The sequence below is a fragment of the Lemur catta genome, chromosome 8 (genome assembly GCF_020740605.2).
Source record: "Lemur catta isolate mLemCat1 chromosome 8, mLemCat1.pri, whole genome shotgun sequence".
Lineage (NCBI taxonomy): Eukaryota > Metazoa > Chordata > Mammalia > Primates > Lemuridae > Lemur > Lemur catta.
This window is the reverse complement of record NC_059135.1, coordinates 39163686-39235774: the sequence shown is the minus strand read 5'-3', so window position 1 is coordinate 39235774 and position 72089 is coordinate 39163686. Positions and strand designations below refer to the sequence as shown.

At 36.6% G+C, this 72089-nt stretch overlaps 2 protein-coding genes across 3 annotated transcripts; one reads left to right on the top strand and one right to left on the bottom strand.

Moving 5' to 3' along the window:
- Window positions 1–14138: 14138 nt before the first annotated feature.
- Window positions 14139–28566, bottom strand: LOC123644107. Its single transcript, XM_045560281.1, has 3 exons — window positions 28477–28566; window positions 24788–25168; window positions 14139–14319 (listed from the first exon to the last, which is right to left on the bottom strand). Exons 1-3 carry the CDS (start codon window positions 28564–28566, stop codon window positions 14143–14145), a joined length of 648 nt encoding a protein of 215 aa, XP_045416237.1. The 3' UTR covers window positions 14139–14142.
- Window positions 24511–65560, top strand: NAB1 (NGFI-A binding protein 1). 2 transcript variants are annotated; one of them, XM_045560335.1, is made up of 8 exons: window positions 24511–24779; window positions 35496–36333; window positions 46071–46204; window positions 48651–48702; window positions 58002–58091; window positions 59778–59937; window positions 61522–61638; window positions 63042–65560. In XM_045560335.1, the coding sequence occupies exons 2-8, from the start codon at window positions 35515–35517 to the stop codon at window positions 63128–63130; spliced, it is 1461 nt and encodes a 486-aa protein (XP_045416291.1). In that variant the 5' UTR covers window positions 24511–24779; window positions 35496–35514; the 3' UTR covers window positions 63131–65560. The 2 variants fall into 2 exon arrangements, with proteins under 2 accessions (XP_045416291.1, XP_045416289.1); XM_045560333.1 differs by having other exon boundaries at window positions 24516–24779; window positions 59775–59937.
- Window positions 65561–72089: the final 6529 nt, after the last annotated feature.

The following is a 72089-nucleotide window of genomic DNA, read 5'->3' as shown; positions in this document are numbered from 1 at the left end:
GTCCACTCTTGCCAGTTTTATCCAATACTGTACTGGAGACTCTAGATAGGCAAGTAGGCACAACAACAATAAAAAAGGCATCCAGATTGAAGAGAAAAAAATAAAACTATATTTGAAGATGACATATTATATATAGAAAATCACAACAAATCCATTATAAAACTATTAGAACTAATTCAGAAAGATTGCAAGATAAAAGATCAATATACAAATACCAATGCACTTCTATACATTGGCAATGAACAGTGTGAAAATGAAATTAAACAATTGAACTTATAGTAGCATCAAAAGGATAAAACAGAAATAAATTTAACAAAATAAGTGACAGATTTGAACACTGAAAACTACAAAATATCATTGAAAGAAATTAAAGAAGATCTAAGTACAGCCATGTGATGCTTAATTACGGGGATATGTCCTGAGAAATGTGTCATTAGATGTAGATGATTTCATCATCATGCAAACATAACAAAAGTACACATCATGCGTACTTAAACAAGATGGTATAGCCTACTATACACCTAGGCTATGTGTTAGCCTATTGCTCCTAGGGTCCAAACCTGCACAGCATGTGACTGTACTGAATACTGTAGGCAATTGTAACATAGTGTTAAGTATTTATCTAAACATAGAAAATGAACAGTAAAAATACAGTATCATAATCTTATGGTACCATGGTTGTTTATGCGGTCCTTCATTGACGAAAATGTCATTGTATGGCACATGACTGTAAATGGAAAGGCACCCCATGTTCATGGATTGAAAGACTTAATATTGTGAAGATGGTAATACTCCCCAAATTGACCTACAGATTCAATGCAATACATATTAAGATTCCAGATGACTTTTTTTGTAGAAACTATTTCAAAACTTACTAAAAAGCTACAGTAATCAAGACAGTGTGGTAGTGGCATAACGATAGACATATAGATCAATAGAATAGATTTGAGAGACCAGAAATAAACCTTCAAATTTATGGTCAACTAATATTCTACAAGGGAGCCAGTCAAGACAATTCAAGGGGAAGAGTAGTCTTTTTAACAAATAGTGCTGAAACTCCTAAATATTTGCATGCAAAAGAAAGAAGGTTGGATCCTGACCTTGCATCTTATAGAACAATTAACTCAAAATGAACTAAAGACCTAAATGTAAGAGTGAAAATTATAAAACTCTTAGAAGAAAACATTAGAGTAAATCTTTGTGACCTTGGATTGGGCAATGGTTTCTTAGAGATGACATCAAAGCACAAGCAACAACAACAAAAACTGAACATCATCCACATTAAAAACTTTTGTGCTTCCCTCAATAAAGTAAAAAGATAGACTACAAAATGGGACAAAATATTTGTAAACTGTATATCTAATAGTGAACTTATATCAGAATATATAAAGAATTCTTATATATCAAAAATAAAAAGAAAATAACCCAGTTTAAAATTGGGCAAAGACTTTTATTCAACATAGTACTGGAAGTTCTAGCCAGAGCAATTAGGCAAGAGAAAAAAACAAAGGGGATCCAAATTGGAAAGGAAGAAGTCAAATTATCTTGTTCACAGATGACATGATATGATATTTAGAAAAACCTAAAGACTCCTCCAAAAAAACTGTTAGTGCTGATAAACCAATTCAATAAAGTTGAAGGAAATAAAATCAACATATAAAAATCTGTAGCATTTATATATACCAACAGCAAACAATCTGAAAAAGAAATCAAGAAAGCAATCCCATTTATAATGTAAAATACCTAGGAGTAAATTTAACCATTGAAATGAAAGATCTCTACAATGAAAACTATAAAGCACTGATGAAAGAAATTGAAGAGGACACAAAAAAATGGAAAGATATTCCGTGCTCATGGAGTGGAAGAATTCCCACAGAAAGACAAATACCACATGTTCTCACTCATATGTGGGAGCTAAAAAAGGGGATCTCATGGAGGTAGAGAGTTGATTGGGGGTTACCAGAGGTGGGAAGGATAGAGGGGATGTGGAGATAAAGAGAGGTTGGTTAATGCATATACAAAAATATAGTTAGATAGAATAAGATCTAGTGTTTGATAGTACAGTAGGGTGAATATAGTTAACAATTTATTATATAGTTCAAAATAGCTAGAAAAGAACTGGAATGTTCCCAACATAAAGAAAAGATAAATGCTTGAGATGATGGATATCCCAATTACCCTGCTTTGATCATTACACATCATATGCATGTATCAAAATATCATATGTACCCCCCAAATATGTACAACTATTATGTATAAATTAAAAAATGGGCAAAGGACTTGAATAGAAATTTCTTCAAAGAAGATATACAAATGGCCAATAATGATGTGAAAAATACTCAACAGAATTAATCATTAAGGAAATGCAAACCAAACCATGAAATGGCACTTCACATCCATTAGAAAGGCTATCATCAAAAAGATGGACAATAACAAATGTTGACAAGGATGTGAAGAAATTTGAACTCTCATTCATTGTTGGTGAGAATGTAAAATGATACAGTCACTTTGAAAAACAGTTTGGCAGTTCTTAAAAAAGTTAGATATTGACTTAAAGATTGCTATGATATTAGCAATGCTAGTTCTAGCTGTACACCCAGGAGAACTGAAAACATGTCTACACAAAAACTTGTACAGTAATGTTCATAGCAACATGATTCATAGAGGCTAAATTGTGGAAACAACCCAAATGTCCATTAACTGATGAATGGACAAACAGTGTGGCATATCTGTACAACTGAATATTATTTGGCCATAAAACAAAATGAAGATGGATAGAACCTGAGAGAGTTGTGTGGAATGAAAGAATCTACTGTCCATATATATAAACTGTCCAAAAATAGGCAAATCCATAGAGACAGAAATTAGACTAGGGCTCCAGGGAAGAGGGGTAGGGATTGATTGCTACTGGGTATGAGGTTGCTTTTTGGGTGATGAAAATGTTCTGGTTAGTGTTGACGGTTACACAACATTGTGAATATACTAAAAACACAGAATTGCACAATTTGAAAAGGTGCACTTTTTGTATGTGAATTACACCTCAATAATGCTGTTATTTTAAAAGTGAAGAAGAAAAAAAAGAGCTATACAGAAATTATTCTATGATGGTTTAGGCCACCGTCATCCCTGGCTGGCTGCTTCAATGCTGTCAGGTATTTGCATTGATTAGCTTGTTTAGTTGTGCTTTTTTCTTTTTTTTTAAATGTTGAGGCTTCAATCCAAGTCATCTAGCCAAATAGATTCCCAAACATGTGTTTCTGACATATCTGATTCCATAGCCAAATGATCTGGATTCAGATAGGAAATCATGACCCAATTCATTTTAGTCATAAGTTAACAGACTGGGGAGAGACATAAATATGTTTCTTTTTCAAACACGGTGATTGTCTTAGTCCTTTTAGGCAGCTATAACAAAAATACTATAGACTGTGTGGCTTAAAAAAGATTTATTTCTCATAGTTCTGGAGGCTGGGAAGTCCAAGATCAAGGCACAGACAGATCTGATATCTGCGGTGGCCTGCTTACTAGTTCATAGTCAATGGTCTTCTCACTATGTCCTTAACATGGTGGAAAGGGGTGAGAGAGCTCTCTGGGGTCTTTTTTATAAGGGCACTAATCCCATTCATGAGGCTCTGCCCTCATGACCTAATCACCTCCCAAAGGCCCCACCTCCCAAAACCATCACATTGGGGGTGAGTATTTCAATATATGAATTTTGGGGGAGACACATTCAGTCTATAGCAGTGACATATAATTATTAAAATGATGATAGTTTTCCTTTAGTGCCAAGTTAATATCCTGAAAATAATAATTCATTTAAAAGTTAGAATGAATAACAAATGGAATGAAACACATACACAAATTTAAATGTACTCTGAGGAATGCCCTTTTATATAACCATATTAAGAATGTCAAAAAACAAACGAGAGAGAGAGAGAATGCTATACCTGTGGGAGTATAATGATTTTGGGTAGTTAAGCAGCACCCTTCTTTTGAATTGCTTACAGTGCTTTACAGCATCTACTTCAGCAATTGTCACAACACCCTTGTCCTTTGTAGGTGGCAGCCATTGTGCTAACAGTACAGTACAACTGTAGGTCAGACAACAAAGGGACACAGAGTTGTCACATGAACAGTCTAGAGCACAGGTAGGTGTGGAAACCAGATGGTCCACCTAATAATGCCTTATCCACATCTGATGGAAGTGGTATCTTCTTGGACTGATAACCTCTTGAACGAATAACAGTTTTGAGTTCCCGTTATTCTGGATTTTCCAAGTGTGTCTACCATATCTTAAACAGATGGGCAGTATTACACAATATGACTGTTTTTAATGGTAATAGGAATCACATGGCTAACACTTCCTGAAAAAAAGCTAGGTTAGATAGTGAAAATTGGACCTCAGCTTTTTAAAAAATATTATTTGGTTTCCTGTTTCATTTCCAGAAAATCAGAGGAATATCAAAAGTCTGTAAAGAGCATTTTGAGATGGACTGACATCTATATTTGTGATAAGTCATACAATTTGAAAATTTTAAAAGGACCTATAAGACAAGAAATGCTTACATGTTTTAGAGAGCAAAAATAGGCTAAGAGCACAGCCAGTTTGATCAATACAACATTATGGGCCTCAGTTTCTTCATTTGTAAAATAAAAGTTTGGACTAACTGGTAACTTAGGCCTCATCTAGCTATTTAATTAATTTGGTGATTATGATCTTTTCAAAGCTTGGGGAGGGGACATGCATGTAGGGACAACATTCATTTTATTTGCCAGTATATCTCCATGCATAGCACAGTGCCTGGCACGTAGCATGTGCTCAAAAATACTTTTTGAAAGAATGAATCTCATAGTATTCTGTTCTATATGATTTTTCTTTGACTGTATGGCACTACAAAGTCCAGTTTATCATAACCACCCCTCCCATGAATGTATTTGTTGTATTGGTAATGTTTTCATTTTTCCATATTTCTTTCATTCCTTATTTACTCTGACCACTCACAAAATGACATTAAACTTTGAAGATTTCCAAATACCTGTGGGGAGGGAATTTCTATAAGTGTTCACATGTTTCTTGATGAAATTTTTAAGAGTTATTTGTATCTGCAGTATTTTTGGCATTTAACAAATAACATTCATATTACATCAACACTTCATTGTTTTTCTTTGAAAGTTCTTTAAAAAAAAAAAAAAAAACATTTTCCCTGATTTTATTTCCCTCATCTCCATTAGTAACCAGCACTGATTCTATTCTTTTTATTGCCAATATTCCTCCGGAAAACTTAGAGATGGTCTATTTGTCCTTGATTTTTGCTTCCAAATATGTGTCACCAAAGAATGGGAACTTGTTATAGAATGCATGCGCTTTAGGGGCATCTGTCTCTGTCTTTAACTTTACAAAAATAAAATAATAAAGTTATGTGTTTCCTTCACACATTCGAAAGCCAGAAATAGATTCAGACGTACATCTCTCAATCTGCGTGCCAGGCTAAGGGGCGCGGGGCGCGGGGCAGGCGGCTCCGCCCTCGCACCGCTCCTGCTCCTCCTCCGCACCACCTCCCTGCGACTCGGGCCAGCGCGGCCAGCGGCCCCCCGTGGAGCCCCGCCAGCTGCTCCCTGGCAGCCGCACGCTCGCCTCTGGGGGAGTCGTGCCACTTCGTGTTTCTGGGTGTCATCAGAATCATAGAATCGCAGCGTTTTAGAGCTGAGTGACTTTGGACCGGCACCTTTGACACCACCGAATTTATGCAGATCTTTCACTCTGTTTTAGACTCGCAACACTTCACCATCTGGAAGGGCTTGGAGAGGGTGCTGAGACTAGCAGGCTGTCTGCTGTGTTATCCTGGGCACATTTAGTGACCTTCTGTTGAAGCACGGGGCAATAGGACGCGTTCTAGGTGCCCAGAGAGAGAGGCCTGAGGGAGGACACCTGTCTGATACTACTTCTTCACCCTTCAAGGAAGGAGACCTCCAGACGTCTGAGGATATGGAACGCAACAGCATGGCAGGGTTTAACTAGCAGTTTGTATGGTGCACGTTCTTCCTTTGAAAGTATAAAATCAATTCTGTAATGCCTGTTACTCCAGTCTCTGTTATCACACAAATGATTGAGTAAAGAGTATCTCCCAGCCTAAGCTGGGCTGATCAGAGCATCTCCAGGAATTTGGGATTGAGACAGAAATGCTCATCTCAGTCTGTCCTGGTTTCTCCCACTAGAAAGACGTGCATGGGGAGCTGTGGATGAGCAGTGTTTGGGGCTATGTGCCTCGAGTCAGTGAAAATGAGAGGGAAAGAAAAATAAATCTACAGTGAGAAACATAGAGGCGAGAAAGAGAGATAGAGCTTCCTGGCTTCCTAGAGGCTTCCTGGCTCTTGGCTCTCGTCCCTCAAGAGACTGGGCTGCTTCCTATCCCTGGCCTGAAGTTAGTTTCTCTTACATGCAACGAAAATTCTTTTCCTAAGACAAGGACTTCATAAGGTTTCTGACCACAAAACACAATTGTCATCTTTTTATCAACTTTAATTATCCAAAATCTCAGGGCTCTGAACTACAATGAAGAACCCAGAAGTAATCAAATCATATATCCAAATAGTGGAAGGTATGATTTTGGCCCAGAATGGTGCAAAGCTTCACTCCTAACTGTGCCTGACCCTGCTCATTATCGCCTCCGGAGAAAACAATAATTCACCAAGTATCTATCTAGCAGCTACTACATGCTCTGCACCAGGTCAAACACTGAAGTTTTGAAAGCCATCATGACACAGCCCCTGCCTCCTATGAGCTTTTAAACTAGTGGGGAAGTTAGACAAGTAGTGTATCATGTGAGGGGTCTTCAAAGAGTTCATAGAAAAGGCATATTATGAAAAAAACTATGCATGGATTTCAAAACTTTTTTGCACCAAAATAAACTTGTATCAACTTGTTATAACATGTCTGAACAGGATCTGGTTTGAGACACAAAGAAGGATAAGAAAGACATCAGTTTGAAAAGGGCCCCTTATCATAACAATGACTTCTGCTAAAGTTGAAGCAAGACAAGCATCAAATTTATGGGGCAGCTTGGGCGAAAGAAGGGTGAAATCGTTGATGCTTTATGAAAAGCTTATGGGCACAATGCCCCAGTGAAATCAGCAGTTTACAAACAGATAACTCGCTTTAAGAAGGGATGAAACAATGTTGAAGATGAAGCCTACAGCGGCCGACCATCCATATCAATTCTCAAGGAAAAAAATTGATCTTGTTCATGCCCTAATTGAAGAAGACCAATGATTAACAACACAAACAATAGACAACATCATAGCAGTCTTAATCGGTTCAGCTTATGCAATCCTGACTGAAAAATTAAAGTTGAGCAAACTTTCTACTCTGTGGGTTTGTTAAAACTGTTGTGCCTAGATCAGCTGCTGACAAGAGCAGAGCTTTCAATGGAAATTTTGAACAAGTGGGATCAAGATCCTGAAGCATGTCTTCAAAGAATTGTAACAGGAAATGAAACATGGCTTTACCAGTATGATCCTGAAGACACAGCACAATCAATGCCATGGCTACCAAGAGGTAGAAGTGGTCCAGTCAAACCAAAAGCAAACTGGACAAAAGCAAAGGTCATGGCAACAGTTTTGGGGGATGCTCAAGACATTTTGCTTGCTGACTTTCTGAAAAGCCAAAGAACAGTAATATCTGCTTATCATGAGAGTGTTTTGAGAAAGTTAGCCAAAGCTTTATCAGAAAAACACCCGGGAAATCTTCACCGGACAGTCCTTCTCCACCACAATGGTCCTGTTCACTCTTCTCATCAAAGAAGGGCAATTTTGTGAGAGTTTCGATGGGAAATCATTAGGCGTTCGTTCACCTTACAGTCCTGATTTGGCTCCTTCTGACTTCCTTTTGTTTTCTAATTTAAAAAATTTTTAAAGAGCACTCATTTTTCTTCAGTTAATAATGTAAAAAGACTGAATTGACCTGCTTAAATCCCCAGAACCCTCAGTTCTTTAGGGATGGACTAAATGGCTGGTATTGTCACTTACAAAAGTGTCTTGAACTTCATGGAGCTTATGTTGAGAAATAAAGTTGAAATTTTTTATTTTTATCTTTTAATTACATTTTTTCATGAACTTTTTGAACTGGTGAGTGAACTGTCTTCCTTAATGTCACTCTCAGTTTAAACTTCAGTGTTGTTTAAGACATAATAATACTACTTTGCAGATTTTATTTGTTTAATATTTCAAGAGGCCAAGCATGAGCGTCAGCTACAAAAATCTCAAGAATTTTAAAGATATGATGAGCTTAAACCCTTTTGAATATGCTGGATGAGAGTTGCAGAGTTCTAGATGAGGAAGAAACAGTGCCTTTCAAGACACACATCCAACCAGAAGAAGCAGATTAGAATACCGTGGGCCTATCAGACAACCTAACCTCATTCTGCTGGTTGTGTGAATGGGGTGTGTTGAATTTTTTTTTTTTCAGACAGAGTGTCACTTTGTTCCCCGGGCTAGAGTGAGTGCCGTGGCGTCAGCCTTGCTCACAGCAACCTCAAACTCCTGGGCTCAAGCGATCCTCCTGCCTCAGCCTCCCGAGTAGCTGGGACTACAGGCATGCGCCACCATGCCTGGCTAATTTTTTTTTTTCTATATATATTTTTAGTTGTCCAGATAATTTTTATTTCTATTTTTAGTAGAGACAGGGTCTCACTCAGGCTGGTCTCGAACTCCTGACCTCGAGCGATCCACCCACCTCGGCCTCCCAGAGGGCTAGGATTACAGGCGTGAGCCACTGGCCCAGCCGGATGTGTTGAATTTTTAACCAGCCTAAGTTGACAGTATAGCAAGTCCTTTCTGTCAAAGAAACAAAACTTACTTAGACACTGTCACAGACCAGTTATAAGATCAAGTGATTTTATAAGATTAATATGTACACATTTTAATATTTTTATTACTTTTATATTGATTATGTATCAAAGATCATATGTTGTGTTTTAAAGTTAATTTGGTATTCAGAATAGGACTTACAAAAGGAACTTTTATCTGATTATAAATTAGCACTTACTGATTTCAGAATATTTGGATAATATAGATAAATTGTGTATGACCTAATCCACAAAACTTTTTTATTGTTATAGTCATAAATTTTATTTTTATAATTAATTTCTCAGATCCTTACTTACCCTATCAGCAGAAATTCTAATATGGACTCTCCCCCGAATTGTCTAAAGACTCCAGGGGCTCACTCAGTCCCAAGGGTGACAAGGGTGAGTTGTTTCCAATGCCAAGTCTAGAGGGAAGTGGGAAGCTTGACCGTTTCACTAGTGCTCTCCTTCCTAACTGCCTCACTGGGCTCTCTGGAAGTGTGGTCCTGCGTGGGCCATGCTGTGGCAATGTACTTGCAGGATCTGGCCCCTGCCTGGCCATGGTGAGGTCTCAACCTGAGGCCCTACAGTTACAGGTCTCTAGGAGTCCCTCACACTCACTGAGAGTCATCATTTTCCCCTAATCCTCAGCACAGGGCCCAAATGGCTGGGTCCCAAGGAGCTTCTAGCTTAGACATGTGCTGTGCTTCCACCAAGAATGTCTAGGCCCTTAGGTTTATCCCAGGACATGAAATTTGGTTTTCCCATTCCTAATGATAATTTTATTTCAGGTCCTCATGACTCTTCTCTGATAATGGGCTTTGGCCAGGCTATGCTGATAAATCTTGAGAAGAGCACAGTAGAGTGTTTGTCCTTCCTTGCCTTTCCAGATGGTCAGAGCTCCGTATTCAGATTGTCTAACCATTTCATCAGAGATCATTTTTGTTTACCCTGGGCTTCAGAGAATGGCATAATACCAGAAGGATGGGTAAACTCTATACCTAACAATTCCATAACTAAGGGGGTAGCCTGGAGTGACAGGCTAAAAATAAAATCATCTTATTTCAATTAAAAAAATTATAATCAAATAGTAATATATGCCCATTGTAGAATATACAGAATATTACAAAGATGAAAATCAGAATCACCCATAATCCCATCCATAGATAACCTCTGTTAATGTTGTATAGAAGGATTCTTGCCATAATTTACCTTCTCACCTCCCTAATGCAATACCCTTACTTTTCCCTGACATGACAATTGGGAAGAGCTAATGCTCTCTGAGCACTCCATACTTTACTTCTCTGCCCATTGTATTTCCTTGTACTGCAATGCTTTCCTTACTGTTTTTGCCTGTTGAAATCTTTCAAGGCCCAGATCGAATGTCACCTCCCTCTTAAAAGTGTTCTGATCTCACCCTCTGGTGGAAGGTCCACCTACTCTGACCTGCCACAATCTGTACTTCTCTTGAGTCACTTATGTTATGCCCTTGAATTATACTAGTTTTTGCAGCAGTCTCAATCCCATGACTAAACTGCAAACTTTAGAGTAATTCCTACTTGACAGGAAGAATTTTATTAACCTTTTCATCCCCCATGTCAAACGATACAATGCCTTCCTTGCAAATAATATGTATTCAGCAAATATTTGTTGAAAGATAAATGTATGCACCAGCAATAGAAAGATGACATATCAGTTGAGTTAGCTTAGTCAAATTCTTTAACTTTATTAAAATAAAAATGATAAGATCAAGGGCCTATTACATGTAAGACTCCATGTATTTACTATTTCAAACTTTAACTTGTTTTTAAAAAGTTCAGATGCACAATAATTATAAAGAATAATTTAATAAATATCCATATACCCACCATCCATATTAATAAATAAAACGTTATGAACATAATTAAAGTCCTGTGAACACCATCCTAAACACATCTCTTTCCTTTTCTACCATAGTTAGCCAGATCCTGAACTGGGAGATTACTCTTTTGAAGCATTTATTTTTATTTTAACCATATTATACATGTATTTATAATGTTTGGTGAATTATTTAATAATATTCAATTCTGCTATAGAAAATAAGAGAAATAAATACATAGGGAGAAAAATGAAACTAAGACTCCAAGCAAGTAGCTTATGAGACAGACAAAATTCATAACATGTTAAATAATAAGTAACCTGTGAGGCATATTAGACATATACAGAGCATTTGTGCAATGAACATAATTAGAAAGGGATGGAAAGAACAAGAAATACCTAATAGTCATGATATACTAAATATACATGAGGCCCTGAGTCATCCAATTTTCATGATGCACTGAAGATACTTAAGGCATATGAAGCTGTTTGCAAGGTTTTAATTTGGCCATCCTTTGGCTCCTTGCATCCTCTACAAAACAAATGTAAATAAAACCCATGGCTGCTCCTGAGGCTACCCGGCCAGGCACACTTGTCAGCCAGACACACTTGCCCCTAAGACTGTAGAGCAAGTGTGTGTTTTGACCCCAAGCGCCTTCTGTGTGTTGGGCTGCTTTGCTCAAATCTCAACTCTGATTCTTGCAAACATACCCTTGGCCAGGAAGGCTGATATGTCAGAGAAAGAGAGAGGGAGAAAGGACTAAGAATTCAACTAGAGTCATCCTTCTACCCTGCCTACACCACACATTAACTGTGTTAAGCTATCCCATCTCCTTCACCTTGCTTCTTATAGTGTGTTTGGAATTGACTTAATGAGCCATGCGATTTGAGTGTCTTGTTTTGGTCCATGAGCCTTTCTGTGCTGTAATCTCTTGAACAGCTTGCCTGTTAGTGTACTTATAAGCTATCCTTACAGCAAGGTAATTTCTCATGCAACAATAGTATTTACAAGTTTTTAACCTGGATATAAATGTATTCTACACATTCATCTCCAACTTGATGTTTGATCAACTTGATCAACATCATATTTCTGAGATTCTCCCATGGGAGATATGTAGATCTATTTCATTCATTTTCACAGCTATATCCATTGTATGAATATTCACAACTTATCCATGAATTCTTCTGTTGATCTAATGTAAATTGTTTCCAATTTTTTACTATTGCAATCAGTGTTGCTGTGAATATTCTTTTACAACATCTCCTGGGCACAGAAAAGAGAACTGCTCTGTGAATATACCTAAGAGTGCAATTTCTGGGTCAAAGAGTCTGCACACATTTAACTTGACTAAACATTGCCAAATTGCTCTCCAAAGTGGTTGTACCAATTTATACTCTTACCAGAAATATATAAGTTCTTAGATTCTTAATCCTAGCCAACACTTTGTGTTGTCAGACTAAAACTTTTGCTGATCTGAAATGGATGCACTCTGCTCACAAAGAATAATCATGGCAATGGAAAAATCTTATGGCATTTCCTCAGCACTTCAATTACAAGGAAAAGGCCTGTGCAAATTTTGTGTCAGATTTTTGGACTTTCTCAGTCTCTGTATACAGCCAAGTAAGGTTTCCTCTTTCTATTTCCAACACTGTCAGCACCAAAGGAAAAACAACTTTGCAACAAAATTTGTCATATTTTTCCCATAAGGATTAGAGTTTGGAAGAATACCATGTTGGATGCTTTATGTCACAAAAATATCCCTCTGATTATACAGGGGCACAAGAATAAGAATTTAGCTGCATCCATGCAAATCAACCCTCACTAAGCATATGTTGTAAAGATGGTGGGTCAGTAGTAGAATAACTATTACTCACACGCTGAGAATGCACTCATTTAAAAAATTCTACAAAGTTGCTCCCTACCCTAGAATGTCTACTCCAGGGGCGCTTGGTCCATGTCTAAAACCTGACTATTAATGTGCTGGGGTCAAAAAGTTTCATATTTAAGTAAACTTCAAAAGAAAACACATCTCAAAAGCTATATATATTTAGTACTGGTAAGTCATTAGCACCTTATTGGTCACATCTCTTTCAAAGCACAATAGGAACAGGACACAGGACCCTCAAGTGGTAACAGGGTATCAGATGGAGGCCATTTTGACTTCTTCCTCTCCCTTTATCCAGCACAGACAAATCTTTGTTCTTAATATACACCTTAAATCTTTTGAATGGCTCCCCAACAGCCCTAACAGTGTTCTTGAAGTGTGGTCTTGGGGTCCCTTCTGGCTTCAGATCCCCTAAGGTAATTGTTTTAAAAACACAGATTCCTGAGTCCCAGCCCAGGCCTGCTCAATCAGTCTTTCTGAGGGCGAGACCCTGCAATCCATGTTTTCAACAAATAATGCTGCTTGATTTTTTTAAAAACTTTTTTAATAATTGAGAGGTATAGCATACAGTAAGAAAAATACAGAAAAATAAATGTGCAGTTCAATGCATTATAAAAAAGTGAACATCCATATAACCATGGCCCAGAACAAGAAAGCCTTGCCAGCACTTCAGAAGCTCCCTTGCTCCCCTTCCAATCACTTCTCTCTTCCCTTACTTGTATCTACTATTCCGATGTCTGACATTCCCAGCTTGATCCTTGCAATCACTGAAGGTGAGAACCACAGCTACAGGATGAAGTCCAGGCTGCTTAGCATGTCAGATGAGACCCCTGCATAACTTGGTCCCTGCACCTTCATCTTCTGTCTCTGCCCTCTTCACATCTCATTCTCAAGTCATTTGGAACCAGTTATGTTTCATTTTACAGTTATTTCCCTAAGTCAATGCTCATGCTCATAATGTTTCACTGCCTTCTGCCCTTCCTGAGTCTTTCTATTAAAGTCATCCTTCCAGACCTGCCCAATTGTTGCTTGCTTATAAGGCCTCCTGACTTTCACCCCTCTGCCCCTCCCAAGACAGAACCTTTGATCTTTCTTTGTGTGACTAAGAACATCTTATAATGTGCTCATTGACATGTCTATTCTCCTTTCGAGACCAGGAATTAGGGCAGAGATTTTTAAAAACAATTTTCTTGTGCATATAGGCTTAGTGTGTCTTAGCTGCTGCTTAATTGTTGAACAATCGAATAATTTCCAGGTATATACATCTTTGGAAAAGTAGCACACTGCAACCTTAACACCACCAGGATCAGATCACGTTCTTCCTTGTCAGGGAATAAACTCAAACATCAGTAGCACACTGGGTGCTTGAGAGGGAGGTGAAGGGGAAGGAAGGGGGAGGTGGGGAGCTAGCGATGTTGCCTGAAGGCCTGCAAGAGCCCACGGAGTAAGGAGCAATCTGATTTCTGGTAGCGCTGAGCTGCCCTTCTTTCTCAGAGAGGAGTCCCAGTTGTCAGCCCACTCTGCTGTGTGGGAAGCCTGGACTGTTCCAAATTTCTTTACAACGTCTTTTCCTGTGCTTGATTGTCCTCACACCGTCCATCTGCTTCTCTGCATGTCCATTCTTGCCTGGTGCTCAGAGGGTCTGGATCGTAAGCATCTGGGCAGCCTGCCATGGGACACTTCACAGCAATGTCAGTAGTCTCCAGGAAAATTAACCTCAACAGTTGGGCAAACTGAGAGATTGGAAGGACAGGAATGAGAAAAGTGGCTCAAAATCAATTGAAGTCAGAAAAGATACTGCAAGACAAAATTAAAATCTATCAAAAAGTAGTCAATAAATTCAAACTACTTCTAATGTACAAGTTTGAAACAGAGCTGTTGCTGGTGGTTTGGTGCCTGGATGGGAAGTGGGGGCAGCTTTGGGTTTGGAGCCAGCACTCCTGGGAGATGGTTTCTGAAATGAAGAAAAAGCTGAGCCTGAAAGTGTCAGTCTTGGAGAGAGTGGGCTCCACTCTTCTCCCCTAAAGAACCATAGCAGCCTGTGGATGGGTCTCAACCAGCACAACTGTACTGCACCTGGTGGGCCCAGTTTTCTGCAGCTAAACAGAGACAGCATGAAACGGGCATCAGAGACAGCCCAGATGCCAGTTCTGTCATTGTTTGGGTGTGGAAGCCCGGAGAATGTCACATTTTGAACTGCAAAAGCCCTGGGAAGACACAGGTCCCTGCAGTTGGAGGATCCTCAAGAAGAAGATACAAGTGGATACATGCTTGAATGATTTATCAGAAATGAAGAAAATGTATTTGTGATATCAGATTAACGCAGTTCAAGCAAGCAGTATGTGTGTGTGTGTGTGTGTGTGTGTGTATAAATCTATCTGACATCGTAGGCTCTCAAAGACATGTAGTTCTACAGGACAGATTATGTACTAAATGCTCAATATATATTTGCTGGATAAGCTCCTGATTTTTATTGACATCTTCAAACAAGTGGATGAACATAGTACAATTTTATTTCATTTTCATTTCATTTTAAATTGTTTTTGAAGCAGGATCTTTTTTCAAAGTAACATTTAAATGTTTTCTGATCTTCAAAACAATACATGTTTATTGTTGAAATTTCTAAAAACTGAAAGTATGAAGAAGAAAATAAAAATTATCTATGATACCCACCCAGAGATAACTATTGCTAACATTTAGTAAATTTCCTTCCACCTTTATTTAGGTAGAGAGATTATAGATTGTTCTGTTCTATTTTTACCTGTAATATTATTAACATATGAGCAGTTCCCATTATTATTACCTGAATATATTCTACCATATAGATATGATAAAACTTATTTAACCAATACATTATTTTTGATGTTTCTGTTTTTCAATTTTACAAATAATGTTGTGATAAATATTCTCCTTAAGTGTTTATAAACATAAGATAATATTCTAGAAGTGAATCTTTTGGATGAAATTATGTGAACACTCTGAAACTCTTGGTTCAATTTGCCAAACTGCCCTTCTCAATGTTTATCTTTTTACTAGCAATTAAGAGCCCCTAACCTCACTAACACCGGGATGATTTAGAACATTTTATTGAAGGAATATATTCTATAGTTGGAGAACTCTCTCTGCCACTATTAGAAATAGTTGTTACAGTAGGAAATGAAAAAATACAGCAATAGAGTCCTTAAACTTTTTGACTACCACATATTATTGCCAGTCCTGGGTAGGCTGATGAGTCAGGATGTCTAAGTCTGGGTAAGCACAACAACATAATTCAAACAGTTAAGATGTAACTTTGCAATTATACATGAACAGAACTATGTTTGATTTATCTTTTTTGCAGTAGTTTAAAAATCTCTTATTGTAAAATACATGCATTGTGCATTGTCCTTTCTAAGTGTCTGCTCCTAGAAGGTAGTCAGTGTTGAGTAATTTGTTGTGACAATTAGCCCGACTCATCAACATTCACACATTCAATTTCTTTGTAGCTGGTTGGGTGATAAGGCAACTCAGGAAAATATTTGAACAAGCATGATGAAAACACATGGTGTGGTGGGGTAGTTTTTGAACCTATTCTGTTTTTCTTTCCTTTTCCTGATACACACCTGTACCTTATACACATACTACCTCTCCCAATCTAACTAAAAAATAAGTGAAGAGAGAAGACTGACTACTGTTTGTTCCCTCTCCCTGCAGATCTGTCCCAGCTCCTCCTTCCTATCACTCCCATCTGTCACAGGCCAAGAGCAAGAATTTGTGGCTAGCTTGGGGGAGTTTATATGAGGATGATCTCTTCTCTGCCTCCTCTGCCTTTCTTTCTTCTTCTTCAGGTGAGTCATGTGCTTGGTACTTTTTCTTTGGTTTTCCACTTCTCCCAGAATAGTTATGTCCACTTTAATCAGTGTCTCGCAAACATATAGGTATCTTCTTTAATCTCCTTCCTCTCTCCCCACTTTCTTCCAATTCTTGCCCATTTATTTCAAGAAGGGCTCTCTTCCTTTACAAGCTCTCTTCCTACTTCCTTGAGACTTTTATGAATAAGAAAAAGTCCCACATCTTCTTGGCTGACAGGTCACACACCTTTGTCAAAGAAATAAAGAAATTCTCCATCCACCCTATGTGGAGTGCTTATAAGGGGTACTCCAGCTGCTGGGTCCCTTAGCTGCAGACGGTACACCTAGAAAAAGAGACAAGCTCAGAGACTGAGCTGGGAAAGTGAGAGACTTGATGTCGGTCTTAGCAAATGGGGAAAAGAAAGGAAAAGCCAAACATAGAAGTATGAGGAACAAGAAAGCTAAAATGAAGTGTGCAAATGGAAGATGGTTTGAATAAATTCCAGAGATGGTGAGCAGAGCATTTTTTACCTACTCTCCACCTTGGCTTGGGTAATTAGTCAAGAATTATTAATTGCCAGGAATTAGTTGACAGTGGCCTGTGTGATGGAGACCTAAAACAGTGTTACAGAACAGTAAACTATAGAAGTCCTGCACAGAGAAAAGGAAAGAGTTGGTAAGAGAAGACAGAGTAGCTGATTTGTAACCACTGTTGCCGAAGAGAAAGGATAGAGGAAAAAAAAAAAACACGGCTCTAATCCTCAAAAAATGTCCAGCAACTCTCTTTAGAAAGTCTTCAAAAATTTCCATTTACATTCTCTTTTGTCTTAAACACAAACTTTTAAAATAAAACCATAATTATTCTTCATTCAATTGACTGTTGTATTTACTGCCTAATATATTTTTTGATCTTTATAGCAATATATGGTATAAATTTCCTTATCTGTAGTAGGCAACTGAATTAGATGATTTCTAAAATCCCACCCAGTCTCCTAAAAGTCTATAATATAATATTTTCACTTGCATTTTATAAGCATTGGTAGCCCATCCAATCTGCAAACCTAATCATCTCATTCATTTCTACCAACAAGATTGCATTATAAGTTCAAAATAACCAACTTAAAAAGAAATAAATAATTGGAAACTAAATCAGTTGTATGTTGAATTTCTGCAAAGTATTTGAATATACTTTGAATACATAAAGGAGGTTGAACTAGGTGAACTCCATAATCCTTTTCACCTTAAAATTTTGTAGTATAGCCCGGGCGCAGTGGCTCACGCCTGTAATCCTAGCACTCTGGGAGGCCGAGGCGGGTGGATCGCTCAAGGTCAGAAGTTTGAGACCAGCCTGAGCAAGACCCCATCTCTACTAAAAAAAAAAAAAAATAGAAATAAAAATTATCTGGCCAACTAAAAATATATATAGAAAAAATTAGCTGGGCATGGTGGCGCATGCCTGTAGTCCCAGCTTCTTGGGAGGCTGAGGCAGTAGGATCGCTTAAGCCCAGGAGTTTGAGGTTGCTGTGAGCTAGGCTGATGCGAAGGCACTCACTCTAGCCTGGGCAACAAAGTGAGACTCTGTCTCAAAAAAAAAAAGAAAAACAAATTTTTGTAGTATAATAAAATGTAATGCTTAAAGATTTGCTTATTTTTTAGAAGAGTGTAAGGTTTTTTGGATTGGCCGGCGCCAGAGAAAGAAAGACTACTTGAGTTGAAAGGGATAAGTAAAGAGGCTTTATTGGGCGCTCCTGGGTGAGGGTAACGAGTCCCAAGAGAGAGACCCGGGTGAGATTTTCGGGTCCCGGGGGGGTAGGGGGGGTGGGGGAGAGACCTGAAAAGTCGCATCGCCCAGAAGTCTGAGTGGGTTTACATATGTTTTTAGGGCTGGGGGTAGGGGTTTCTTTGTCAGGAAGATTTATGGTGGGGGAGAGCAAGGAATTTTCCGTTGCAGTTTTAGGGCGGGTATTGAGAAATAGGAGGGGCTGGTGGTATGTGTGGACTCTAGGAACCGAGACTCTTATCAGGGTAACCATTCAGGTGTGGTCGTCCTTTAACTTAGCTGGGCCTTGCAGGCATTGTCCTTGGCAGGTCTCGTGGGCTTCTTCTTTTTCCATTAGGAAGGGGAGGGGTGCCCGCCACCAGCCTTACAAAGAGGAACTATCTTGAAATTATCAGTTATTGTATATTCCTATTGTCTTTAAGAAATTTGTTTATAATCTCCATATATTTAAAAATATTCAAATCTTCATACATTTAAAAATCTATTTTAATCTACAATATACTTCCAAAGTTTTAAATCTCATATTGCAAAATAAGGGAAATTTTAATTATATTTCTGGCAATATGAACACTGTATATGACTCAGTTAATTGCAAGGCCACCACCACATAGAGTGGAAAATTTGATAAGTATAGAATTGTTCTGAAGCAATAACAGGATAACACTAGGAGAGAATTATATTGTATCTCAGATCTTATAGGTCATACGCCATAAAATTATTCTTTCTCTCCTCTGAGAACATTTTAAATCTATTATACTTTCTTTTATTTTGAATCACTGAAGCATTTTAAAGAAATCTTTCTGAAAGTAATAAATTAATGCTCTTTCAGTGAAATTTTCACTCAAATGTCAGAACCACTACCACCTTTCTACATTTTTTTTTACTAAAAACTTTTTTTTAGTTTTATAATGTAGAAATGGTTTTTTTGTGGTCAAAAGAATTCCTTATTTTTGCAAATGCACTAATCATTAAGCAATTTTGACAACAATTTTTTAAAAATCCTGTTAAACATATATTTACTGAATTAAAGAAAAGTATAATAGACAGTTCCTGTCCCCAAGGGAGATTATATCATATTTAGGATGAACACAAATGAAGCAACTAAAGATGCATAAATAAATATGAGCCTTCCACACGGCAAAAAAGGGAAGTGTAATGGAAGTTAGGGAAAATAGAAGATATTGAGGGACGTGGTGCTGTTCAGGGAAGGAGTGGCAGGACCTTTAAAAATGGGAGAAATGTGTTAGACAGTGTTTCTGAAACCTCTGGCACTGACTTGGCATCTTGGGACCATTAGTGTAATGGTCTGGACATGGGCTCTGGGACAGAGTTTTTTGCCTTAGAGCCTAGCTCTCCCAAGTGACCTTATACACAGAACCACACATCTTGATTTCCTCATCTCTACAACAGAATGATGGTGTGAATGATAGTACATACTTCATAATGTTGTTTCAAGGATCTAATGAATTAATAAAATGGTACAGCACATACTAGGTTCTCGATACATGTTTGCTATTATTTTCTTGCACCATTATAATGGTATTTACTTAATAGTTTTCTTTTGGACATTCAGGGTTTTGTTTTTTACTCAAGTAAGTATATTTAAAAGATATTTTGATTATACTAAGTGGATAATGAATCTCATTTGCCTCTATAGAAGATAACCATAAAAACAAATACAAGGAAAACAATGCTATTAAATTTTAGTTATATACTGAGGCCTGTCAAAGGCTCTGAGCTAAAGCCTGTTTTCTCTTTGTAAAAAAAACAGATTTAGCAAATATTAGAGGGATTAGAGAAATACTGGCACCAACTTAGATTTCTTCCTTCGGAAGGACTGAAAGAGAATTGAAAAGGGAATAACTTGTTCTGTATGTGATTTACTGCTATTTAATGCCACTGTGCACTTTCCATCACGAATCATCTCTGCACACTTCCCATGCTTTGACAGGGCCATTAGAAAATAAAGGGAAGGAGAACTGTTCATTTACTGTCAACCGGTCTTGTTTTCAAAGGTGTGTTATGTGCACTGATTGTATATTTTCAATGGTACACATTATATTCTATTTTCTATCAATTTCAACTCCCATTCAGAACCAGGAAAAAATGATTCTTTATCTCTAATTTTTTTTTTTTTTTTGAGACAGAGTCTCGCTTTGTTGCCCAGGCTAGAGTGAGTGCTGTGGCGTCAGCCTAGCTCACAGCAACCTCAAACTCCTGGGCTTAAGCGATCCTCCTGCCTCAGCCTCCCGAGTAGCTGGTACTACAGGCATGTGCCACCATGCCCGGCTAATTTTTTGTATATATATATTTTAGTTGGCCAGATAATTTCTTTCTATTTTTTAGTAGAGATGGGGTCTCGCTCTTGCTCAGGCTGTTCTCGAACTCCTGAGCTCAAACAATCCACCCGCCTTGGCCTCCCAGAGTGCTAGGATCACAGGCATGAGCCACCGCGCCCTGCCTTTATCTCTAATTTTTAAACTCAAGAGGGAAAATTTGGTTTTCCAAGAGGGGAAATACATACCATATTTGGCTGTCTACTATGACACATTCCACATTATGTGTTAAAAGTATGAATAGACCTGTAAAATAAGTTTCTCCCAAATCTACTCCTATCAGGTAAAAACAAAAACTAAGTGAACAATCTGGAAGAAAGCTTTCAAAATTTTTAAAAAGTGTTTTCAAAATTTAAAACTGTACAAGTAGTATTTATTGAAGCCATCAGAAGCAGTTCGGCATTACCCTTGATCTTATAGATAAGAAATTAGGCCTGGGATGATATTTGCAAGTGATGTTCCTAAGAATAAGCACAAATGAATAATGGGTAAAAACCTGAATTTGATATATTCTCAGGGTACTTTTCAAATGGTGTTAAAATTCAGAATTTGGTATATTCATTCACTCTTTGCTAAAAGAAATTTGTTCCTACAAATTTAACATGAATTACTTTAGTAAAATTCTAACATTACTTTGCAGTTTACATGGTACTTTTACATATATTCTTACTCTTAATATTTTATTGGAAATGTTATATATTTAATCAGAAGTAGATATCACATTTTAGATACTTCTATTAGGAAATATAATTCATACTAAGAACATCTACAAAATACAAAAACTCTATTTTCTACTCAGTTCATATTTTCCGTTTCATTCAGTCAACAAATATTTATGAAGTATGTCAACTACTGTTCTAGGCACTGAATATACATTAGTGAATAAAAGACCACGACAGACAAAAACTTCTACCCTCTTGGAAATTACACTCCGGTGTCCTTTAGGCTCTTATTGAAATACAGCATGAAACATGATGTTTCCACTTTTAAGAAAATTATTTTTATTTTATTGTGATTTGGGTTCAAGGGAATGTTATGAAAAGAATATCATTACCTTATTCCTTAGTAGTTTTTATATTCATCTTTTAGAATGCATGAAAAAAACAATAAAAACTGTAAAAAGAAACACAAAACATATTCCTTTGCCTTTAGATTTCCTTTGCTCTCCTTCTTTTCACTGTTTTATAGAAAAGTCCTGAGGGCAGGGCAACATGACTTGTCTGTGTCCCAAGCACACAGCCCCAAACCTGGCACATAATTAGTGCACAACAATCTGTACTGAATAAATGAGTAACTTCAATATATAGGTATTTATAGTAAAATCAAGCCAGAGAACCCAAAACTATCGCATGGATGGTTAACAAAAGATATTCAAAGCAGTCTGAATGGGAACTATTTGTGTCACTACATTCTCTTATGCCTACCTGGGATTGCCTCCAAGAAAACTTTAAACCCCTGAAACTGTTTGATCTCTACCAGAGGGCCTTCAGAAATAATCAGATACCATAATTGTTACCTTCCAGGATGGAATGTGCATCTCTTCTCTCTCCCTTAACAAATCCCTAGGGTCTGGGAGTGGGAGAAGACTTTGTGTGCTGGAGGAGAGGAGGTGGTGTTTAGGGATGGCATGAATGACAAAAAGTGGAAGGTGAAAAATGATGTTCAATGTTTCTTCATTGTCTCAGATACAGGTGAATGACTCAATTCTTTTTTAGCAACCATATTGACTACAGTGTTGTAATACAGACATACAGAATTGGATGCCTAAAAGCTTAAAATTTTATCTTTCCTTCATTTTCCTTCCTCCCACCACTTTCCCCACCACCATAGGGCGTTTAAGGCAAAGCAAAGTGGGCCAAAAATGCCATTCTTCATGTGGGAAGAATACACTATCTAAATGTGCCCGGAAAACAAACAAGGAGAGATTTTAGTGTTTAACTGTAGAAACAACCAGTTACAAGTCAGAATAGAAAGTATCTGCCTTGACACATTTCCTTTTCAGCATCATGTTCAGCCAGACATAGACAAGCTTGGGAAGAGGATTAAAAGTTGTTTCCTCCAACTCTGGAAACAATTCCACTTGAAGGCTCAATAGTTCAGGTAAGACTACTCATTTTGTGACTCATGAATCCGTGGTTGTACATCGCTATGGAAGAAAGTTATTTTTCTCTAGCTGTTCAGAACCAACAGTGTTTGCAAAACATCAGAATTCCAGAGAGGAATTAGAAGAGAATTTTATAGATTTTGTTGCCTGAACATTCGTTAACTTCTACCTTTCCCAACCAGCCAAGAAATTGCCTCAATAGTCTTTGTTTTACTGTAACAACCTAAGTTAACTTTCTCTTTAGCAGGACAGCATCCACAGCTGCAAAAACCGTGAATTACAGAGGCTAAGAGAAATTTCCAGCACTGATTTCTTCAGTTGAAGACTTTGAGGAATTAAACATGGTTATTCATTTGAAATAACAACTCAGCTACTTCAGACAGAACTTGTTACTAACCATGAAGAAATAGATTTTTTAATTTTATATATATATTCCATTGTGGTATCACTCATTTCTATAATGTGCTTTTGAAGAAAGAAAAAAGGGTCCTGGATTTTACTGGTCTTTTTCTTTCAATACTATCATCATCCTATCCATTGCTGCAACATAAAGATACAGCTGGAAGAATTTCCCATCTCAAAGAATGCCTTGTATCCCTATTAGCAAAGTAGGCACACTCTGGGAGGCCAGCCAGGGTGTGGGAATGGCCTCCAATAAAACTGAATTATTGTACGTATGTTAAAACGGGATTCTACCTGTATTTGTAGTACTTTTAAATTAACGAATGCTCTCTACCCTTCAAGAACATAATGCTAAAATTCGGAGAGTTATTTTTTCCATTTTTTTTGCAAACAAAGGAATAATAGATTTTAAAGTAGAGTAAGTACAGTTTTGAAGGTGCTTTAATACTTTCTTTGATTAGAAAAGTTTATGCAAACCAAACTCAAAAACTGTATATTGTACCTTGGGACCTCTATGTTAACATATACACTCCAGCACTGTATTAGTGCCGTTTTTCTGTCTCATGCAAATAGAAAACATTAACTGGCAGGTTTTCAGGAGGTTGAAAAGGTTGGAATTAAGTTACCCAGCCAGGGAGACAGTCGTAAAAGCTGCACTTCGGGTTTGTAGGTTCCCATTCCTCCCCTCCTCCTCCCGTCCCAACGCCTGGGAGGTGGTGGGGTGGGGAGGAGGCAAGGTGGGCGAGGCAGACATTCTCCAAACCGCGGGTCCTCGCTGCGCCGCGCACCTGCCGCCCCTCCTCCTCCGTGCGGTCGCAGCCAACTTCCCGCTGGACGCCTCGCCTTCGGGGCAGGGGCGCACCTGGCCCACCTGCTCGCCCACCTCCGCCGGGAGCCTGCGGGAGCGGGGGCGAGCCCGGTGCCTGGATTAGTGGGCCCGGCGCGCTATTTTTTTTAAGTCAGCCTCCCGGGGGATGTTGGATCTGCCGGGGTGTACTCTTTGAAATACTATATTGGGAACCTCACACATAATTTTTTTTTTAATTGCAAACCTTCCCAGTTCGCTCCGCAGCTGGAGAGCAGGCCCGAGGCGCCGTCCCCCGCCCGCTTTCCCTCCTTCTCGCCCCCTCCCCGCCCGGAGCGGGACTCGCGGGAGCCGCCCCCTCCCGGGCGCCCACTTGGTTCCTCCCAGCTGCCGTGTGAATGGGCCGCCCTCCGGATTCCGCGGAGGGGGCGGCGGGAAGAGGCCGAGCCCTGGCCCCGGAGGCCGCCCCCGCCCCCGCCCCGCGGCGGCCCACGCCGGGATCTGCGTCACTCGGCCGCGCGTGGGCGGGAGCCTGAGCGGCGAATGTAGCAAGAGCGGAATCTCCCAATGTGACAGCGGCCGGGGGGTGGAGGCGGCGGCGGCGGAGGAGGGTGCAGCGCGCGCGGCGAGGGGGGAGGGGAGGGGAGGAGAAGGCGCGGCGGGGGAGGCGCCGCCGCCGCCGCCCGCGCGCCTGAGCGCGGAGGAGCCGCCGCCGCCGCTACCGCGGCCAAGCGAGCGCCGTCGGGGCGGGCGGGCCTGAGCTGGAGGGGAGCAGGGAGAGTGCACCCACCACCTTCCCTTCCCCCTTCGATGGGAGCGGGGGCGTCCCGGCTCCCGCAGCCGCCAGAGGAGGGAGAGCCGGGGGCCGGCACTTCAGAGTTGGGGCTGAGCAGTCCTTGGGGAGAGCGCGCCAAGCCCGCTGCAGCTGCCGGCCGAGTACGTACCACAGCGGACACCGCCGCTCCCGCTCGGCCAAGTGCGGGACGCGTTCGCGCTGCCGCGGGCAAACTTAGGGCGGCGGAGTCGCGCCGGCACTTCGGGGGCGGGCGTCCGAGGAAGCGGGCTCCGCACGGCCGCCGCCGGAAGCAGAGGGCGGCCTCGGGCCCGTGTGGGCGATTCCCGGAGAAATTGGGTGTGCGGGGGCCGCTGGCAGGAGGGGAGCGCGGCAGCGGCCGTGACTTGTGCGTTTCCCTCCGAGTAAAGCCGGGGTGCTGAGTCCATTCTCCTAACCGGGCAGGGGTCGCCAGGCGGCACCGGGGGGAACGTGGGGTGGTGTGTGGGTGTACGCTGTGGGCCGTGCGCGCCGGCCCGAGTTTCGCAGCCTTCTTCGTCAGGGGCAGTCTTTTTGTTTGTTTACTTCATAAAAGTGCTGCGCTTACCATCTCAATTTTCTTCCTGGGTATCCTCCCCTTCTGAATGTAGTTTTCTTTTTAAAAGCAGAAGGAGAGTTTTGCTTGGAAGTGGCTTACAGAAACTTGGCACCGGGGTGCAGGGAAGCGAGAGACTCTTTGTGCCTCTAAGGCCGAGGGAGGAATTTGCAAACACATGTGGGACATACAAGCCTTGGATGCAGAGGTGTGTGACCTTATCATGGAGAAGCATTGAAAGTGCTATTAGATATTTGTGGTCTGCAAGCTCAGAGTTCACAAAGCTTGAGATATGAAACGACAATTCTAGTAAGCCTAAATGTTGCAGGATCTTGGGGAAAAGGATAGTTGAGTTGGAATATGCATTTATAGATTCTGCAGATCAAGTTTTGCAGCAGGTGATCGGAAGGAATCGGAGATTTGAATATACTTACCCTTCGCTCCTTGAGATTCGGGAGACATGGAAAATTTTTAGGTGGCTGTTAATTTAAAATTTCATCCGAAAGAGACGATTTGGAGTAACTTGTCACTACCAATTGGTTTGCCAGTGACGAGTCTGCCAACTTAAGGAGTGCAAAGATCAGAAGCTGAGAGGGAAATTCTCAGATCTTGTTTAAAAATATTTTGGCAGTTTTAATAGATAATATTAGATTGCATAGGAACAGAGGAACCGAATTTAAAATAGATTAGTCATGTAGGAAATGCTTCGCTGTTTTGTTAGAAGAGTGTGCACGCAGTGGCTTACCCTCTTAGATTTTCACTTTTTTGAAATTTTTTCCCCAAACAACTTACCCAGTTATGACATTTCATAATTTATTTGCGGGTTTTCAGAAGTATTGGAAGAGAGGATGCATGTGAATTGATTTCTGTGTTTTGGGGTGGAGATTGATCTTTTCCTGAAGACTTGAAAGAGCTGCTTCTAATCTAATCTAAGTGCAAGTAAAAGTGGCCTTTAGATGCAAGAGTATTCATTTTTCTTCCATATTTGCATTACTTGAGACATTTAATATTGTCCTTTCATTAAGATTAAAAGATTGTTTTGTCCTGGTAGGTATTAACATGCAAACAAAGGTTCTGTTGAGACTTTGCAGATGGTTGGCAAGGTCAGCCTTCTTTATCCTTGTTTTGGGTATTGTATATTGGAACATTATTAGGTTTTGAAAGAAAATTATTTCAAGGAACCGTTGGAAGGTTTCTTGTTTTAATTTTATTATCTTTACCATTTTTCCCTAAAGTTAATATGCCACCCTGATGTTCGAAATATTTTGTTTTTCCTCGCTTTGGTGGTCTCTTGTTACATGTGAATATATCACTAGTAATAATAATAATAATAATAGTAAAAACATTGAGGCACTGTAGATTTTTATCTTATTCTGTCTGCTAATTGTGGATGTAATTCAAATGATAAAAATCCCTAGGTTAACTATAACTGATACAAGAACATTTAATGGGCTTGTATGTCTAGTAAATAATTTGATATATCTAATAAATAATTTTTCTCATTTTGTTTCAAAATTAATTCAACTGAATAATCTCAGCTAAATAAAAGTTTCCCCTTTTTTGTGACTAGTAAATAACATCCACTGTTGTATAGGAGAGTTAATAGATTTTCATTTTCCTTGTTACAGAATCAGTTAAAGCATTACATACTTTCTTTTAATTATGTTTTAAGAACATATTGGTTTATTATTAAAGATTTTGGGGGTTTGCACTATGGGCACTGTGGATGCTTCTTTGAAAGAAGAAATTATAAAGTAGGGGTCTCATTGAAGAATTTGTTGCATGAACTTCAAATATTTGAAATAAAAGATGGTTGGATGGAAACCAAGTATGTCAATTTTTTTTTTTTAATGTAGAGACAGGGTCTTGCTATGTTGCGTAGGCTGGCCTCAAACTCCTGGGCTCAAGTGATCCTCCTGCTTCGGCCTCCCAAGTTATGTCAGGTTTTTGTATCTGTTGACCTAAGACTTAGGCGTCCTCTATGCCATTATAACAAGCCTGTAGTCACTTCTTGTTGGTGCTATTGTGAGCATCTTTGGAAATGAATTCTCTGTAAAATTTACCTTTAAATGTGAAGCTGTGTTCTGGATGGAAGTGACTATTTTGTAATATGTTTTGAACAGTTTAAGATCATACTAATGTATAATCAATTTTATGCATATTGTGGAATTTATTAAATACATTACAGAATAAATAATACCCACTCAAGCATAATATAAGGTTGCTAGTTCCTTTGGATTTATTTTTATCTTACCTGCTTCTTTCATTCTTTTGAGTAGTAGAATGAAGAATAGTACAGTTATTATATTAAATGCAAATTCCCTTTGTGATCTGACATGTTCAATAACTCATACAATAGTAGAATATACTCCTTAAACTTAATAATGGAACAAGTGGGAAATTTGAAAAGTTGATGCTGGGAAAAAATGGTAATCCTCATCTTGTGAGAATTCACACAGCTAAAACATACCATTAAGCTTTCAGACAGTTTGTCATTTCTCAATACATTGTATTCAGGCAGTGGCACATTAATTTGCATTGTATGTTAATTTAATTTTTATAGAGAAACTTCTGAAAAGATGATAAAATTTATATATATTACCTACATGTTCTGTGCTCACAGGGCACTTAATATTTGTTGAATGACTTGACCATTGGTTGGTTGAATTTCCAGCCATTATGTGAATGCTAGTATTTGCTTGTTACCATAGTTAAATTACAGATAGTTATTGTTTAATAGTAAAATAAATCTGATTTCCTTTTTTAAAATTTGATAAATTTAAAATTACACATTGAATACTTTCAGTAAAATTTTAAGGAGTCTCACAAATATTTTTCCAGTTTCATTCAGAATTCAGAAAAGAATAGGGTAGAACATTTTAAGTTTCTTTCCCAAATTACCATTAATTCATTAAATGCTATATGTTTAATTCATAGCTATGACAGTAATAAGATCCAAAAGCGTCTTGACTTAAGATATAGCACTGAATGCTTACTAATAAATGTGCCTAGGTAAATAGTTTGGAACTTAAAACACATGTTACAGGAGTTAGTATAATACCTGGGGCAACCCTGCAGTCTTAAGTAACTCATGAAATGTGACTGAACTATATTTAATCATTTAAGCTTGAGTTCTGGGTTTTAGGATGAGGAAAAAAGTGAGAAGAATTTACTTCCTCGAGGATCATTCTTCCCTAAGCCAAATTCTGGCTTTTTATAAACCTTTTTGATTTCAGCCATTGCAACCTTCTTCCAGGCCCCTGTACCTTCAAGCTACACTCTCCTAAATTTGGCAACACTTCAGAGGCTTTAAGTGTAGTCTGTGTCCTCAGATTGCCTATTTTCTTCATCCCCATTTCCCATCTTAATCTTTCATTTCCTTAGTGCACAGCAGATCTTGTGTAGATGTTAAGAAGAAAACAATCTGGTAGAACTAATTCACCTTAATCTGTAAATGACTCATGAGCTCTTAACTTCCCAGGGCTTTTCACATTTTTTGTAAGTCTGTAAGAGTTTCTATTAATATTAACTCAGATAATTTTAAAGTAAAAATTTCAGGTTATGTTGGGGGGAAGGAATTGCTAGTCCTCTGCATAAATAAGTCAGGCTTTATTGGGATTTAGCCCTTAGTTTCTTCCTACTTCTGAAAGAGTCTCTTTTCCTGGGTCTGCCGTAGACTTCATTGTGTTTATGAGTATTGCTGTATGTAAATATATATATATATATGTGTGTATATATATATATATATATATAGTTTGCATATGTGTGTATAACAATGATTCCTATAGGATGGAGGGGAGAATATTCAAGAATAGTGATTATGACTTCATTTCAATATAACAATAGGATAGATATTTGTTATTTGGGGATAACTTACACCGTGTTTACTTTATAGGAACAGGAAAGAAAAAGACCTAGAATCTCTCATGACTGAACTTTAGTTTTTAAAATGCAAGTATTGGGGCTGGACTCACAAGGTATAGTTCCTATATTTGGGAGAGTATCTTTTGATCGCTTGGAAAAATAGTTGTGTTATGGGACTCTACCATATAGCCTTCTAAGATAGAGGAAGTATTAAGGATAAGAGAATGAAAAGGATTGTAGGTAAAGTAACAGATGTCCTGTTATTAGACTGGCAATTCATTGGGGCACCAGTTTACACAGAATACATCCGTTTTGGAATGTGAAAGAAGGTTGCTGGTCAGATTCTGACTCAAACATTGGGCTTCATTCAACAGCAATGTTTGGAGAGATGTTATTCTTAAAAGAACACTTGGAATCAAGGGGGATAAAAGATTAATTAAAAGAGAAAATAGTGGTATAAAAAATTATAAAATTTTATCTTAAAAGCAAAATTTTCTAATAAAATTTAAAATTTGCTTTTTTGATTCACATTTATATTAAATGCTTTTCAGTCAGAATTTATACAATTGAGTATAAAATGCTATTGATTTATGTATTTTTAATATGATTAAACTAGTTATTTTGATAAAAATGGAAAAAATATTTCACTAGAGAAACAATTGTTTTGCTTTGATTTTGGAAATTGATAATATTTGTGTGTAATTTCAAGAGATTTTCATTGGCAAAACGTTGATCAACGAAATGGTGTTAATATAAAGATTTTATTTACAGTGTTGACAAGAGTTACATATTGGGCATAAACCCATTACACCACCTCAGATATGCTGCATTGCCTCCTGCCCTTTCCTTGAAGGTCAGCACCCACCACAAGGTGCCCTTCTGCTTTCAGGTTTAGATGCAACACCGTGATGGTGAGCCCAGTAGAGTTAGTGAGCTGCCAGTGGCTTCACCTTAACCAACAAAAATATATAGAAGGTGGGAGGAAGCTGGTCAGTTATATTTCTTCTCCATTTTTTCTTTGGTAAACTTCTCCAGGAAATAGTTCCATCTTTCAGCCTTCTCAAAGATGTTACATAATGTCAAACTAACAGACCCCAGAGAGCCCTCTCTGCAGTCTTTTTTAAAGCAGTAGCCAAAACAATAACACATCTCACCACATTGACCCACGTCATTTTGTGCCTCAGGTACTTTTTTCTCACAGCCTCACCACTGTGGACATGTACCTCCCAAATAAAGTCTCAAACTATAATTCTTATTGCATTATTAAAGATAGAGTAGAAGTAGTTTAGGAAATTATTGAGGATAATTATATATACATATGCACGTATATGTGTGTATATATACACACAAATATGTTTGTATATTTGTACTTGAAGGAAATAATAAAAGTTTAAATATTACACACACATACAAAAAGATTAATAGGACCTAATTCCTGTCCTCAGGGTGCTTATAACCTAGCAGTAACTTGTTCTGCAGAGACAGGTAAGTCATTTCCCTGGTTCTCTGGCTCCTGAATGCATTGCATAGCATTTACCATAGTTTAATAGGCTGCTTCTTGTCTGTCTCCTCTTAACTGGTTCTCCATGAAGGACCATCTTTCCTTTGTATCCCCAGAACTGGTTCAGTGGTTGGTGTATTTGAATAAGTGCAAAAAATGAGACTGAGAGAAAGTGTGCGGTTCAGAGAAGGGAGAGGATGCCTACAGCCAGAGGGAAGGCTTTTTGGAAAAGGTTATGGAGGTTGAAGGGAGGGAGGATGCCTGGCACAGGGCAGGGAAGTGGGAGACATTTGAGGAGTGCCCAGTGTATCTGTTTGGCATGAGCATAGGGGCATGTTAAGGAACAGAGAGAAGGCTGCAAAGGTGGATTTGGGTCTGGGATGCCTATATGAGTAGTTTGGATTTCTTTAGGCAGTGGAAAAATTTGCACAGATGAGCTAAGAGCCACACCTCTCCTCTAGAAAGGTACAGTTGGCAGTGCAATGTGGGGTCTATTGCAGGTGAAGAAGCTGTTTTCAAAGTTAGGGCAAGAAGCAATGAACACTAGAATTAGGTGCTTTTGAGGCAGAGAAAGAAAAGGGTGTGGTGTGGCCTAAGGACATGTAGATTTGAGAAAAGTAGAGGAAAAAACAAAGATGGAATCCAAACGTTTATTAATCCAGGCAACCTAAAGAGTAGTGGTGCAACTAATCAGAGTTGGGAAGAGTAGGTTTGGGAATCTGGAAGAACGGAGGAAAATGAGATAATGTACCCACTTTTGGATGTATCAGATTTGAGATTTTGACAATCCCCAGGTGGAATGCCAAATTATAGTTTGGAGGAACAGTTTGGGCTGATGGTTCTAAACTTTTCAGGTATGAAGATCACTTTTTAAATTAAAAAAAAAGTCAGTATTCATGATAACTTTTAGTATTGAGAATACATATAATGACAAAAATAAATTTAGTTACATTTTTAAATGAGTTTGTATTTTATTAAATCACAGAAGTGTCTATTTAACTTCATTTGCCAAGCAGATGTGTGATGAGAGCATCTTTTTCTCTCAGTAGTCAGTGCTTGGTGTGCATTTGGACTTGAGAACACTTTGCAGTAACTCCATGACCCTGGCCCAGGAACCACTGGTCCAAGCTACAGATACAGATTTGGAGGTCATCTGCCAGTGTGATAATTGAAGCCTGGAAGTGGATAAGATCATCAAGGGAGAATACGGACAGAATATAGGAAGAGATCTAATATAAAACTTTGACGAATTCTTGTACTTAGAATGTAGTAAGGGAAGATAAGGAAAACAGTACAGCATTATCAAAGTCAGGTGAAGAGCATTCAAGAAATGATGTGCAGCAGAGAGGTTGATGGGAGAGAGGCTCAGGGGATAACTCGGTAGTTCCTCAAGAATTTTGATAGACTGGTGAGGCCAGAAAGCAAGCTATACTGAGGCAGGGTTGAAGGAATGGTTCTGCTTTTCCCTAGTGGCCATTAAAGGCCTCTCTCCTATCCTAAATCCGCATATCCCAGTGTGGAGAATGTCAGGGAAATTTTGTTTCCTGTAGGGAAACGGGTTGACCAGTAAATTTTTCTGGACCAGACTAGTTCTTTATTTCACTTAGCATAGTTTGAATCTGGCAAATGACTGATGCTACTCTATAAGGAGTCAAAGTAAGATTTTTTAAAAAAAGGTTTTGGAACAAATCTTTACCGTTTAAAATGGATGAGTGAATAACAACAAATGGTCTTAAACTAATCCTTTGTTGTTTAATTCCTCTTCCCTAATACTGGGGTTCTTTTTATTGGACTAGGCAGGGTGAGGAACATTTAAGCTGATCTAAGTGGAAGTTTGCTGTACACCTGCAGCAAGGCCTCAGGTTTAGCTTTTGAATGCAATAAGAATGAGTAACCGGTTTCTCTTAACTGTGGAAATCATAAAAAGGTCAGACTCAGCATGGTGGTTCCAGGATATCTTGAAAAGCCCAGGTAACAGTGTTCAGCTGAGTGGATTTACTATACTATTACATAAGCTACCTGTGTATAGTGTTGTGTTGGGGACCCCTTTTATATTTACGTCAGATTGGAGAGTTGCAGGTAGAAGCTTGCTTTTGACATATTTGACCTTCGTGTTAAACCATGAATGGCTACAGATTTCATGAAAACAGAAAATCTTATAAAAGTTTTTTTTTTTAAATCAAATCAAGTTAATAATATATGAACGGGTGGGTGTTTAAATTATCACAGCGGGCTTTGAAAGAAAACTGAAACATTCTGCTAAAGCACAAGCTTAAGGAGAAAACTCCTTTCCCAGCAGTAAGTGTGGGCTTTTAGAAAGCCTCCTGGGACTCCGAATGATTTACTTAGTTATGTTTCATCTGCTATCTTGACTTTGGAAAGGCGCACTTGGTCCGGTCATTCCTTATGGCCGATAGTATATTCATAACTATTTTGTTACCTGTACATAAGGGCTTTCTTTTAGGAATTAGGGACTTTCCTTTTTTTATGGGTAAAGATGAGAAAGGCTAAAACTTGAAAATTATCGTTTTCTAAAATCACTGCCTTATCTCAGAAGAATAAAACCTAAGTTTGGGTCTTTTAGTTCTCTTTTTCTTAGGGTTCTCTTTTATATTTGTGTAACATATTCTCTTTTTCTTTCTTATTGCTCATAAAAGGATTAAAAACTCTCTTTTTCTAGATTTTCTCATGTAATTGTTCCTCTGTTCCATAATCTGGGGAGTACATACGGTGATTAATTGATCATTCCATAAACTTTGCACAGTTACAACCCTCTTTTGACAAAGATTGTATACACACATTGTGTGTATATGTATTTTTTTTAAATACTTGAGTTGAAAGCCTATGGAGCAATTGCATCAGTTGTATGAAGGGAAAGTAAATTTCCATTCTTCCACCTCAAGACACTTTCTGGAAGCCCTTCTATTTGTTATAGTGTGGTTTAATATAGACTTAAACTTGAGTCTGTAATTCCTGAGAGCTGTGTTTTTGTGGATTGGTGTCTAACTGGATGATAGACTTTTCCTGGAGTGGGAGGACAAGCAGATCTTCCTTTAGGTGATTTAGAAGATGCAAGAATGTTTTTATCCAAAGGACTGAGGTGGCATGAATGTGAAGGTCAACCTAAAGAACCTGGATGATCACAGAACCTGTAGGAGTTTGTGATGCCCAGAGGATTATTAAGTAGGGATCTTCTCGTGCAGCTTGCCAAATGTGCCAAATCATGGAAGTCTCCTGAGATGTAGCTTAGCGACCTGGGAAACTGTATTTTCAAAAGCACCCCAGGTGATTTCCTGGTTGTTAGCAGAAGCTACTGGGCCCTAACTCAGTCTTTTTTGGTCTCTTGGGAAGTCATCAGGTCACCTGGTTATGCTTGTACTGACCCTCGCAAATAAAGAGCCATAAAATTTGTGGAATTCACTAGTTAATCAAAGCAGATTGTGAATGGCACAGAAGAAGTGGGGCTTCCTAGTAGTCAGTCCTTATAATGGTAGGGAGGCAGGCCCATGCTCCTTGGAGTGACTGAAACTAGAATTTGTGTGACATCCTGGCTGATGGCATAAAACAAAAGTCCCAGGTTTGGTGACTTCCTGGCTTTCAAGGATGTTCCTAATGTCCCTCTGCTTATATTACCTCCCAGTTAACTGTTGCTCCATACTATTTGAGTTGAGAGTAGGTCTTCCCTTCTTCTCTGATTCATGTTTTCTGTAATTTTCTCCATAGAGGACCACAGAGTCTTTTTAATCTTAAGGGTGCATTGATTACAAGTTTATTTGTTTCTCTTAAATGGAAGTACCTAATCAGCTTCTCTTTGTATGTTGGAGGTCTCCGGGTAACTGTGAACAACTTTTAAAGGCTGCTGAAAGGGCAAGAAGTACTTTGCTGGATCTTGTTCTGTCTCTTTAAAAACAGGCTTCTCTGGGTTGCTTGGACTCTAAAAGTATGTTTCTTCCTTGACTGTTTCTTAGGGTTTCTGCTGCTGCTTTGGAGGGCTTACCCACCCTCCTCCTTTCATCGTACTTCTCTATCCCTGATACATACTTAGACTCTAGTCTGTTATTTTCCATGCAAGGCAGTTGTGCACAAGCCTTCTACCCTGTGCCATGTTCAAGTGCCAAGCATTTGAAAGGGAATCCCATCCTGATTTTTCTGTATCCTCAATGTCTGTCAAAATTCTGGACTGTCAGATACGTAATCACAGTCACCTATAACTCTTCTCTTCCTCAAACCATAGAAAGTGTCAATAAATGGTAACTGTTTCCTTTTCTGCATCACTTACTCCACGTGATCACCAAGTCTTATCACTTACTTGTTTGAATTTTTGTTGCCTCTTTTTTCTTTGTTCCTAAGTATACCACTTTTTATTTTCTCATCTCCAATTCATACTGAAATCTATCTTCCTTTGCCTGCCACACTAATCTTGCTCATTTTTCCTTATAAAATGGGAATAACTACACCTATCTCACAGGGCTGTTGTGAAGATTAGACATATGTAATGTGAAGTGTTTGTCATATTGCCTGGCACAAAGTAAGTATTCAGCAAATGGTAGCATACTCTACTTCTACCTCCTGCTAAATCTGATTGTCCTTCCCTCCACCTCTTGTGTCCACACCATGGGAGCAACAAAGTGGATAGCCAAAAGGATGGGATATAGAGTCCTGTGAGCCTTAGTTTGAGTCCCTAGACTCCTGCTTATGAGTAATTCTCTTTTAAGGGAATAGGTCAGTTTAGTTCTTGACCTTTAGAGTTAGGAGTGCAAAATGAGAAAGTATATAGAGAGAATACTTCCTTAACAGTCAGCTGCTATGCAAATGCTCCTTGTTTTTGTTTTTTCCTATGTGGCATTCTTAAATCCTGTAATGTCTTGAAGTTCGAAGCAAGTATGATGAGTTTTTCCTGTTTTTTTTTTTTTTTGGCAGGTTAAACCCATCCATAGTAATGGCTGCGGCCTTGCCCAGGACCTTGGGGGAGTTGCAGCTGTATAGAATATTACAAAAAGCCAATCTACTTTCTTATTTTGATGCCTTTATCCAACAAGGTGGTGATGATGTCCAGCAACTCTGTGAAGCTGGAGAAGAGGAATTTTTGGAAATCATGGCACTCGTGGGCATGGCTAGCAAGCCCCTTCATGTTAGAAGGCTACAAAAGGCTTTGAGAGACTGGGTTACAAACCCTGGCCTTTTCAATCAGCCGCTGACTTCCCTTCCTGTCAGTAGCATACCCATCTATAAATTACCAGAGGGATCACCAACGTGGCTGGGCATATCCTGCAGTAGTTACGAAAGGAGTAGTAATGCCCGGGAACCTCATTTAAAAATCCCCAAGTGTGCTGCCACCACCTGTGTGCAGAGCTTGGGACCGGGGAAGTCAGATGTGATGGGGAGCTTGGCGCTGCCGGGCGTTGGTGAGTCCAGACTCTGGCAAGGCCCCCATGCCACCGAGAGCGAGCACAGCCTCTCCCCCGCAGACCTGGGCTCCCCGGCCTCCCCAAAGGAAAGCAGCGAGGCGCTGGATGCTGCTGCCGCGCTCTCTGTGGCTGAGTGTGTGGAACGAATGGCCCCCACACTACCCAAAAGTGACTTGAACGAAGTGAAAGAGCTGCTAAAAACCAACAAGAAGTTGGCCAAAATGATTGGTCACATCTTTGAGATGAGTGATGATGATCCACACAAAGAGGAGGAAATTCGGAAATACAGTGCAATATATGGCAGATTTGACTCGAAGAGAAAGGATGGGAAACATCTCACGCTTCATGAGGTAAAAAGCGCACGTTGCTCTGTCTGTATGTGGCTTGTTGCTGATCTTTAGAGATAAGTTTGGTAATAGTTTGCGGCAAAGGAGATAACACTCTCTGATAGCGGTATTAAAAACTTATGAAAATAGACTATTGTGTTAGGGGTATATTTGTTTTGAACTCATAACGTGTTCGAACTTTGGAACTACAGTGTAAGGTGACTTTTAGAAAAATGTCAGAATTTAAGCAGTGAAAGTGTAAAGTCTTTGTAAAGCAGTTTGCTTTTTAATTAAGAAATAAAATAGGATTTTAAATGTAACCATTCACTTAAAAATTTTTTGTAGACTTTTTTAAGGAAGAAACGTTTTGTAAAAATAGCCAAAATTTAAAGCAATATTCAGGTAGCATAGGAAACAAAATTATATTAGATGAATGTTGGAAGAATTATTATAGCTTTGAACATTGTTTTGGTTTGATGTTTGGCATTAAAAATTCTCATTTTATCTTTATGGCACTCTATCCAGAAATATTTTGCTGAAGTACGTGTGGATGTGTGTGTGTGTGCGCGTGCGTAACCTTTTATATTGACTCCCTTTCTCCTCTTGTCTGTCTGACCAACATATCACCTTTAAAATTTAGCTCAGCATAAGCTTAAGTCATTTCTGTTATCTTTTCCTTCAAGTAGAGTAAATCTATCCTTTCCTTTTCATTTTTATTCCTACACACACCTCTGTCACAGTAACTCCAACACTTTATTGTGCTTATTTGTATACTGGTCTGTCCCTCACAGTATACTTTGAGTTTCTTTAAGGCAGAGATGATAATATCGCATTCATCTTTATATCCCCAGAGTCTAATACACCCAACAAATGCTGGGAAAATAAATTCATTTTTGAAAGTTAAAAAGAGTATTTCATGTGTCTTTTTAAACTTTTATAAGATGTGTGCCCTTTAGAAGAAAGAAATAAGTCCTCTGAAAAATGTTTAGATTGACCGCAGTATTTCATGTTCAGCATCAGATCTTTTTCCCCAGACTTGTACTTTAACATGAAAAAGAATATATACTCATTGTGAAAGTATTCAATCATTATAAAAGGATGCAAAGTAATTGAATCTGTAAACTAAATACTTTTCTTTACCTATACAAATATGGGATCATATTTTGCACACTGTTCTCCAAATTCCTTTTTTTTTCTTTTTTTTAAAAATGGAATAACACACTCACAGCACAGTGTGCTGTTAAGTATCTTTTCTTTTTTTTTTTTTTATTTTCTCTCCTCCTCCCCTGAAGTATCTTTTCAAGTCAGTACAGTACACATAGCACTACCTTATTCATTTCTGGGTTGCATTGTATTCCATGTGAATGTACCATTATTTATCTTAACCATTCACTTTTTGATATCATATAGATTTTTTGCAGGTTTTTAATATTACATACAGTAGTACATGAACATTATTATACGTATACACTTTTATAGACTTTTGCATGTTTTTCTATTGAATGGATTCCAATGTGTAAAATTATGGGTTTAAGGAATATGTGGATTTACTATATCAATAGATACTGCTAAATTGCTTTCTAAAAAAGCAATTTACGCTTCTGTCATTATTATGCATATGGGCATTTCTCTACACTCTTGTTAATAGTGCATTTTACATTCATTTTAATCCAGTCTAATAGATGAAAAAATTTCATTGCTTAAATTTGTTTTCCTAAGTGAGGCTGAGTATCTTTTCATATGTTTAACAGACATCTTGTTTTATGTTCATGTCCTTTGTTTTAATGGTGGTGCTGTTTGTCTTTTAAAAAATTCATTGGTAAGAACTTACTATATTTTAACACATTGACTGCCACACTAGGAAAAAAAATTATTTCCTTGGGGCCACGGTGTTTTATTACAAAAATAAAATAAAAACTTTGAAAACAAAATGATCCTTTCTAATTTAATGAAAAACTTATTTTTTATTGTTTTCTGTATGTGAGTTATATGCAACTTGAAAATAGTTCTTGTAGTTCCCAAGGTGAAGAGACATGTGAGTTGCATATGTTTCACGAGGCCCCAGGTTGAAAACTAGCATGAGTTAAATAAATTCACATGGCGGTTACCATGTTAAGGACATTAACTCTTTGTCTTATAACATTTTCCCAGATTATCATTTGTCCTGTGACCTTTCAGAGTATTTTACTACATAGAAATTTAATTTTATATAATCATGTCTATTGATCTTATCCTATATGGTTTCATAAGTCTAATTCTTTATTCCTTCAACAGTATAGAGTTATTTTGGTTCCTTTGATGTTTTAGTAGCTTTGTAGTATGTTTTGACATCTGGAAAGGCAAGTATTCCTTCATTAGTCTTGTTTTGCAGCTTTTCCATTTTTTTAGCTAATCTTATGGTATGTATTTTTCCTCCCAAATGAAATTTTAAATGTATTTGTTAAGTTTCCCCAAAATTTCTATTGTTATTTTGATTAGAAATGCTTTAAATATATAGGTTAATTTGGAGAAAATTGCCATAGTTACAATAATGAGACCTTTTATACAGGAATATGGTGTCTGTGTTTACTTATTTAGATCTTTTATATTCCTCAGTAATTTTACAGTTCTTTTGTTCACATAGCTTTTATTCCTGTTATGTCAGATACTATGTATGTTAAATGTCTATATTACGTATATATTTAAATTTATTTGATTTAAATAAGACATACAAGTATATAAGATATAAAACGGATATAATTGTAAATGAGTTTTTTTCCCTCACTATATAATGGCCACCACTGGCTGATTTTTGTATATTAATCTTGTTTTCAGCAATTTCATCATTTGATCTTTTTAAATAAATGATTTTAGATGTGAATACTGGAGCTTTAGATCAGAGCACTGGTTGGCAGAACAACTTAAGTCACAGTAATTCTGTGACTTGATCTATTTGGGGAGTATCCCTTTGTAATTGTTATGTATTATTATTGCCCTACAATAACTGCCTCACAAGAACCTGTGGGTAAATCTAGAAAGCCACACTTAGCATTATAATTCAGTTACACTTTGATACTTTTTTATTACCTATGAACCAATAGAGGAATCCACTTAAAAGTCTATATGGCTGTCATTAACAGAAAAATAGAAGGCAAAGCGTGTTAGCAATTTTAGTTTCATGTTTTAATTTAGTTTCCATATAATTTTCAAAACATAGATGAAACGCAAAGTTGAGTTAAAGGACCTGTATTTTTATCAAAGTAAAAGTTTCTTAAAAGATTACTTTAATAAACCCAGTCAACCTGACTTTTTTTTTTTAAACAAATTCTACCCTATTTAATAAAAATCCAAAGAGAATTATTTTATACTTCGCTTTTGCTAAAGGGCTCTTTGGTCCTCTAGATAGGTAGGTACAGATGGTATTTAAATAATGAGATTGTGGGTTTCCCAAAATAAGGAAATACTCAAAATGAAAAATACTTATGCCGGTAGGCTGAGATGTGGGGGTGGGGGCTTTGGAAGATGTGGCTGGTGTTTTTGAAACTTAACTTAGGCCACTTGTTACTTATAACTCAAGTATGTGAATCTGGTCCAATAATATAGTTTAGGATAAAAGTTTATGCATCACGAAGCTTTCTTCAAACCAGTAACCATCCAAGACCTTGGAGGAAATTATGAAATCTTGAGAGAATTAAAAGAAAGAAAATACTATTAAGTGTACCTTTTGGTAATTATGAGAATTTTGCATTTTTTTACTTGATGTTTTTAAAATGAGAGAAATTTTTTTTTTTTTTAGTTTTTCTGATTTCCTGAGATTGAAAAACGTTTCTAGTTTGTTCTCAATTTCTAAATAAGGAAATATATGACTTATTTGTAATTCATTGTTGGCTTCATCTAGCTGTTCTGAGAGTTTCTTCATATAAACCCTGTGGATACTGTTCTTTTAATCTTTTAAGACCTAGAGCCGCATATAGGTCACTAGTAGATGAAAATCAGGAAGTTTTTCTATACCTGAAAGTTTTTTCCGCTCTCACAAGCACATAAGATTCTTTTTCTTTTAAGCATTTTTATATGTTTACAAGAATTAGGAATGAATCATTTTTAGACCACTTTTTGTAAGGTAAAGAATCGGTCATAGTTTTAGGACCTGGCTAGGTGTGGTCTGGTTTGTAGGAGTCAGATAGTATGAGGGGCTGAGGCTTAGAACCATTCAAGTTGTTGGGGTGGGGCAGGTGCTAAAGGACAAACCTGAAGCAATACTAGAAAAAAGCACAGACAGGCAGAATGTTCCATCTATCCAAAGGGGTGTTAGCAGACAGTAGGTGGTAAACTAGGCAAGCAGTGTACCTTGGTTCTTAAATCAATAAATCGGTGAGGAGAGATAAACTAACATGAGAGTTAGGAATAACTAGGAAGTAGAGAATGTAGAAACTTACACTCAGAAATATGTGCAGGTAGACAATTTGGCATTCCAGAATATCTGTCAGCACATAGCGACTTCCCACCAAAGAGCTCTAGAAAGATAGGAAGGGGAAGAGGGGAACATAGTCAATGGGTAAGTGTAGACAGAGTGGAAATTTTACAGGAACTGGGGTGCTGAGCAGGTTACCAAGACAAGGAACCAGGCCTGCAGAATAAACAATGAAGCCAAGCTTAGATCAATTGGTATTGTAGTGTGGCAAAGTCAAGGCTGAGTGTTTCAGAGGAGTCCCACAGTTTCAGCTTTGAGAGAGAGGAGAAATGCTGAATATTGGAATGCCATAAACTTGGGCACATTGTTAATAGATTATGTTACTTTATTCTTAACTCTCAGAATGGATAGATTTCAGCATTTTACACTTGACAAGAAATATGGGACATTTTCTTCTGATGATTTTAAAAATGGATTTTATGTCTGTTAAAGTAGTCTGTTTCTTCTTGAGTCACTTTAGACAAGTTACATTTATCTAAGAATATGCCTATTTCATCTAAGTTTTCAAACTTACTAGCATACAGTTTATAGTTTTTAAGACCTAACGTTTGTACATTTTTTTCTTTTTTATTCACTGATCAACTTTGCCAGAGGTTTGTCAGTTTTACTCTTTTTCAGAGATATGCAAGCTAGGGTCCATGGGCCCAATGTGGCCCACCTCCTGTTTTTGTAAATAAACTTTTATTGGAACACAGCCATGCCTAGTTGTTTATCTGTTGTCTTTGGCTGCTTTTGAGCCACAGTGGCAGAGTTGAGTAGTTATGACATAGACTGTTTGGCCTGTGAAGCCTAAAATATTTACTCTCTGGCCTTATTTTATAATAAAAGCTTGGCAGCCACTGATCTTTTTAAAGAAATAACTTTTGCGTTAGTTGATATTCTTGCTTGTGCTATGTGTGTGTTTGTGTGTGTGTGTGTGTGTGTGTGTTTATGTTTCTTTCCTTTCTTACAGTTTATTGTTCTAACTTAGTTTGGGTTCTTAGTTCATTAATGTTCATTCTTTTTGTAATATAAGCAATTAAAGCTATGAATTCTCACTATGTTATTGATTTAGTGTTATTCCCAAAATTTTGGTAGGAGGTTTATTTTTCAATTCTGATTTTTTTTTTTTTGGTTTATGATTTCTGACCCATGAATTATTTAGAAGTATTTCTTCATTTCCAAATATGAGTGATTTTTTTTCTTAGTTATTTTTCCTAATGATTTTTAACTGAATTACATTGTGGTCAAGAGAATATGGTTTGCATGATGCCAATCCTTTAAAATTTGTTGAGATTTTAGTTAGAGTCTAGTTTGTGGTCAGTGTTTTTTTAATGTGCTTAGAAACAGCATCTTAGGCAGTTGGTGGTGAGGTGTTCTGTGTCTGTTTTAACAAGCTTATTAACTCTGTTATTCAAATCTCATATTCTTACTGTTTGGGTTTTTTTTCTTTTTTTTCTTTTTGGTCTGCTTGCTATATCAGTAAAAAAGAGTTGTATGCTAAAATATCGTACTCTAATTGTAGAGTTGTCTATTTCTTTTTGCAATAATCTTATTAATCTTTAACAATAATACATTCTGCTTTAAAAACTTATTTTGTTTGGTATTAATACATGAGCTCTCTTTTTATTAGCAGTTGGCTGTTACATCTTTTTATCATCTTTTTATTTTCAGTCTTTCTAAATCCATGTTTTATATACATCTCTTATAAATACCAATTGTTGGATTTTAAAGAATCCAGTCTGATATTCTTTGTCTTTAACTGGAACATTTGGTCCATTTACATATATTATAATGGCTAATATTTTGGATTTTTCCATTATTTTATTTGTATCCCCTCCATACTTTATATCGCAGATATATTATCTGAGATTAGTTTCCTTCTGTCTGAAATGCATCATTTAGAATTTTCTTAATGAAGGCCTACTGGTGGCAAACTTTCTGTCCTTCCCCATACTACAAGAAAATGTCTTTATTTTGTCCTCATTCTTAATTATTTTGGGGGTATTAAATTCTATATTGTTAGTGGTTTTCCCTGAGTAGTTGAAGATACCATTTTTTTGGCTTTCATTTTTATGTTTAGAAATTAGTGGTTATTCTGTTCTTTATTATGTGTTTTTAAAACTTCTGTTTGTTTCTGCCCCAGTTTCTTTCTCCTTTCCTGTTCTCAATTTTTCTTGGTCATTTTTACTGTATTGATTTTTAATTGTATGTTCAACTTCTTTTATTTATTTAAATAAAGTCTTTGAGGATCTGATTCTGTTTTCTGTTATGCCTACTAATTTTCACTTTTGATATCTTGTTTCTTTGGATGTTTATGACTTCTCTCTATGAATTCATATTTCTTGGAACTTTATGGGAATTTTTAGAGGCTTGGGAAGAGGTTATTTGCTCTTGCTTCTGCCAGGCATCTGGGGATACTACAATCTGGGACCCTGTGAAAATAAATTCTCAGCCCACTTAGTGTGAATTAGGGCTGAAGATCTATGTGAGGCCGATTTGGGGTTATTAAATCTCAAGAAAGTATCTTCCATTCTCTCCTAGTCAGTACCAAGATTCAAGACAGGTAGTTTTCCTTGCATTCTCCTTGGGGTACAGGTATATTTCTAATGTAGCCTCACATTGGACGTGTAGTGCTTTGATATCTATATCACACCATATTCCATAATACATTCTTTTAGTTTTTTGCTAATTGACTTTGCAGTAAACCATAACACATTCTAGATGGATTAAATACTTAAGTGGAAAAAGTAAAACTATTAGATTAAATTATAGGAGAACAGTTATATATTATTAGGGTGAGAAAGTTATTATTATGCAAGGCACCCAAGACAAAAAGCTATGAGACTAATTCCTAACTTAAAAAAAAAACCACTACATATGATGAAGAGTTAATGTTCTTAATATATAAAGAATTCCTGAAATCCATAAGAAAATGAAGCAGTGTAATAAGCAAATGTCACAAGCAGATTTTAAAATAACTCGAAACATAAGAAAAAGGTTCAATTTCATTGTCAAAAAGTGCAAATTATAACCAAATGCTATTTAAAATATATATTATTGGTAAAGTTTTTAAAAGATAATGACCAGTGTTGATCACGATTCTAGAGAATGACTCTTCATATAATTGTTGGTAGCATTATGAGTTGGATCAACTTTTCTCAATGGTAATTTGGTGGAATGTATAAGGGTCTTAAAATGTAGTATATTCTGTGACCTAACAAATCTATTTGTGGAATTTATTCCAAAGAAATAATTGGATATATGTGCAAAGATGCACATTTAAGAATGTTTTTTGCAGCTTTATTTATATTAATAGTTCATGGAAAACTAGAGGTAGTTTAACACCCAGAGTGCGGTTGCTTTAAATAATATATTGCTCTTTCTACAGTGGAATATTATATGCGTAGGTAGTAAAAATAATATTATAAAGGATATTTAAATTATTTCATCAGTTAACAGATTTATTGAGCATACAACCCATGCCAGATGCTGATGTAAACAAGCCAAGTCTCTGCCTTGATACATGGCAAAAATAACACAGCATACATAAGTTTAAAAAAGTAGATTATAAATCTGTCTATACATATACACTTACGTTTATATGTACACAGAAATACTGGAATAATGTATATCAAAACATTGTCATTTTGGATGGAAAGATTGTACACTGCATTTATTTTCATTTGTCTCAGTGTTTTCAAAAAATTTAAATAAGAAAAATTATTATAAATAAAGGTGAGATGCCTGGGTAAAGAGAAAGGGTGAATACAGTGGCTCCCCCTTCTCTGCAGGGGATGCACTGCGAGAGCCCCGGTTGAATGCCTGAAACCGCGGATGGTACCTAACCCTGTATTTGCTGTTTGTTCCTATACATTCATACCTATGATAAAGTTTAACTTATAAATTAGGCACAGTAAGAGATTAACAACAATAAACAATTTAGTAACAATAATAAAATAGGACAATTATAACAATATGCCAGCATCACTACTCTTGCAGTTTGGGGCCATTATTGAGTCAAACATGAGTTACTGGAACACAGGCACTGCGATCCTGCCAAGGTCGATCCGATAACCAAGATGGCTACTAAATGACTGGTGGGAGCGTAGACAGTGTGGATACACTAGACAATGGGAAAATCCATGTCCTGGACAGAATGGAGCAGTATGACACACAATTTAATACGTATGAATTGTTGTTATTTCTGGAATTTTCCATTGAATATTTTCAGACTGTGGTTGACCACAGGTAACTGAAATCGTGGAAAATGAAACTGCAGATAAGGAGGGCAACTGTACCTGATTTTTTAGGGAAAGAAAACAAGAAACTAACACCAGCAAGAGCTGTGTGCCAGTGTGTCTCCTCATTTATTTCTTATTAGAGCCCCTGGGATAGTGATATTATCCCATTTTGCCTTCAGAAAACCAAGTTTTGGAGAAGTTTTTGTATATCCAAAGTCACAGCTGGTAAGTGGTAGAGCAGAACTTATCTCTGGTTTGTTGGCCATCGCATCCCTTTTTCTTTTTGCTATTGATTGAATACGTTTTTTACTTTTTAAAAAAGTCTGATTTACCTCTTAACAATTCCTTCTATTTACTTTGATAAAATTACGTGAAAAAACATATTTGCCAGTTTATTAAACAGTTATAGGTTTTGAGTTTAGGATAACATTCACTATTTTAAATTTTAGTTCAAGGTGTTTGGACAACTGCCAACTCTATATTGGAAATATTTAGCAAATGTTGAATCATGAAAGGGTAAAATTAGATCTTAGAGATTGGTCTCCAAGACCTTAATTTTCCAGTACAGCCCTAATATCTGAGAACTATTTTTTACTAAGTGATTTGATAAATGTTTAACTAAAATCACTTAATTTTGATTCCTTAAGAATTTTCATATCAGTTCACATTAAAAAAAATCCATCAGACCATGTATACTGACTTTTAGTTAGGGAAATATTTTTCCTATATCATATACTAGGATCTTTTGGGTTTTTTATAAGAAAAATGAGATGAAGAATATTTTTTACTTTTTATTGTTCTTGAGGTCTGTAAATGCTCTTACTTAACCAAAAGTAAAGAAAGCATATAAATAAGTAAAACCAAGATGACTATTTTGATTAGTTTGGGCTCTGTGAGATGGTAAATGAGTTGATTTTCTTCTGAAATTTAGCCTTAAAAATAATTGGGAATAAACACCATCCTCATTTTTATGAATTATGATTTCATTATGTAATGGTATGACATTTTTATCTTCTTAAGTGAAACCTTTTACATTTTGATAAAATAGAAATGTTTTTAATTTTTAAAACTTTGTTTTGGGTATCTAGCTCACTGTTAATGAAGCAGCTGCTCAACTCTGTGTGAAGGATAATGCTCTGCTGACGAGAAGAGATGAACTTTTTGCTCTGGCTAGGCAAATTTCTCGAGAAGTCACCTATAAATATACTTATAGAACCACCAAGTAAGTATTTAACTAATTGGCAATATTTTTTGTTTTGCTTGATAAAAATAGAGTTTGAAACACCATCCATTAAATAGAATATAAACATTTCTGAAAAAGTAGAATTATAGTTCTGTAAAATTAAACAGTGCAGTGCCTTTTTAAAACATTATTACTAAAGTGATGTTTGTTGTTTGTTTAATTCTCTGTCTTTCTTACTTTTGAAAGATATAGTTCCCTAGTACTATAGCATTGTTCTGGTAGTGGTTTTAGACATTCTTCTCTCACACACTTTGGTTTTGAATGTGATGATGGGATTTAGTCAGACAGCATTTGTAGTCTTATTTGTACACCTCCTAGCTACATGAACTGTTGAACTCTCTGAGGAAAAAGAGTAGTTCCTTTTGCAAGGTGTTTGCAAGATTGCTGAATATGTAAAAAGACTGTATTGACCAGTATTTAAGGGAATGTTGGAAGATACTTCTAGCAAATGGATTATAGAACATGAGTTTGAAATAAAAAAATGTAATGTTGAAAAGCAATAGTAGTTTCAGAATTTAATGTAAACACACCTTATCCTTCTTCATCGTACTCTCGCTTAAGCATTGTCTGCAAGTATGGGACCATTTTGATTTTGTTCATTCAGTTCCACATGGAGCCTGATTTCCAGCCCTCCTTCCGTTGCTCATGTCACTGTTTCTCTGAGTGGATGCAGATGACCACTTGCGTTAGAGTCACTCTTGAGTTTTTGTTGAAAATTCACATTCTAAGCACCCTCCCCAGCCCTAATAAATCACAATCTTTGGGGATGGAACCTTGGAATCTGAACTTTCACAAGCATCCCAGAAGATTCTTGTGTGTACTCCAGTTCAAAAATCACCACTACAGGTATTTGCTGTCATCACCATTATTTTTCCTAACTCACAGCAGTTTCATTTTCTGCTCTACCTCATACCTACATATTCACAAACTGACAATAAGTAAAATTATGTAGACTAAACGAACAGCACAAGGATATACAGCAACGTTATAGGATTATTTACAAGGTGTTTTTTTTTTTTTGGAGCTGAGTAATTGAGCTGATTCAGTGGTTTTTCATTTTCTTCATTATATTATACAACATTTTTGGAGTATTTTGTTGAAATAATTTTCTTTAATCAAAATAATACATGTCTATGATTTAAGAAGTCATATAGTACATAAGGCTTATAATAAAACTCAGTGGTTCCTATGTTCTGCCCCCTTCCTACTTCTCCGTTCCCCCTTCTCAGTTCCATGCCCCAGAGGCACCTGCCTTCAACAAATTTAGCTGTTTCTTCTAGTATTTACATTTATATATTTTTTAAGTTAAATATATTTAAAAATATATTGACACTTCTACATGATTTAGAAGCCAAAACTATGTAAAAAGGTAATACAGAAAAGTTATACTCCCATTCCTGCTTCTTTTACCCTGTTCCTCTCCCCATTATAGGTAGCTTTAATAGTTTCTTTTTTATCCTTCCTGTGTTTGTTTATGCTTATGCAAACAAATACAAATATATACTTTCATTTTCACCTTTGTTTCAAAAAACAAAAGGTAGCATACATTGACATTTTTCTATATTTTGCTTTTATTTTACTTAACATATTTTGGAGAGCTTTATATATTAGTACATACACATCTTCCTTGTCATTTTTTACAGCTGCATGCCATTGATTTGTGTGGATATACGTGATGCATTTGGTTCAGTGCCCTATAAATGGATACTTGAATTGTTTCTAGTCTTTTGTCATTGTAAATAATACCACAATAAATAACATCATACATATCATATTTTGTTGATTCTGAGAGGTACTTTTTTCACATTTTAATATCTTTTATATTGACGTGTATAACTTATAGTTGACGGCTTGTCATAGTTAGTTGGCAATAAATAGTATTTCATAGTGGTACATGAAATAATTATGTGCCTTAGAATTGATGGAGTGCCATTTTATATATGTGTAGGTACCTCTAGGATAGATTCCCAGCAAGGAGATTTCTGGGTTAATGGTAAATATATCTGTAGTTTTGATAGATAGACAAAATGCATTTTAATCTCATGTAGCCTTAAGCATTCATCTTAAATGACCATTTTAGTCATTTTATCGGTTGTTCCTACTGAACTGGAAAGGGATATCCTCCCTGATTTTTTTCATTTTCATTATGTGATAGTTATTAAATATTTATTGAGTGCTGTCTGTGTGGAGAGTTCTTAGGTAATAGCCTTTTAAAATGTGTAATTTTATCTACATATTGCCCTAATATTAATTTGGAAATGATGAAAAATCTCTTTTTCATTATTTTAATGTTCGTTATGAATATGTTGTTTCTGGTGTTGGTTTCAGGGCTATATGTTTTTGGTGAAAGGTTATTGATTGAGATACCTTTGGAATAAAATTTGTTCCTTTCTCAAGTTTTTCTTCTTTCTCCTCTTCCCTTTAGGTCAAAGTGTGGAGAAAGAGATGAATTATCCCCAAAGAGAATTAAAGTGGAGGTATGGTTATGTATTACATTTTCTTATGCTAAGAATGTCTGCTTCTGTTTGAAGATCATTAAAAATAATGTAAAATATTACTAGTTCAGACAAAAAAGGATAGTCCCATAAACAAGTAAAATATGAATTATAGAATCTTAAAAATAATATAGATTTTTGTTACTTTGAAGTACAGTACCTGTGATAATTTGGGTTAGCCCAGCAAAGAAATTCTTAAAAGGAACCTGTGGTGGGTAGATTAATGTCCAATTTATCAAAGGTTGATTTGCAGATTGGCATTTCTTACAGATTTAAAACTCTTTACTGGATAAACTGTTCCTTTTATAATCTTATTTACATCATTAGTCATCTTATCAAATACATGCAGAGGACTTATAGTTTCTTTATATTAACTGTATGAGGAAAATGACAATTTAGTAGCTGTAAATTAGAGACTTTACTATAACTAAAACCTCCTTTAGAGGATCATGATGGAGGCTGTTCTTCTGATTTTAGACTTGGAAGTGGTAAGGTAGGAGTTGAGCAAGAAAAAATGTACTTTTCTTAGGGCTTTCAGAACCATAGAATGGTTTCAGAACTGCTTCTGAATGGTTCCTTAATTTGGATTCAATATTTTTTTAAAAGTCCAGTGTGCAGCAGAGTGGAATCTGAAGTCGGTCAGCTCCTTCCTTTCTTCCTTTTTCACTTAGGCAGGGGATGGGGATCAGTGTTCTCTTAGCTATCCCATTATTTAATTTCAAGTTAAAGCAAATAAGTTATGCTTGACTACCCTACATCTTCATCATCAAATTATACTTACTAAGTATCTGTTTGTATGGCAATAATCCTTTAGTCATACCGAAGCCAGAGTTATCCTGTAAAAACCTAAATCCCTTTCTTGCTTAAATATTTCCAGTGGCTTTCTACTGTATCTAGAATAAACTCTAAGCCTTTTCCTGACCCTACCTGACCTGACTCCAGCTTGCATCTCCTGCTTCGTCTGCTGCCACACTCCCCATTTTTACTGTGTTCCACCTACACTGGCCAACTTTCTGTCCCTGGAACACGCCAAACTCACTTGTGCCTCCGCACTCACTGCTCCCTCTACCTAGACTTACACGTTTCTAGATGGCTTCAGGTTGCAGCTGAGTTTCCGGGCTTCCCTGCCTCCCTTTCTAAAGGGCACCCTCACCCTAAGATCACGCTCAGGCTCGTACTCCTGGTTTGTTCTGTTTTCATAGTACTTGCCGCTACCTGAAACTATTATATGTTTGTTTTAAATTTATTATCAGTCTACCCCATTAGTTAGGAATAGGGCTCTTATCTGTGTATCTACTACTATATACTCAGAGTTTATAACAGTGCCTTCTGCTTAATAGGCACTTAATGAAATGTGTTGGATGAAATAATGAAGGGCTGTGAATAAGCATCTTTAACTTCTGAATGCTTTATCCTAAAGCAGTGGTTCTCAAAAGTATTTTATCTAAAAAAGGGTGTGTTTTTAAAAAATTGTGCTTATATTTGTAATCTACCTCCCTGTTATTTCTGAGTAATGTTTAAGATAGTCTCAGGTACCAGTTAGAAAATTTGTTAAAATTATATAAAAGGCTACAGTGAAAGATGGTCTAACTTAGCAGTCCTCAACGTTTTCGGCATCAGGAAGCAGTTTCATGGAAGACAATTTTTTCCATGGGGTTGGGGGTGGGAGGGTAGTTGGAGCTCAGGCAGTGATGTGAGCAACGGGGAGTGGCTGTAAATACAGATGAAGCTTCCTTCGCTCAGTTCCTAAGTTTCATGGAAGACAATTTTTCCATGGAGGTCTAACTAGTGAGATGGTTTTATCCTATTGCACCCCCAGGTAACAGAGGATCCTTATGGATTTAGTTAGCGACTAACTAAATCCACAGTCAGTGACTCACTGCCACTTGAAAGAAAGGCTAGTAAACATAGAAACTGTTAAGAAGGTGTGTGCCAATGGAGGATTTAAAGGAAAGAAGTTACAAAACCTACCCAGTGACCAGGAAAAGAAGCCAGCTACTAGGCTAGTAATAATTCCACATCTCTGTTTCACCATTGGCCCTCAGTGTGATCATGATTCAGGCTGCTCTCACATTTAATCCCACTTGTCTGTTTTGTATAGCTTCAGAGATACTGAGCATTGAAATTTGTGATCATGAATCTTATAGACTGTTTGAGCTGTAGTTGTTTCTCTTTAGGCTGTCTTGGTAAGTCTTTTTGACTCTCTCAATGACCCTGATCTGAAATTTAAGCAAACTGTTTCTTGTATTCAGTTACAGTGTTTGAGTTTCTTATTTGAAGCCCAGAGTATAGGGTTATAGCATTAGATGTGACCCTTCTGTTCCTTTAAATATATTCCACTAGAGATAATTAAAGTATAATTCTACATGGTTATTTTGTTGATTTACTAGAGTTCACAAAGCCACTTTGAAGAGTTCTGGATTCAGGATTAAGATAATCAGTGTTTCTTTTTCCTGTGAATAACTATTCTGATCCTTCCTGAATAAGACAAGTGACCTAATCAGCACCAAATTTCTTTAAATGCTTTTAGGGATACTAAACTCTTGATTTTGTTTTCTAGAAATAAGTAGGAACTATAGCTTTGAATTTAGGATACTGGTTCATTTTTTATTTTTTTTTGGTTCTTGGTTTGTATGTTTTTAATTTTGTTCTGTTTTTGCTTAGTTTTTTTTTTTTAAGCACTTGTATATTGCAGGCCTCTTCAAATTGTGTGTGTGTGTATACCTATGCATGTAGATAGTGTAATCCTTTGTAAAATATATAGTATTGGTATAAATCCTTGTCTGAATTCTGTTTGTTGTACTCCAAGTCAGATTTGAGATACTGGAGCTATTCTTTTAAAGCTGATACTGAGGTGGTTAGTATTTGCTGCATAGGGTTACTACTCCCTTTAAACTCTTCACTAGGTATTCTTCTATATGGCTACTGGGGAGAGAGAGAATTTCTGGCATGAGAAGAAATTAGGGGAGGCTATATTGTGGAGATATCATTTAAGATGGGTTTTTAAAAGAAGGGTAGAATTTCAGAAGATAGGGATGCGGGTGAGGGCTGTGTGTGGCATTATAAAAATAGACTAGCATGGACAAAGACACAGAGGTAAGAAAATACTAGGCATGTTTAGAGAACGATAAGTAGACCAGTTTGTCTAGAGAATGTGACTGACACAAAGGAATTCATAAATAAAACTAGTAAGATTTTTAGAATTCTTTGAACATAATTTTTCTCTTATTTCATTTGAATGTTTCTCTTGTGATTCTCAGCTTATTATTCTCTACTTAAAGAAAATAATACACAGATAAGCTTAAGTTTAGCCCATTGTAAAGTATGACAGATTCCTTGAATTACAAGGCCCAAATTAATGAGACAGTATTTTCTTTTTCTTTTCATCTTTAGTTTTCCAAAATCCTTTACGATAACCAATAAGCATACATGCCAAGTTGCTGACTGTTTTCCATCTTGAAAAGATAATTTTTATAATGAACAGAAAGAAATGTAATGTCCAACAGATAAAATAAAAGTGACATCAAAATAATTTGACATTGAAGGAAAAGGGAAACATTTTCTTGCCTGCCATTATCAGTGCATTAGTGTGCACTAATAAAAGTAGTGCTTTCTTCAAGCTCAGTAAGATCTTTTCTTTGCTGCTAAATGCCATATTTTCCTGAGCTGTACATGGAGGTTTAGGCAGAATGAAGTTTTAAAATATTTGTCCAATTTTTTTCTACTTGCAAAGCTCTTATTATATAGTAGTTCCCTCTTAAAGGATAGTTAATTACTTATTTGATTTTTTAAAAAAAATACCAGTCAGTATACCCATTACATAGAAGTACTTAAGATAATCTGTTATCCTTAAATAATGTTCCTTCTTACAGGGTATGCTAAACATTAAAAAACATGGAAATTTTGAACTTTATTTCTTTAATTCCTAGAATATATGAGATAGACAAAGAGAAAAAGACTACCAGCTTGGGTTGCCCTTAGGGAACCCACCATTTGGAATGAAACCTCTAGGGAAAGCACCTCTTCAACTCCATGTGTTAGTAAGTGAGGTTTGAGAGTATTTCTTTTGCCCAGACTGGATGAATAGCTTGTCCGCCTGGAATACAACCATCTGTGTGAATCCACTCAGCTGAAATGCGAATGGATTATATTTATTCTTACTGTTCATTTTCATCCGACATCTCAAATCTTCTAGGCCCGGGCAGTTGTGAAAATAACTACTTTTTATTGACTCTGCTATGCATCCATCCCTGCTAGGCATTTGGAATTCATTATCACAGATGGTCTTGTGTGGCCTATATGGAGGCTTTATGATTTCCATTTTACAGCCAAGGAGAGACCCTACAAAGGGTCCAGTGGGAGAGGCACAGCTTCCAGTCTGTATCTGACTACTAAACATCAAAGCGATACCACCTTCGCAGGTGGTAGTGAACGTTCCCAAAACACTTTGAGTGTGAAAAACACGATTGGTGTTATACCTGTCCTCCTGCTAGGATGGTTTGAAGGGCAAAATGTGCACAAGACTGGTAGTCTTTGAAAAGGGCAGATAGCAGCAGTTACTATGTTCTAATCCAAGGAAGTTTATTCTAGTAAACAGTAATTTTTGAGTAGAAAATTTAACAATGCAAATGTTAGCTGACCCAAGCTAGCAGTCTTTTTCTCTGTGTCTATCTCATATATCCTAGGAATTAAAGAAATAAAGTTCAAAATTTCTATGTTTTTTAATGTTTAGCATACCCTGTAAGAAGGAACATTATTTAAGGACAACAGATTATCTTAAGTACTTCTATGTAATGGGTATACTGGTATTTTTTTAAAAAATCAAGTAATTAACTATCCTTTAAGAGGGAAACTACTATATAATAAGAGCTTTGCAAATAGAAAAAATTGGACAAATATTTTAAAATGTCATTCTGCCCAAACCTTCCTGCACAGCTCAGGAAAATATGGCATTTTAGTAGAAAAATATTTATAAGAGATTACCATTTGATATGCTGATGCTTTAGAATGAGTAAAAACAGTGTGTTGGAAAAATAAACAGTAAATCAAGAAATATTAATTGATTTCCTGTGCCCTACCTATGACAGATGTATTTAAGATGGCTTGATAGCTCGTTCAGGGAGATGAAAAATCAAGACCAAAGTCCCTGCTCTCTTGTCCTCTAAATTTTTTAAAATGTCAGTTAAAAGTGGATTCAGTTGATATCTTTTCTTTTTCATTAAGAACATCGATTCGAGGAAGAAACTCTGTCATTAACTCCAGTGTTACAAGAAACATCTCAGAAGGGAGGAAGGGTATGTAAAGCTGCCGGTCTCAGGGCCGGTGGTGGCAGCTGACTAAAGGCACTATGAGTGCTCATATCTCATCTGTGTTTTCCTCGTTCACTGAAATTATTGGAGACTAGGCAGAGATGGGAGGTGACAGCATTCTTGACCCTGTGGGTGTCAGGGTACAAAGCAGTCAGAGATAACTGGATAAAAGACTTGAGGTTGTTAATAGAGCCCAGGAAGTCGGAGAATTGGGCTTGAAGAGAAAGACCTGGAGGAAACATCTGCTAGCAGTTGGGGGGGTGGGGATCAGAATATCCACCTACGCTGTTACTAAGCTTGTTGAAAAGAAGGCTGGTCTAATTTGGTGTAGACTCTTCCCCTCTGGATCAGAAAAACAGAAGCATTACAATATGCTATTCATACAGAAAGTGTGAGTAGAAAAAAGGAAAATGCACATGTGGGGCTGAGAACATCTGCTGTAGCAAGTCATTTAGAGACAGCTAAGCTGTGGCTTTAAAGCAGCTCGCTAGTGTTTGGCAGGAAGGATGAGGAGGAATGGGGGTGGAGACCAATGGGATGAGAGTAATTTAGGTCACGAACAGCATCCCGCCTTCTATCTTTTATTTTCTCAGTGCTCAGACCCAGAGTCTCGTCAGCACGGGAACACTGTGATTAATGGCAGCCACCAAAAGTATGACGTGGAGATAGATAGCTCACGGCACGGTGCAGCTGGAGCCTGGGAAGCAAAAGTTCTGTACCAAACATAATGTGAAAGAGACAACTTTCTTGGGAATATTCTCCCTTTTATTTCTTAGTTGTATATTTTGGGTACCTTAAACCTACTTTGTGTGACATGCAGTAAATAGCTACTCAGTTCTATAGTTTTCCCATCCACAATGAACTGTCAAGACTGGGAGAATATGACTAATGTACTCAGCTGCAGAGAGATCACTGATTTTTTTGGATATTGTTATTTATTACTTATTATAGGCTTTCATTTCTCTTTATTAATGATGGAACAGTGTCCATTTTTCATAAACTCATACATGTAGAGTTAGAAGTTCCCCCTTCCAGCTTTTCAATATCCACCTGGTGGAATAGTCCTGACAGTGGTGCCACCATGTATTTGTATGGCAATGTGTACTTTCCCACGATTTACCAATTTGTGTTACTTCATTTAATCCCCAGAAATCTCCACTGGGCAGGCAAAGCAGATGATGTAATCCCCATTTAAACATTTGGAACTCTGGAAACAGTGAGGTTAACTTTCTTGCCTGAGGTTACTCATCTGGTTCCTAACGTGAAAAGACTAGATGGTTCCTTTCTCCTTCCGCAAGCTCCTTCAGAAGCAGTATTGAGATATTAGGGCTCCTGGGGATCCTTGATTGGGTGCTGATGACTCTCTAATCTGGGTCTCCAGCCCTGATTTCACCCCAAGTCCACACTCAGGGCCCCTGTTTACTTCAGGGCCTTCTGTTTGCTTTGCTTCTCTTCAGGGAGGTTCACTGGCGGATGAGCTCAACATGTCCCCAACTAAATTCATCAACTTTCTGGCCCCTCCCAAACCTTCTGGTCATGAGTTCCTTATTCTAGTGAATGTCACCGCCAGACTCCCAGTTGCTTTATTTATGTGTCACGTCTACCACTGCCCGGGGCTGGGCCACTGTTCTCTGTCTTCACCGCAGTCCTCTAACCAGTCTCCCTGCCACCATCCTGAACCCCCCCTACATGCACTCCATGGCATTCAGACTGGGCTTTCTAAAATGAGGATCTGAGCAGTCTCTTCTCTAAGACCTTCAGTGGTTTCTCTGTGTTTTAAGATAAAATCTAAAATTCTTAACATAATTTACAAGGCCTCACAGCATCTGGTCTTGCGTTCCCAACTTCTCTCACCACTCTTTCTCAATATATTCCCTATTTCAGCTATATTAGGTACTTTCAGCTTCTACAGTGTATCCTCTTCTTTTGCCTTCAGGCTTTTATAAAAGGAGCTCTCTCTCTTCCTAGAGAATCTGTTCCTTCAAGCCTCAGCCTAGATAGCCCTCTGGGAAGCCTTCTGTGGCACAGGGCCCTCTGCTGTGCTCTGTACCTCCGTCCATTTCCCTCTCTAGACTGTACTTATAAGGAGGGCGGGAGGCATGCCTGTCTTGTTTGCCTCCTTATCCCCATATTGAATAGGAGTATAGGAGCCAGCTAGGTGAACAAGACGTTTTTGTTGAACATTGAAATATGTGTTTCTAGATTTCCAATGTTCTTTTCACTAGACGGTTCCGTATCAGTATAATCAATATTATATGGCTGGTTATGTCTAGTTCCTCATTTTCTAAGATTTCCATACTATGTAAATATCTATAAAATTTATCCTTTTCTCCCTGTATCATAGAGATACAGTCAGTCACTTTCTTACAGCATGTGATCTGCTGTACTCTGATTAAACCTGGTGGCTTTTTGGATGAACTTAATAAATACCAGTTACAAACATTTATTAATTCCTTTGTGTGATGCACTATGCTAAGTCTTTTTCATGAATTTTTGCTTTCTTAAAATGATTCTATAAGTTAGCCAGGCACACTTGTTATCTTCGTTTTATAGATGAGGAAACAGACACAGAGAGATGAAATAATCTGCCCAGTATCACAGCAAATAAGTAGAATTGGGTTTTGAACTCAGTGCAAGTCACAGAGCTAAAGCCATTTCAGCTTATGAAAAACAGCTGTAGGAGAAATGCCTATATTTATTGTGAGTTTCACAATAAATAAATAAAGGTGTTAACTCTAGGAATTTATGGATTGAGCATAGGTTTTGAAGCCAGTGTCTGTAGCCATAAAATGAGGGAAATCTAGTGGTGTTTATGGTGAAGATTAAATGAGATAATGGGCATAAAATGTAGAACCTAGGGACTCACACACTGTAGGCTGCTCTTACTGTCGTTGTTGCTCTAAGTCTTCTACTGGCATACCTCATTGCACTTTAGAACTTAAAGGAGGGTATGCTAAAGAGAAAGTTGGATTTTTAGGTCTAAATAAATTCTTAGAAGAGAAATGGAATGGCTAAGAAAAAGTACTGTTTTCATTTATCTTATTCTAGCTCACTGAATGATTATTCCTGTAAGCCAATATAGAGACCCAGAAGGGTAGCTTTTTCAATACTGTAAAAGTGCTGCTTTTTGTATATTGACCTATCATAAAACTTATATAAGACTATCTTGAGATGTGAAGCTTATTTGCTCTTGACTCCTATTATTTCATGACTTTGAATTTTAAAAATAGCAAATTAATTGTACCTAGGAAATGAATTTTGGTAGATAAAATACTTGAAAACATAGCTGCAGTGGAGAAATTAATTTTTCCAGGAAAAGTTTTTGAACCACTATTTTTTATCTCAAAAGTAAAACATTTTGTCATTATTACATCTTTTTTACTGTGTATTTTAAGAACTTTGGTTTTTAATGATTCACCCTTGCTACAAATATAGAGTTTATCAAACAAGGAAGGAAATACATGTTTTGGAGTTTAATTGTTAATGATAATTTCTGTGAGGAGTCTTTTAGTAACTTTCCCTGAGATTACTAAAACCATGCTATAATGATGTTCATGTGGAGCAATAAGCAAAGGAAAAAACATTGAAAAATGTAGTAGGTGGGATACATATATTTAAAGTATAAAATGGAAATAATTGAAGTTGAGGTATTGTCCAGGAATACAGTGCCCCCAAATAGACCCTGTTTAATAAAGAATTTAGTATACCTTGATATACTTATTTAGTAGTTATTACATGGTAAAGGTATTGTTTATTTCATTTGCTTTTTCTCATTTAATCATTGCAACCAGCCTTAATATTAATAGATAGGTTCTGCTATCCTCATTTTCTGGATTAAAATCTTAATCGTGATTATTCAGGTAATGGGATTAAAGTGTGGTTTTTTTGCCTTATTTTCTAATTTTTGATAATATGGTTATTTTATTATTTTTATAAACTCTAAATATATAGGATTTATTCTTTTACCCACAGGATGGATTTCCAGATTTCCAGGACTCCGTGCAAACGCTCTTCCAGCAGGCTAGAGCTAAGAGTGAAGAACTCGCAGCTCTTACTTCACAGGTAACTACAGTTATTGTTTCATAATAGTGTCTGTAGGTTAAAAAATAAATGACTGCTCCAGCTAGCTTCGGTTTTAAGTGTCTGAGAACTGAATTTATTTCTGGTTGTTTTTATGGCATCATCTGATCCACAGCTGTATCAACAAGATAGCAATAACAACTTGATTTGATTTGGTTTATGAACAGAATCTGATATAGTGCTGCTTATTTATTCTTTGTAGTTTTGTAGGAACTGAGACAGATTGTCAAGAAAACTTAAAAGAAGCAATTTGATATCAGGAAAACCAGTCATGTTGGCTATGGCTGTGTGTAGTACAACTCAGAAAAATAGTACTAGTTTTCAATAAAATATTAATAGTCAATGTTGTAATATTAAATTATTAATATAGATATTGAAATATTGTTAAATTAGTATGTGGCGTTAGGTGCTTTTGCCATTAAGTTATTTAATTGTGTACACTGAAATTAATATTTTAAAAAGTTCTTTCTGCAAACATCACCTTTTAGAAAGCACTATAAGTTTTTATTCCTTTTGAGCTTCTTCCTAGTAACTTTCTTTTGGTCACATTTAGTACTGCCAAGTTTTGTTTTTCATGATAGGATGAAAAATACATTTTTCCCCTCAGAAATGCTTACTGAAATTTTTTCAGTTAATTAGTAACAAGTTTAGATGAAATGAAGTTTTGGTTAATTTTGGTCTGGTTTACATTCATTCAGAAAAATAAGTATAAATAGTATAAGTATACATTAGATATTCCACCTATTTATTTATATTTATTTTCAAAAAACATTGAAAAAAGTAGTAGGTGGGATACTTAACGGTAAGAATCCACCTATTGATTTTTTTAATAACACTGTGAATCAGGACTTTTTGTAACCAGTTTTATATAGAAGATTTCTTGTATTATTTTATATGGCATGGTAGTGATTCATATCTGTGCATTTTGACTATTACCTCCTTGGCAAAATATCACAAGTGTACTGCTTTGAAAATCACATGTAAATAATTTAGAGCAGTGCATAGACAAGTAACTTATGAAACACATGTGGAGATAAATTTATATATCAGCTCACTAATTGTACATCTTAAAACACCTCTTTTTATGATTGGTTGGGAAATATTGCAGTTTCATTCCATGATGAAGGTTGGCACTGATGTGTTTCTGCATAATTTGCATTGTTTAATTTTAGTGGGAGGTGTGTTTGTCTTGTTCTTCTAGACAGCCGTTTTACACCTTTTCTCCCCCAAACATACTGTCATCATATCAGAGTCTGTGTAGTGCCAAATCCTAAAATAAAAATGCCAGGATTTCACCCTATGTGTTAGAAGCAGTTTATAGCAGATGTTGCTGTTGCTCTTAGGTTTCTTTTTTTAAAAATCCTTTAAAGGACTCAGTACCTTGGAAAACAAAGCTAAGGTTATGTTGCTTTTAAGCTAAAATGAAATTCTCTTTATGGAATTGAGAAGAAACCTTTTCTCTTTTGTACAAAATCCAGTATTTTATGTTTTAACATGATGATACAGACATCTATGCATATTTATGGAACGTGTATACCACATGAAGTGTGAACTAATTTTAATGAATACTAAATATATTTGCTGGAGTCTGAAATTGGCATCTTTAAACCATTAAAAAATCTAGAATGTTTTAGTTACTGATTTTATTTTTGCTTTACTTACTAGCAGCCTGAAAAGGTGATGACAAAGCAGATGGAGTTCCTCTGCACCCAAGCTGGCTATGAGAGACTACAGCATGCTGAGAGAAGATTGTCGGCAGGACTTTATAGGCAGAGCTCAGAAGAGCACAGTCCTAATGGCTTGACTTCTGATAACTCAGATGGACAAGGTGCATCTTTAGAGTGTCCTGTGCCTTTAGAGCCACTGCTATGTATACTTCAAAATGAGACTGAAAATAATGGCTGAGTTTTAAATCATGATATTTTGTTAAGGTTATTTTATAAATTCTTGATCAAAATTAATTTTTAAATTGTCCCTTTTTCTAAAAAGGAAGAATTTATCCTGCAAATTTTAATTTGTTTCTTTAAACTTTATTATTTCTAAACAATAGTTGCCCATGTGATTGATGTATTATTTTGAAAAGGGTGAGTGAGATTGGGAGATGTAAACAGTACAGATCATTTTTCCCAAATAAGCAGATTCCATGGGAGATGTTTATCCTTTTTAAAATGATCAAAACTTCATTTTTTTTAGACTTCAAAAACAGATTTGTCTGTGAAATTTATAACATTTGGTTGTTCAGGAGAATATGGTAACTGCTTTGAAAGTATTATGACAGAGTATAACTCTTAGCTTTAGAAAGCTATGTGATTCATGAGTATTTTTACCATTCAAAAAATTATTTCATTTCATGTCCTCACATGACGAAAATCCCAAGTCATTGTTATTTACTCATTCAACAGATTTTTTTTTTTTTTAGTGTTTTCTATGTGCCAGGCACGCCCATAGGCACTGAAGATGCAACAGTGAACAAGACAAGACTCTGTTCCCTCAGAGTTTATACTCTAGTGGAGGGAGATGTACAGTATCTAAATATATCCTTTAGTTTCAACTAATAATAAGTGTTAGAAGAAAAAAATATATATATAAACACTTCTAAAGAGTGGTTCCTATTGTCAAAAAAATAAGATTTCTAAGTAAGAATATCATCTTAACAGGCATTCTCCAACCATGGAATAAGATATTACGTGTATCAGGAGATCAGAGTACAGGAGGAGAAGATAGTTCTTCCTTTTTAAAATATGATAGAAACTTTTTAGTTGAGGTCTCATTTAACTTCTCCAACAGTTAACTTCCCTGAACAGTTAAGAAGCAAAGGCAATTGTGAAAGATTTTATGATTCTAATTTGTGACACCAGGATAATTCAGTGTGGGGTGACAATTTGCTAATGTGATATATTTCAGTTTATGGTAGAATATGATTTGGTATATAAAGAATTATTAACCATATCTGTGCTAATTCTGTTTTTTTGCTGTAATTTTTTTTAAGTGATCTTCAATTGGCTTAAAGTCATCTCTGTTTCTCTAGTATTTGTTATTATGTGATTAATGATATGCCTTGGTAAAATGGTTGCACTAGTAAGAAAATGCCTTACAAAGAAGATGTATTATATGCCAAAATTAGAATGCTTACTGGAATTCTCAGTCTTTTGTTTAGTTCATGTTTAGCTCTTAAAGATGTCCTGGCAGAATTGTAAACCTTGGGACTAGTATGAAATAATTGGCCATTTTCCCCCTAAATAATTATTTAAAATGTTTTTTCCAACTATTATTTAAATCCTTCAGTGCCTGCTGACTTTCCTCACTCCTTTCCTGAGGAGTGTTCAGGCAGTTTGTGAAAACTTATTTTTAATAAAAAGCATGATGTGTTTTTAATATTATTCCTATTTCTTTTTTTTTTTCTTTTCATTAGGAGAAAGACCTTTGAATCTCCGAATGCCTAATTTACAGAACAGACAACCCCATCATTTTGTGGTAGATGGGGAGCTGAGCAGACTTTACTCCAGTGAGACAAAATCCCACTCATCAGGTGAGAATGTGGTATGGGATTAGAGGGTAACACTTGAATAGAAGCATCTTTAAATTCTACTCCCACTGTCCCTTTCCCTAGCAGAAAATGTCATTACGAACAATGTTACTACAGGTTGAGTATCCCTAATCGGAAAATCTGAAATCCAAAATGCTTCAAAATCCAAAACTTTTTGAGCACTAAAATGACACTTAAAGGAAATGCTCATTGGAATGTTTTGGATTTCAGATTTCATATTTTCAGATTTGAGATGCTGAACCAGTAAATATAGGGCAAATATTCCAAAATTTGAAAAAATCTAAAATCAAAGCACTTTTGGTCCCAAGCATTTTGCATAAGGGGTGCTCAACCATTAGTTTTTCTCCCCTTGGAAATGATAAGATTGCCGTAACATTAGCTGGTCTTCTTTGAGAACTTAGTATTCCAAAGAATGATAGGGAAAACTCTTGAAGGTTGAGATTATTTTTATTAGCTATTACATGAATGGTGACTTTTATACAAAAGTTCAAACTGAATAGTAGATGGCTGGTTTGAGTTATGTTATTGCATTTTTCTGGCAATAACATAGTATGAAAATGATGGACTCCCTGTTTGCTCTCATACTAAGAAAACCTTCTGCACCAAAATCTAAACTTTTCAGGCATTTTGGGGGTGCTAATTATATTTCAGAAGTAAACTGAATTCTATAACAGGATAAGCAGTTCCTCATTATAGTTAGATGTTTAACTATTTTTGCCTCAGCTTCTGGAGTAGCTGGGTTTGCAGACACATGCTACTGTACCCAGTTAATTTTAAGAGGCGTTTTTGTCACTATGTTGCTCAGGCTGGTCTTGAACTCCTGGCCTCAAGGGATCCTCCCATCTAAGCTTCCCAAGTAGCTACCACACCCAGCTAATTTTTTTTAGAGATGGGGTCTCACTATGTTTCCCAGGCCTGGCCTCAAGCTATCCTCCTGCATCAGCCTCCGAGTTGCTGGGATTACAGGCATGAGCCACTACACCAAACTCTATTTTATATGTTTATCATGTTGGACCAAGCATTAAATAAAAATTGATATGCTCTCTATGTTAAGTGTTTTAGTATATTTCATTATTCAACTTTCATGCCACTTTATTATAGGTATCATCCCCATTTTATAGATGAAGACACTGAGGCTTAGAGAGGTGTGCAGCTTGCCCAGATATGTATACAGCTAGTAATTGGCAGAGTTGGAATTTAAATCCAGAATCTGAGCTGTTACTTGCAATCCTGTAAACAAAAATTGTATATGGAATTGAAGAATCATGAATAATTGATACCATTTGCTATGGAGTGTGGAGGGTTGTTTTATAACTTTGTTTGGTTTTTGTAGTCCATTGATTTAAAAAAAAATCAACAAAATTTGTGTTTCTACTTTTATACAGAGAGCCTCGGGATTTTAAAAGACTACCCTCACTCAGCTTTTACCTTAGAAAAGAAAGTCATCAAAACAGAGCCTGAAGATTCAAGATAGCTATGATTCTCTCACTGTTCTCTGGAAATGGCATCAGATTTAAGGATAATACTCCATCATAGAAATAAGCCTTAATAACCAGTGTTGCCTCATTCAGCTCAAACAGATTTCATAGCCAAAGCATAAGGACTGACGTAGTAGTCTGTGGAAACCAGGAGGACAAAACAACAGCCACAGAAGAAAATCGAGAGTGTGGCAATCTAAAACAGAAATACTGATCCGTTCACATTCCTGTGTAAGTTGTTTATGTGAAAGGCTTACAAATTAATATTGTAAGCATTCATTATTTAAGAATGTACAATGTATTTGTGTAATTTATAGAAGTAAAATCTAGGTGTTGAGACCTGTGTGGTCCAATAGACATGGATACAGTTTATTTTACTTGAAATTTTGTCTACTTTGTGTATTTAGCATAAATATTATATGTCAGAGTTTAGCATCTTTGCAACTATGAAAAAAGAAAGCTTAAGTGATGTAGTTATTGGCAAGGTTGCAATGACTGTGGAAAAATGGAAAGCAAATACTCAGTTTAAACCAAGGAAAATATTGTGGATTTAATATTTGATAAAACTGATTTTTGTTTAACAGGAAATGTGTAGCATTTATTCATGTAAGATCTGGTTATTAGTGTACATTTACCCAATTAATAAATACTGGAGGAAAGTTAAAAAGATGAGCAATAGAGTAGGAAATTTAACTGGTTGACATAGATTATAGTAATAGCTACTTAAGATGGTATCAAAGATAGGAAGCTATTTCTTGGACAGACAGCTTGAAACAAGTGGACCAATGTGTAAGAACCTTGACTTAAATATTGATATGTCAGAATGTGTTTAATAGATTAAGACATGGTAAATTAACCTTACATGTGATAAAGATGGTGCCTGTTAACTAAGGCTATAGTAGATTAAGTACCATTTTATATCCAGAAATTCTTCTCTATATACAGGAGTCAGAGAGACTAGATGCTTTCACTGGGGAATGGCTTCCCACCCAGCCACCACAATGTGGGCAATCACTGCATCCACATTTGCAAGCATATTTCTATGGAAGTTCAGTTGACACCTATATTGATTATTTACTTTATAATTTCATTTTTGTACACCTTTCAGATTTGTGAATGTAGTTTTTTGTTAAAATTCATCTTGACAGTATGTTTTTAATTCCCTCTATTTAATTAATGGACTGTGTGCATATATATGTGTGTGGGGGTGTGCTTAAATGTTAACAATACACTTGCGTACTTACAAGAATTTCACATTGGACTCCACAGTGGTAAAAAAAAAAAACAAATACAACATCTGCCAATATACATTTTTTCTGTTGGTTTAAGAGAAGATATTTGACAGCTTTACCTACATTCTACAGATTCATCTAAACCCAGACATTGCCAAGAAGAGTGTATTGACATGGAGTATGTTTTTTGTTTTCAGTTCAACTCTAGATCAAAACTGTGTAAAAAATATTAAGTCATAATCTGTTATACTAAAATTTGTCAGCCAAATGTTAGACGAAATGTCTGCACTGTAATCTCAGATCACTGTCACATATATAATTGCTTTTTCGTTTTGGTTTGTAGAAGAGTTTTACAGTAGAAACACCAGTAAACAACTTTTATACTATTAAAAGGCTTTTTTCCCTTCCTAAATGTTTTAATTGTAACATAATGTTTTGCTCACTGAAGAAGCTTCTTATGGACCTTGCAACTTTGTTGCTAGCTTGAGGTTGATTAACATGGTTGTGTATTATTCACTGTGTGTAGAAGTAGTGTGCGTACAATTTAAATAGACTGTTCAGTTTTTAATATTAGCCATAGCACTGGTTAGTATCTCAGTAGTTTCATGAAACGTTTCCTGTATTCTAATCTATTTTGAGAAATTTCGTGGTTTTTTTTTTTTAAATTGTGTCGTACAGTTCAAGTTTGTAGATTTTAATAAGTGACAATTTTTAACAACACAGTAATCTTCCAGCTAATATTTATCCATCTTTCATGGACCTACAAATTACATCCTTAAATCCATAAATAAGTTTCCTTAAGTATCATATCGTACTGTTCCAGTCTTTCAGGCTTAGTGATAAGGGGGAAGCACAAGAAAAACTTCAGCAGAATACAGTTTTTATTTTGTAAACACTAATGTATTAAACTTGATATACATTAAAGTAAATAATATATATTTTTATTTGAATTGTATATATGAATCGGATGTTATAACTAGTTGATTTTTTCATTTTGTTAGAGGTATTTTCACTGAACAAGGTCAATTGGTTACCTCAGTGTTACAGCCAATCTAGTCCAAGGGACCATTTCTGCCCAAGTCTGTGTTACACTTTACTGTGTGAAGTCTACGTTTTTGTGACTCTTGAAGCTGTTGGTGAGGTGGGACGAGTGCACTTGCTTCCTGTGGCAATAAAGATTTTCTGTGCCTCACATGTTTATGTTTATAGCACTTTCTGCATAACACTTTCCACAGTGGGTCATGTTAACCCACTCTGCCCTCCCCCCGCCATTGGATTGTTTGGGCTGGGCTTGGGTATCAGGAGACAGGAGCTTTTGCTAAATGTTATTGTCAGCCACCTTGGTTTCGAAAAAGTTATTTGGTAAAGAGGTTCCCAGTTGACTCTGTTTCTTCTGTTAGAGAGAGAGAGGTTAATTTATGTTGTTCTCATTAATGAGAAGTTTATAAAAACATTTAAAAAACCCCCTACTTCTAACCAACTAAATTAATAAATAAAAGGAAGAACATTAGGATTTAAGATTTATAATATATTACATATTTGTAACACATTAATGTGACTTAGCCTCAGTATTACAGGCTAATTATATGAAATTGAGTTAACCTGTAGTGAAGAAGTAGGACAAAGCCTTGCAACAAAGTTTTAATTGATGAGTTTTACAGATTAATCTTTAATAAAGAGCTTCAATGTGTCAAGTATGCTAGGTGCAGCATGGGGGTGAAGGCCGCAGATGAAATACAAGGTTCTTGTTCTTTGGGAACCTAACTGGATGGGAACTAATCCTCATACAAAATACAAATTTTAGTGCGTTATATATGTGGGATGAATAAGGAGTTGACATTTAAGTGCATTCTACATTATGTAGATGTTATGGTAGTGAGGAAGTAGACACTTTTCAGGTGAAAGAAAGCACATTTAATGAGTGAAAATCAGAAAAGATCAGCCAGGACTAAAATAGTTAACATTAAGAGGTGAGATTTGATAAAAAGAAAGGCAGTACATTTCACTTTGAGGCCACCTTTTTTTTTTGTTTTGTAAAATTATTGCAATTTTCTTTTGAAGCTGAATGCCAGTTAGATCTGCTTAGCAGGATAATAATTCTTTAGACAATCCCATTGAACCTGTCAAAAGGCAGGGGAAAAGGCTGCTTTTTCATCTGTCCTTAATTAATAAAACCACTTGGCTAAACATTAAGGATTTGGTAATTTTGAAGTTACTAGCACCTAGTGTAGTAATTATAGTTAACAGTATTTAAAGCTGAAAACCTTAAATAAATGTGCAGGGAATTTCCTAGCATATGGTCTGCTCACTTGGCTACTCAAATGGTTAAGTATTATTAACACAATACCCATTTTGCTTGTAACTTCACTTCATATACTACATTAAGTCCTCAAAAGAAAACCAAGATATTAACCTCATGACCAACCCATAACCAAGAGGTCTGTCTCTTTTAGAAAATAAATTCAGTTAGCAAATAGCTGAAGTTAGGAATGAGCAAACATCTTACATTTCTAACAGCTTGAAGGATATGACCAAATAGGATTGTTGCTATTTAACTAAAAAACTACCTTATGGTCCAGCTGTGCATGGGTGGCGTTTCAGTGAATCCAAGCTTATTTGTTTGTTATTATCTGTGGGTGTCTTCATAAATGCGATTCTTAAGTGGGCCTCCAACATTAATAAAAGAATGATACAATGTCCTGACATTTATTTTTATTGTAAATACAATTTAATCTCAAAAACCTTGCTGTTAACTATTTCCTTGGTGACCCTGTAAAATGATTTTTATTTCACATAGAAGTGATCAAAAGCTAAATGCTGGAGCTAGGATTTTTCTTACTTTCTGAATATGCAACAGTTAAGCCTTTAAAACTTCTTTGGCATCTGTTTCTACTGACCTATGAAAATTATTTTTTTAAAGATCACCTCAACGGTGTTTTTAGGTTTTGTGCAGAAAAGACTAACCAGAAATTTATTTTTTAAGTTCATAATCATTCAAGTTAGAATCCAAAAACTTACTGTGCTTGTTTTAGGTTCATCTTACAAATCTTTTCTATCTATAAGTTTAGCAAATCTTAATCACTTGTAAAGGAACTATGAATAATGATTGGTTCCATTTACAAAATTGGTTAAGTTCTTTTGTCCTTTTCATATTCTTCGTATCTGCTAGGGCCACACAATTCTTAAGTACTAAAACAATATCCTGTTGAATTCTAGGTCTCCTGGCTGTGTCTGACTATTTCGACACCATTTCCAAAGTTATTCCTCTGATAGCTAAGTGATTTATTTCCAAAGTATTGCTCCAGTAATACTAAAGGTCTAATTTCTACCAGTTCATCTTAAAGGGAATTTTTATGACGTTTTTGTAGCAATTGGATAAAACCCTCAAACAAGGAATATCAGAAATGAATCACATAAAATACTAATCTTAGTTTTTATTTCAGCATCCATATGAAATGCATAGTTACCATGATTTTTCCATTTTATTGTCTTTTTAAGATATTTAATTGACAAAAATTGTATATATTAAAGTGTACAACATAATGGTTTGATAAACATATACATCATATACTGATTACCATGGTCAAATTATGACACTTCAGTGAGAAATTGCTTCTCCTAATTTTTGATGGCTTTACATTTAATGCACATTAGTCAGTTTACTTACTATCATTAAATGTCTTTTCAGTAATATGTTTTAAAATATTTCTGCACAAAGCATTATTCTACATTGATATAAAATGAGAAAACCTACCTAAATACCTACAGTTGTAAGTTCCAGAATTTTCTTTTTAATCTTTCTACTTTATTATACAATTGCCTTCTATTTATTTACGTTTTCCGTTGTAACTTCTCAAACTGACTTGCTGCTTCACAATCTCAGAGAAGTAGTCATAGTTGAATGTTGCCATCAAAACATAATGTTGTGAAACGCCGATTGAGTACAAAACGTTGGTTCAGGGGTAGTGCCTTGCAAGTGTTAAAATCATGAGCCCAAGATTTTTTTCTCATTAACTTATTAAGACTGGCACATTTTGTGAATTTCCTGGTAGTCCAAACAATTTGGTAATCAACCCAGCCTAGTTTTTCTGTGGGTGAGCACCAGGGGTGATACAAATTAGAATGTGCTTCATATTTACACATTCTGAAACCTTATGAGTCATCTTTGCATTAAAAATTTGCACCTCATAAATTTAAAGTGCCATGTTCAACACCCACACATGAATCTAAGCAAGCAGGCCATTCTCTTATAACTGTCACAGACACCCTATACTGGTAGGTCACTTAGGCTCAAGTATGTAGGAAGATACTTAAGTAGTGCATACGTAGGTGGAATCTTACTGGTAACTGGCTCAGCAGAGGCATTTTGTAATTTTCTGAGGCTACCTACTATCTTCAACTGTGAACTGTTAAACCAAACATCTGTGGTCTAGCACCATACCCTGCTATTATCCTTCCCAGAAGACAAAAGTGATCTCTTTGGTAGCATGTTCTCACACTGTAGGCTCTGCAGAGTCTCACCATTTTAGTTATGTTTCCCCAAGAAATACATACTTTCCACCCTCAGGACCCTGATAACAAAATGTAAGGATCTTTTCATCAACAGTTAAAATGGACAAGATCATTCTTTTCCTTTCCAAATTCAACCAATGTTTCTATTATCAGAACATGCCCACATATTGATTGTGTGAATTTCTTTTGCATATGTTGGCTAATTCTCAAATTGGAGCACATCTTTCCGATTTTTATTGATGAGAAGGCAATAAGCTTGTTTAATGAAAAGATAATGATATAACAGATATAGTCAGTTAATTAACTCCAATTCTTAGGGTGATAAAAGGCTATTTCCACTTTTAAAAAAATTAACATTGAAGGTGAAATAAATAGTTTACCTAATTTGAAGAGAAGAACAATTTTAATATATTGTAGTATTTAAAGTGAGAAGAGAAGATATCATTTCCCAAGACTTTTAAGCATGTATATAATAGTTGGCTTACATGAGAAATAGTCACTTTTTTCTAAGGTCCCTTATTACAAATACAGGAACTAGTTCTGCCTTGTAAAGCAAATGATCTAAAACAGGCTTATATTCTTAATCTAGTAGTAGTGATTGTAGTATTGCAATACAACAAATCCGTTTACTAGCACTGGGCCCACTGCTTCACATTTAATCTCTGCAACTCCTGGAGGTGGTTATTATCACCCCCATTTTGCAGATGAGAAAATAGATGTTTCAAGAGATTAGATAATTAGTTATTACACAGCTAGTAAGGAGGAGGTTGGGCCAGTCCACTTGTCTGATACCAAAGTCCATGTGCACCCTATCCTGTCAAATACCCTTTGAACCACATGGCCTGCACTGTGTGTGAACATTTTACACGAGATGCACTTTAAAATACAGATGAAGTTTAAATATGCGCACATAGAAACAACTAGGCCGTATACGAGTATTGATTGATCGGCTGGTTAACTGTTGGTGGTGTCTAGACTTCAGCAGAAGCTCCCTAAAGGAAGTAAACATCAGGCCATTCTAAAGGCAGGTATTGAAGCAGAAAAGTGAAAGGGCATTGCCCTGCTTTGGAACTGGCCTGTCTGAAAGGCCCAGGGAGGGGAGCAGAAAAGTCACACTCAGATACTACTGGAAAAATGTAATGGGCTAGAGCAGAGGATTCAAATAAAAATTTAATTAGAGATGAAACATCTAGAAGAGTGCCTACCAAATGAAATCCTCTGAACCTACAGAAAGTTCTCATTTGGGGGGTAAGTAATTAGAAGTTTTTGAAGAGGGGAGTAAAACGGCCTAAAAATGTTTGGAACCTAATGGCAAAGCAATGCAAATTGGATCCTTAATATTCAGCGTTCCAGGAAGCCTCCAAAGGGCTTGATTCTGGCTCCGATATGTGGAGGCAGTAACTAGGATGCTGTTGCAGTTGTCCAGCCTTCAGGTGGCAAAAGGGAATTCGAGCTGAGCAGTGATAATAAGGACCAAGGGGACCAAGCGTGAAGGATATGCAATTATTCAATTATTCATACAGTAAACATTTGTTGTGCCACCTGCTTAAAAGTATCCAGGCGCACAGTGCTAGGGACTGGGGATACAGAGATCACGAGACATCATCCTTGCTCTTAGCTGGGTTTCAAACTGTGGTTCATTTAACTTCATTTGCATCTCCAGATTTCACCCACAAATTATTAATTACAAATGGGAAAAGTCAATTTTACAATTGTGAACTCTATTCTCCTTTCCTACACTGAGTGGGAAAATTCTAGAAGCAACAGTTTTACTTAAAGCTTGCAAGGCTATCTTTATCATTACAGTTGTGACCTAATTGATCCTTTTTCACAAACAGCAAATTTGGCACTATTACATTCATTTTTTAAAAGGAAAAAGTACACAGATTTAGGATCTCATTGTTACCTAGTGAAGGAATTAGTTTCCAGGTGATAAATATTATTTCCACTCTGGTGTCTGTCTGTAATGAAGAGGGGAAATCAGACTGTACATTTAAAAAATATAGGTTGCATCCAGCTCCTTCATGTGGGCCAATGTGAGAGCTCCAATGAGACAGTTGTGTGAGGGTTGAGGAAGAAGCAGCATAAATACTGATGACTTTAGATAAATTCAAAATCAAGTAGAAATATTGTGTTTTACCTGTTTCTTAGATTGAGGGCCTTTCTTTAAGATGCAGAAATACCATATTGTTTTATTAAAACATTTGTGAAAACTCAAGGGTTTCTTAAACATTACAAAAAATTATCATCATTAACATTTTTTAGGCACACCTAAGGACAAGGTGACCCTAAGAACAAATAAAGATGTGATTCTTGAAACACTTGTAATCTAAAAAGCATTACTCTGAACAAATGCAAAATTAAGAGACAGAATTAGAAACTGTGTCCACTACCCAGACCCATTCTCTGCTTTCACGAATACACCCCAGAAGATGGCTACCGTTGGGGCCCATCTTGGAGACTGCCTTCCACAGTGTGAGTGAGCTCTGTTTGGAACATGATGAGTTTGAGTGGCTTTCAGTTTGCCTAACTGGAGCAATTTAGAATTTACTTGGAAACAAAAGTCTAGAGATCAGGAAAGCTGGAGCTCAAGTTAAGACCAGAATCTTAGATTTGGGGGTCATTGGAGTCTCATAAATGGCATTTGAAACCATGGGAGTGAATGAGAGAACATAGAAATAAAAGAGAAGGTGGTTAAGGATAGAACCCTGGGAAATGTTAAATGGGGTAGGAGGAAGGATAAGAGCCCCCAAGGATACTAAGAAAGAGCAGTCTGAGAAATGGGAGGACGGTGAGAGAGAGTAACATCCTGGACGAGGTCGTCAGGAAGGTCAAATTAGGTAAGAGTCAGGTAGGATGGGAACAGGCTGTTGGAGTGGATTTAAAAGGAGGTCATTTTCAACTTTAAGAGCGTGCTACCAAACAGGGTAATTGGGAAAAATCGTTGATGTAATTGTTTTGTGTAATCTGCTAAAGTAAAATTTAACATGGTGATAAAAGTAAACAGAAAGAGTATGAAAATTAGCAATGGACTTGATATAAGGTGTCTTTTATTCAAATCTGAGGGTTTATTCAAATCTTCCTCGATAAACACCACATCTCTCCTTCATTCACAGATGGTTAGAAACATTTTCTTTGAGTGATTTGACACATCCAAGCTCACCATGCAAGCCAGAATTCAGTTAACCTAGAGCCATTAAGCTCCTCATCC

Bases quoted from the DNA above. Each gene is read 5' to 3' on its own strand.
- NAB1 (XM_045560333.1), top strand. From the start codon at position 35,515: ATGGCTGCGGCCTTGCCCAGGACCTTGGGGGAGTTGCAGCTGTATAGA. The intron at 46,205-48,650 runs GTAAGTATTTAA...TCTTCCCTTTAG, and splicing joins TATACTTATAGAACCACCAA to GTCAAAGTGTGGAGAAAGAG. The intron at 48,703-58,001 runs GTATGGTTATGT...TTTTACCCACAG, and splicing joins CAAAGAGAATTAAAGTGGAG to GATGGATTTCCAGATTTCCA.
- LOC123644107 (XM_045560281.1), bottom strand. From the start codon at position 28,566: ATGGGGATGAAGAAAATAGGCAATCTGAGGACACAGACTACACTTAAA. The intron at 25,169-28,476 runs GTACAGGGGCCT...CCCCTGACGAAG, and splicing joins TAGGAGAGTGTAGCTTGAAG to AAGGCTGCGAAACTCGGGCC. The intron at 14,320-24,787 runs GTACGTACTCGG...CCAATCTCTCAG, and splicing joins GAGCGGCGGTGTCCGCTGTG to TTTGCCCAACTGTTGAGGTT.